Source organism: Ambystoma mexicanum, chromosome 5p (assembly GCF_040938575.1).
Source record: "Ambystoma mexicanum isolate Mex_15411 chromosome 5p, UKY_AmexF1_1, whole genome shotgun sequence".
Lineage (NCBI taxonomy): Eukaryota > Metazoa > Chordata > Amphibia > Caudata > Ambystomatidae > Ambystoma > Ambystoma mexicanum.
This window is the reverse complement of record NC_090930.1, coordinates 1,218,882,826-1,218,954,914: the sequence shown is the minus strand read 5'-3', so window position 1 is coordinate 1,218,954,914 and position 72,089 is coordinate 1,218,882,826.

Sequence of the window (72,089 nt, the reverse complement as noted above, 5' to 3'; positions counted from 1 at the left end):
TATTCAAACACAGCCGGCCTGGCGGTGGGCAAGTTACAACATATATGACATAACATTAAGACGTTGAAAGAATTCTATGTGAATATTCTATGTGAAATGAATTCCCTCATTATAAATGAGGTTAACATGGTTTCGTACCCACTACAATCCTTCATTCACCCAAGAATGCAAGAAGTAGTGAAGAATAACTCTTTGGGGTGATGCATGACATTGTGGGTCATTACGACCCAGGCGGTAAGTACGCCAACTTTACCACCATGGTGGATGGCGGATTTACCGCCCCATTCCAAGGTGAGTGGGGCGGTAAATCCTCATTTCCCATTTTACCCTTCCCCATTCCCATTTTTGCCCCATAGGGCATAATGGGAGTGGGGAAGGCGCTAATTACGCCACCGTAAGTTACGGTGGCGTAATTAGCACCAAGGCGGTTTAGCGCCATGGATTTTAACGGCTGCTAAAAGCAGCCGTTAAAATCGGAATCAGGCGTTAAGGGTTAACGACGGCATTAACCCTTAACGCCTCAGTTGTATTATGTCTGTTGTCCTCTATCAGGCGATACCTGTTAAAGCCTGTCATATATCCAAATACTAATACAGACAGAATGTCTTAGAATTATTGGGAGCATAATACCTGTTAGTCTCTGTATCAACCTTTGAAACAAAGGGCGACATGCAAGTATTCCACTGACCTCTGACCCCAGATATGTTCAAATACTAATAACGAAGAAGAATTGGGGTATTTTCAGTGGATGCTAAATCCGTTCTAAGATCTAGGATTGACAGCAAACTGTAGGGAAAGGAACCAACAGGTCCTCAACTAAAGGATCACCCGACTCACCAAATGTTAGTCTATATGTTCGTTGTCAACATTTATATCACATCTATGGTTTAATTAAAAGTACATGGCACATAAAACAACTTATATATGTCAGCATATATCTGCCTTAATGCCAGTAAGACAGAGATCCTTCTTATTGGGACCTGTGCTCCCGCTTAACCCCTCTCACGCTGGCCGCCCTGCTTGGGCTCTCTTCCATTGCCTTGATGTGAGGCAAAAAACGTTGGTATCATCTTTGACTCCACTCTGTCCTCACATCACTGACCTTGCCAAGACAGGCCACTTCCAGCTTCACCTGCTCAGAGGTATTCTTCCTTTTCTAACTTTCCCCCAGAATCTAACTGTGTCCAGAACCCTCGTTCTCTCTAGGCTGGACAACTGCAACAGCCTCTACACCAATCTGCCTTCCTCCACTCTCTACCCTCTGCAAATAATCCAGAACATGACTGCAAGAGTTATCCTTGGCCTCTTCCTTCTCGAGCTCTCCACTCATCCACCTCCAACTCTTTAAGGGTCAAACGCTTCTCTGGGCATAGAATTGGGGGTAGATATCTCTCCTCTGCCTGCATGTGACTCCCCCTGCAACTGCCTCCTTGCCCCTCTCAAGCTTGAGCCAGACCACATGAAGTTCTGGAAGCAGTCCAAGATGTTCCTTTTCTCCTCTACTTTCTCTCACTTCCTCTCCTGCTGACCTACTTGTCTGCTGTGTCGACTAGTTGCCTGGCACCCACCGAGTCTCATAGGGTGCCATGCTCCTCGATGTTCAGTCTCCCCTGTACAACCAACGGGCCTACCACGCACTCGGGGGCTGTAACTGTAACCTCTACAGCCCCCTACTTCCTTGCACTCACCCATAGCCGCACTGGCCTGGCTGCACTTACTTAGACCGATCCTGCCCTGATTGCACTTACCCCTTCCTCTGCCTGGCACTCCCCCATCTGCCTTCCCTCTTCACTTGCTTTGTCGCACTTGCACAATCTGAATGACACAAGGCCTAGTAAGATTGTTTGTCTTGTCCTCCCTCTGTCTTCCCTCCATTGTCTTGTCGCGTCTAGAATCACTTGTGTACAGGCGCGCTATAAGTGACATGTCATATCATTGAATGACTAACTCAATAGGAACAATAATTGTCTAACACAGGTGTTTTAGAAAGTGTGGTGTTAATTTGCATTAACTGCATAGTCACTCTGCATTGTTACTTGAGGATAGACATGCGTTTAGTAAATTGATCAATGGGTTCTTATGTTGGTTTATTACCATTGCTAATCGAGACTAGAGTAATATTGTTCTTGGTAAATTTGACAAATTCAATGAAACCAAAAAATGTGCCCAATCATCCACAGATTTCGTCCTCTACGAAGATGGGTATTCTATGTAAAAAGAGAAGAATTACCTCTTTCTCTTGTATACAGTGACCACATTAAAGCACAATGCACCATCCTTGCCTGTGCTCTTGTGGATAAAGCTCTGAAATCTTCTCGAAGGAATGAAGTGTGTGGCACTGACACATGATCCTATGCTTGAAGGGATCTATCTAATGGAGTTTGATGCAATTAATTTCAGTGCTGGAATACTTTACATCGTAGAGGACAACAGATTTTATTTGTGTACACTCCATACATAGACGTCTGTCTATTGTCTAACACTGTTTACTTTGATTGAAAAAAAAATGTCAATCCAAAATGAGATAAGGACGTCTCCGAACAGTCTCTTGAAATGGACAGAATACACACTTTTGTTAGGCTCTCCACATAGTGGCTGTCTCAAATGTGAAAACACCACAGGAGTCAAATGTGCAAATGTTATTGTGAATGTGATATTTCAAACTTCCAATGCTTGTTGATAATATTTATTGCATGACTCACGAGTGCTATGTGTTTCATTTGTTCTATTAGCCATAATTGCAACTGAAAATCATAGATCTATCTACCAAAAGCAATTCTTTTGATGTGTGTGAGAATGATCGAATAGACCTTGAACTGACAAGAAGAATCTCATTAATCCCTCATGAGTTTACCAGAGTGTATTGAGAGAGAAATGCATTCTGGATATTGCACATACATGTAAAAAACATATGAACATCTATAACCAGGTTTCAAGAGGCACTGTACCCGGTGAACAATGAATCTATACTAAAAAGTGCTCAATTCTTGCAAGCTTGAAATATTGCAAATAAGAACACATTGGGTTGTTCTTTGTATACAGATACTCTATCAACTATGGAACTTTAAAGGAATTGCTATTTTGTCTTTTCAAAGCTTCTGTGGTATATGGAAGAGCATACCTTGATGGCAAAGCATTTACCACTGTATGCATAATTTGCCACGCAGACCTCAACACTTTATTTGGTCACTACATAAATCAAGCAATTGGTGCTGTCCAGATCAGGGCAGAAAAGTGCAAGTGTAACTACCCATATTGAAAAGAGAAGCAGCATCTTGGACTGCTGTTTATGGCATGTTTCAGAGATAAATGACATAGGCATGTGCAAAATGTGACAGCGAGGTGGCCGTTTTGGTCGATGAAGAAAGTGATGCGTAAAATATGTCTCATATAGTTACACACATTACCCATAAACACAGGCTTTTAAATTCAAATATTCTGAATTCCAACAGAGTGACCCCATTACTGTCAGAAATTCCCACTAGTTTAAATTGCTCTTCACTCCTTTCAAATACTTTTATCAGTATTCTAGGCATATACAGGAGACTTTCAGATAAACACAATTTCTGCCAAACATATCTTCTATTATGTGATCATGACAATGTATGTCACAGCCCCATGTCAAACTATAAAAGTTATCTCCTACATCTTCCAAAGGCATCCTTCAGACAAGTATACTTCATGGCATTCCCTGCCACTGCAAAACTAACATTGCATTTCATTAAAAGTTACATGCAATTTTAATCATAGCAATTGCCAAACCCCTAATTACCATTTGCAGTGCTCACACTTGAGACATGTATTTGTTAGAATATGTCCACAGGTATCCAACAACTTTCAGAGGGGAAACATGTTAAATGGACTGCAAGGTATTCAGATTTATAATTCTCCACTCCACCAAACTGCATGCATTCTTATATATTTTTTTAGATGTTATTCTTTAAGTTCTAAGAACAACTTTTTCAATAGATACAATTGAACGCATTTAAAACCAATTGATGATATTAACAAGCATTGACATTTTACATTAATAAGTAAGAGATCCATTCTATAAATTTAAAATGAGCAAATAGTGTTAAAATGGTGATAAAATGAGTAAAATAATATTCTAGAAGCATAAGATTATCACATTATCACTTATTCGAATATCATACTTAAAATTATAAAAACAAGGTTTTGGCAGTATCATGAGCATTTTCTGCTTTTTAGTGAAAAGCAGTATCTGATAAATTTAGTGCTAATAAATATGTCACTGTCGAGATATTCAGTGATACTTTGGTTGCATTGAAAATATGTATCCACATTTGTTCTTTTGTCATTCGTCTAAATTCGCAAACATGCTTAAATTAGGAATCTTTCCTTAATTGTGTCAATGTAGGGCACTTTGTTATCATATGTTAGAGTGACTCTTGATGCTCAATCATTTTACAAAATCTGCATGTTGTATCTAGATTCAAAGATTTGTTATAACAAGCTAATCAGGTTTTGGTGGGCCATAGATTTAAGCGGAATCTTAAAATTGAGAGGGCATAATTCGAGCCCAGGAATTTAGTCAAATATAACGGCATCTCATCGAGCGGTTTGAGTTAAAAGACACCTAATCGAAATGTCGCATATGAATTACAAGTTTCCCAAGTGATGCGCCAGTCCCATAGCCAGAGTTTTAATTTGGCTTTATCAGATAATTCTAATAGCTGTTCAATTGTGATGTCAACATTGTCTAGAATAGTGGTGCAGTACACTTTACATGTTTGTAATGGGCTGTTGATTGTAGTATGTAGAATTGATTTCAGGACAGGGAGGAGAGTATTGGTAGTAGCCAGATTGGATTGGCATTTGCCATGTGACCATTGTTGACAATGTTAGTCCCAGTTCATATCTCAGGATTGCAATTGGTGTGCTCAAAGGAAGGGATACAACTTTTTGGCCAGTAAATTCCTTCAAGCACGTCCCATCTAGGAGAATTAGATGGAAGTTTAGTTTTGGCTCCACGCGCGATTACTGGTACAACTTTGTGTCTATAGAAGGTTTTTAATGGATTGTACAAACATTTTCCATATTTCATTTGAATAGCTTTGCCCTGAGCTGCTATAAGTTTAATTATTGACTTTAGCTCCAGTGTATATGGTAAATCAGCTACATGAGTGTTTATATTTGTACCAAGGTATTTATACTTGTTGATTTGAGTAAGGGAAGCTTTGACGAGTGTCCAGTTGAATTTATATTTATGCTTGGTCATTTTAAGATGGAAGATCAAAGTATTTGACTTTTGAGTATTTGCGATTAAATGGTTGTTCTGGGCATATTCATCTAAGGCAGTATGTTTTATTTGAAGGCCTATCAGTGCTCTATGTAGTATAACAAGATCATCAGCTTATAAAAGCCAAGATATCTCTTTTGCGCCAAGTTGTGAAGGGAAAGAGCATACAGATTTGGCTTTGTTGATGTCCTTGATATCAAAATTAAGAAAAATGGAGGCCAGGATGCAGCCTTGTTTCAGTCCTGAGTTCGTTGGAATTGTATTTGAGAGTAGGCACTCACTGGTCAGTTTCACTTTGATCGAGGTGTCAGTATAAAATTGGCGAAACAGATAACAAATATGCACAGGACAGTTAGGGCCTCATCACGAGTTGGGCGTAACACCGGTGGTATTACTGCCGGCGCTATTAGTCCTACCGCCAAACCCCTGGTGCTATTAGCGCCGGATCACAGGTTTGGTGGAACGGTTAGTGTCCATTCCCCATTGGGTCCATTCAGGAATTCCTCAATCCCCATTTGACCCAATGGGGAATTTTCACGCAGTTACTGCCGGCGGATTTCCCGCTGGCGGTAATAGCGCCGAAAATCAGCAAAATTTTGGTGAATTTCCCACGAGCTTTCAGCTGGGGGGAAATCAGCCAAGGCCATGATTTGGCAGACCCTTAAACGTGGCGGTAATAGCGTTACCGCCACATTTGAGGGTTACTGCCAAACTCGTGATGAGGCCCTTAGCGTTAAAAAGTTTTTCCCATAAAAGATCATGCAAAATAGAATCAAAATCTTGTTTAAAATCAATGAATGCTAAGAAAACTGGTTGTTTAGATGATATAGCTTGTTTATTAATAGCCAAAAGAATGGTTACGTTTTCAAAGGTCCCAACTCTTTGATAAATTGTGCTTGATGTTTATCAAAAAGATTAATAGAGTTCATCCACTAGGTAAGATCATGTAATATGAGTCTAGCAAAGATCTTGCCCGGAACATCCAAAAGTGCTATGGGTCTATAATTTTATTGGGTTGTTTCGGTTCCCTTTCTTGAAAATACGAATTATAACTGACGCTATCCAAAATTGGGGGAATGAGACCTATCCTAATCACGTTAGTGTAGATCATCTCTAGAATGGCTGCCCGCTCGGTAGAGTGAGCTTTAAGATGAACGTTTGTCAAGGTGCCTGGACCCGAGCTCTGGATGAGCTCAATTATTTTATAAAAAGAATAATCTCTAATTGATCAAATATCAAATTTGTAAGATCTGGAATAGGCATGGACAGGGATGATGTTTTTGATGTAGGTTTACTTATTAGGGAAGAGAAATGTGTGTTCCATGCATGCTCACTGATGGTATTTAGTATCAGCAATGATGTGGCATATCTATTAATTTTATTTAGAAGGTTCAAAATCTGGGAGGTTGATTTATTTGTTATAGCAATTGCCATCTTCTCGGCATTTTCTTGATTTTTGTTGTCAATGATTTGTTTACCGGCGTTTCTATAGGTAGTTTTTAGGTTGATTTGTTGCTTTGAATGTGTGAGAGGAGAAAGCTGCCTCAATGCTTGTCGCAGTTTTGTATTGTGATCCTGAATAACTGAGTCATAACTATATTTGTTTGAAAATTGGACGGCTTGAGATAAATGTTGATTGGGCAATTAGTTTTAAGCAGTTGGTGTGGTGCTGCATGACTGGTGATAAATTATCTTGAGTAGGTAGTGATATGAAAATGCAGTCACAGGTTGAACAAGTGGTGCCTCTCCAACAGGTGGTTGCTGGGGGGTGTCCTCTACAGTTGTGCCATTAAGCATAACAAAGTTTCTTATTTTCATCAATGCCAACCACTTGGTATTCGTTATAATGCAATTGGTGTTAAAACCTCTTGCTATCAAATTTCAAATTTGAGAGTCAAGAAGGACAAGATCTAACATAGATTCAATGTAGGTTAGAAACTAGTCTTCATTAATGGCTGCGCGATGCCAGTAGAGAGCTGTGCGGGGGTAGAGGGTATGATATGGATTTGTCAGCAATAGTTTTGCTAGCTGGATCCCTGGACCAGGAGGATAGTGTAAACTCTGGTGTACAATGTCTACTATCGGAAGATAGGAAACTGAATAAATTGAGAGATTCCCAAGATCATCATTTGTGTTATCAGAGTCAATTGGATCATTATTCACAAGTATTGGATTAACATTGTTAGAGTTTGAATTTGATAAAGAGTCATGTAAGTTACCTTAAATTGATGCGAAGGGGCTCAGCAGAGGGAGAGCAGAGTTCTGCAGTTTCAAAGATCGCTGAAAGTCCAGATTAGTTTCCTCAGGAGCGTCTGTAGTAATTGGATTGGGTTGATTGATTTTTCTGGGAATAGTTAGGCCATTAATACATTTCGTTGTTTTTTGTGTGGAGTTTTATTTATTTTGGGCAGGTTGATTCTTTGATTTCTTTTGCGTCTGAATGATGGTTGGACAGTTCAGTGTTTTATGTTTTCTTTCTCTGTTGATTTGGTTGAAATAGGTCAAAGCTAGGTGTTTCAGTGACATCAACGTCTATGGTCTCTAGGTTGTCACTTTGTAACACAGATAAGTCAGGAAGTTCATTTGGAGGTGCGTTCAGTAGGATGGATAATTCTACTGAGTCTAAATGGGAAAACGGATTGCCCTCCATCTGGGCCGTTGGCAGTTTCAAGTTAGCTTGACCGGGCAAGGTTACTTCTTCATGAGATGTACCAGGAAGAGATTTCAAGGAACTAGGCTCACACATTGTTTTCCACGCAAGCCAATCCATTTCTGCTACCCCAGATTATAGAATGGAATTATGATGGGTGACCTTGCTTTCTATGGACTCATAAAGTTTTGTTAGTGTGAGTATGCTTGTGTTAATGGCAAAGAGAGCAGTGTCAACTGATAGAGAGGTGGAGGGAGGAAAGCCAAATGAAGGTCTTGGCGTTGGTTTGGAGAATGATGCGACTAGAGAGGATTCTGAACATGACGAGGTGATGGTCTCTGGGACCTCTTTGTTAGTATAGAGGTTGGGAGAGGTAGACAGTCTAGTTGCTACCTCCTGCTGTTATTTTCAAATCAGATGGCAGAACTGATATTCATAGAGGAATGAGCGACTTGGGTGGAATGGTCAGAAGGGTTTTCAAAAGAGGTACTTGAAGTTAAGTGTTGGGAGCACATGTTATTGGGGGATTTTTCGTATGAGGCACCTTGCACTATTTGTGAGTACCTTGGAAGGATTTGAGAAGAATCCCTTGTGTGAACAATTGTAAGAGTTTGGGGTTGTGATAAGCTATCTGTAAAGACATTAGGAGTCGAGTAGGAATCATGATCTTGATCCAGTGTTATAGGAGTCAGACAATCTTGCATTGTAGTGTCTGAGAGGTCAGTAGGAAGAGTTTTACTCAATAAGGCTGGATCAAAAATGTCAGGCTACCATGGTAAGTAACGTCGATACTGAGATACAAGGATAACAAGGAGAGGAAAGCTAGCTAAGAGGGTGAGATGCAGAAGTAACTAGCTTAATGGGGGAGAGGAGGCACTCGCCTGTCACTCCTGAATGTGCACGTACAACGCGCACAGGTTCTTCAATATATAGAGGTCACATGATTGGTAGGCTTGGCTAAGTTTAAAGAAGGAAAAGAGACCAATTAGGTGGATACTAAGTGAAATATAAATCAATTTCTATTGTAGTTGAGCAGTCCATATACCCAAAGGGTAGTCTAAAAATTCTTAGAGATTTTAATAACAACATTCTCACCAATTACATTGCTTACCATGAACTACTACAAACCACACCACCATGCATAAATATGTATTGTTTTACAGTCTCGCCATATTTGTTTTCCTTGAGCAAATGATTTACTGGAGCAGGAAACAAAGCCCTACCTACAGACCACAATGCTGGGGCCTTGCTTTTAGTCAATTACTAGACATATGGGCACATACATGCTCTACTCTTGTGCAGGGTTGTTTATTCTGTATTGGAATGTCTCCAGGCTGTTTTATCTCTAGCTTCCCACTTCACCAACCTGGTTGTTCCGGCTTAACGCTGGTCAATGTAGTTACCTGGAAGAAAGTTGTGAACCAAAGCCCCCATCTCATATGCTCTTGAGGACCATCCTGGTTCTCCACCAGTGTAGTCTTCAGCATGGGACCATTTTCTATGGCTAAGTACCCTCTCATAATTTTTTTTCAAGCCTCTGCAACCTGTTTGCTGGGTTCTCCTGCCTTTTCTGAGTCTTCATCACCACTGCCTTTGCTTCTGACAAACTCACTTCAAGAGGATGTTTGTTTTAATTTTCAATCCTTGGGATCATCATTGGACTGGGGATCAAGTCTCTGAGTGGTTGCATCCTATAAACCACACCTGAAAAAAAGCCTTGTACTTACCTGGTTATTAATAATAATTTAGCATTTATATAATGCTACGAATCCTCAGGTATCTGAGCGCTGCTTATTATTACCCACGCTGTGTGGTGCTCATTTATCGACCTCGGAAGGATGAAAGGCTGAGTTTGGCCCTGCCGGGGATTTGAACCTGTGTCAGCAGGCTCTGCACAAATGTCAAAGCGAGCGCTCTTTGGGACCGGCTTCCTGATTAAGCCTTCCTGGAACCAACATTTCAGGAACCAATGCCATGAATATGTACTTCTGGGCCCTCAGTGTTGAGTAAGTCACAATACTTACCCTCAGGTGTACCCATGGTCTGTTGTTTAGAATATTCACATATAGTCTCAATCACATTTTCCCATTTGTTATCAATTGGATTTCTTTATGATGTGCTGCATCTTCTCCTAGGGATCCCCTTCCTGAACCTGCTTCTGGAGCTCTTCATTGAGGTTTCCTCTAGTCCTCAGTGGCATATTTGACAGTAAATGAACAACTTTGGGGCTCATGGGTATGGTGAGAGGGGCGGAAAAGACCACCTCTCCCCCAACACCTGCCTTTTGCCCATACATTTGGACTTAATTTTGACATTGTGCCATCCATTTCTATGGGGAACATTAGGCCTCATTCTGAGTTTTCCCTAAAAAGGCACCAATACCGGCAACAGGGCATGTGTCAGATTCTCCGGCATACTATGAGTATGAGGGCGCATGCACAAGACCCTGCCAGAAGCGGCAATACTGGCATGCCGGTATAAGCTGAAGGGTAAAATCTAAATGCTGTCCATAACGGCAGAAACATTCTGTTAATAACGGATCCACCAAAGAAATGCCAGAAACACAGGAACAAATAGGCAGTGCTGGTATTACCAGCACTGTAAATAGAAACACTGCCAAAACCAGAAGGTTTGCAGAGGCTATCATTAAAAGCAGAATCCAACTCAATCCACCTGTAACCTCAGCCATCCAAGCCACAACCATGTCCCAGCACAAGAGGCTCCCAGGAAAAGATTCCCGGCAAAGGAAACCAAAGTTCTATGATGCAGAGCTCACCGGCCTAGTGGACACAGTACTGCATCATGTAGAGTCATTATTTGGGGCCAGGCAGCAGAAAGCTAGCACACGATGGAAGACTGGCATATGGGGAGAGGTGGAGGCAAGTGTGACGGCCGTGGGAACAAGGAAGGACTGTCGCTATAGGTGGGATGAACTCAAATCCAAGGTCTGTAGCACCATTGCCAAGCACAGGAGGGAGTGTGCAGGCACTGGAGCAGGCACTTTGAACCACCTACAACTGATGCCATGGGAGAAGCGACTCAGCAGCATACTTCACCTGAAGGGAATAACGGGCATTGGAGTTGCTGAGGCTGGAGCACCGTCCAGAAGAGATGGCAGTAGGTACAACTGCATGTACATGTGCAATTCCCCCCCTCATTGCATGCATCCACCAGCATAGCGTAAAGCAATGGGCCTGCCAAATGGTCAGAAACATGCCATGTCAGGCAGCCCGCACCCATCAATGGTAGTGGTACCCCAAAACAATGCACATGCATGCATAGTGTACACACTCAGTATGAACCCCCCTTCTGCATGGCTACCCATCTGAGCAATACCACCCATGTGGGACACATAATACCAACAAGACTGGGACACACACATCATGGGCTGGGTTGAATGCATGACCGATGACATGTGTGGAACATTGTTAACAACCTATCTCAATTGCCCAACAGGTACCCTCTCCATGGACGGCGATGAGGCAGGACCCTCAAATGCATCAACCTCAACAGTCCCCAAACCTGCACAGGGCAAACCAACTGCAAGCCAATGCAAGCAGCATGGCAATGATGCAGGCCCAGCTCAGCCACTGTAGTACATTCAGCTTCCCAGCCCCCACCACCAACGCCTATGGCTGCCTAGCCACTACCACAAAGGGGCACTGTTGAGGAGTCCCAGACCAGCATTGGTGGTTACACCACACACTTGCCAGTGTACATTGCCAGAACACGCACCAGCACTCCGTTCTGGCATGCACCCCATCCAATGGCACAGTTTGGCATGGTCAATGTGCCCTACACTGATGAAGAAGAGGAGGAGGACATGGAGGAGTACAAGGTATATGATGGGGACACAGCAGCTGCCTTCAGCCCAGTCCCACCCCTAAGTCTGCATAGTCCACCACCACTGGCGGAGGGATACCTGCTGGCAAAAAGTTCATGACTGGAGCAGATTGAGGTCCAGTAGGCGGTCATACACACCATGGCAGCAGAACAACTCTGTGAAATGCGGGCAATGCATGACTGCACGCTCCCTGGGTCATGCCACAGCGCTATGGTACACTGGGCTAAAGGGCGCAAAAACATACATATTCCACATCCACCTCGGCAGAGGCACTTACCCAGGCTATGCAGTTGACCCTGCAGTACATACTTGCGCTGGGATCAGAACCCACCATCTCCGCTATGCCCACTTAGGTCTCACTCGAGAGCACACCAAGGTGCCATTCGCTGAGCAACATCACACAAGGATGCAGGAACAGTACCCAAAGCCAAAGTGTACACGGAAAAGAAGTACAGACACATTTAGGGTGTAGTTGTGTTGTTCTGGTGTGGGTGATTGGGGAGGGTGTTGTTGGGGTGGGTGATTGGGGAGAATGTTTTGGGGTGGGTGATTGGGGAGGGTGTCATTGGGGTGGGTGGCAGGGGAGGGTGTTTTTGGGGTGGGTGATTGCAGAGGGTGGAATGTTCATACTATGTAAAATACGAGTTGCACGCATGTACATAAATAAAGATCACTTGCAGCAATGAGTGGACATTCATAATTGGGTGCATTTCTTTGGGGCGTGGCTAGGACGGCCATATAAAGGGATGTGCTCCGGAGGAGCTCCTTCGATCCTGTATTGATTCTGGGGAAAAAGTGCGCACACGGATGCCTGCCAGCGCGGTGAATTAACATCCGTAACCATGAAGGTGGGGGCCGTACTCGCTGAACTTTTGGTGCATATGGGATGCACGGACACACAGTTATACCCATTTGTATAACTGCGGGCCCCGACGCGAAAAATGGAAACAAAATGGCCACGGTAGCAAAGGGATCATCGAGGGTCATGGGCGCGCTGCAGTGATAACTGACGGAAGGATCAGACGGTACCTGTAATGGACTTCAGGATCCTGTTTTAAGCAATAGACCCGAAGGGGCCGTGGTGTGGAGAAGCGGAGGAAAGAAGGCGGACTGCCCGGGCCGCGCTTATGCTTTGCGAGCCGAGGGACAAGATCGAGACAGCAAGACGCCCGAAGATGCATGCGCCCAGAGCCCGAATGCGCATAGATGGTAACGACGGGACCCGCCGAGCGAACTCGCGGCTGATGCTGGGCCCGCAGTGAAGTCAGACTGAACTTGGAAGGTGCCCATGGAGTAAGGCAGAGACCAGGGTCACGACAGTGCGCAAGAACGTGGGTGGACATAGCCCACTCTAAGAGTGAGGCGAGCGACCAAGACACACATGGGCATAGCCGCTACGTCCCTATACTGCCAAGAGTGGCCTGGTGCCACGCAGACCTTTGTGCGCGAGGAGGTGCAGCTGGCTTACGCCCGGACAACACGGCAGGATGTCTAATAAAGTTGTTAGACCCACCACCAAACAGCCCACGATGGAGGCCTACACCAAGACGCCCCCAGGTGCAGAGGGAGGCAAAAGCAAGGAGTCCCCACGACAGAGGCAGAGGCACCAGGCACGATCCAGAAGGTGCTAGCAGCAATTGCAGACTTGAAAGTGGCCTGGGAGACTAAACTGGGCCTGGCAATGAACTATCTGAAGGTGGGCTTTGACTTCAAGATTGGTGCGGTCCAAGAGGAAGTGAACCTGCAGAGACTGGACGTGCGGACGATTGCGGAGCGCACCGGGAACTTGGAGAAGTAGATGGCCCCGAATACTGCAGCGTGCACCGCGCATGGATCGGAGCTACATGCCCTTGTGCAGCGGGTGGGCAACCTGGAAGACAGAGCGGAGGAGGCAGAAGGGCGGGCCAGACGAAACAACATACAAATTGATGGCTTGCCAGAAGGAATGGGGGGGCCCAAACCAACAGAATATGTGGAAACCATGCTCCTGCAAGAGATAACTGGCGGGGCGCTGACCCAGGGGTTCGCGGTTGAAAGGGTGCACAGGGCCTTGACAAGGAGACCGCCTCCAGGAACCCCCCCGCGACCGCTGATTGCAAACATTCTGAACTATCGAGACCGGGAGAAGATACTCAAATTTTTTCGGAAGGGAGGAACGATCGAAAGGGGGTCAGCAAAAATCACAGCATATCCGGACTATACGCTGCACGCACAGCGTAGTAGGATGAACTTTGGGTCGGTGAAAAGAAGATTAAAAGAAGCAGGCCATCGTTATATGTTGCTTTACCCAGCCAAGTTGAAAGTGTTCTACAAGAACAAATCCCTGTTCTTTGATACGCAGAAGGATGCAATGGAATGGCTGGATATGCAGGGCCGCCCTCAGGAACCGGAAATCCAGATGGGGGCTGCAGAAGATAAGTAGCATGCAGCTATGTCCTCCTCGGGGACATGGCTAGGACATTGGGACTTGAATATAGAGTTAAATTAAGATTGTGGGGAGTGTGCTGCAAGATAGGCTGGCGGGATCCGCTGGGCGCAAACCCCCTAAATAGATAAGTGGGAGCACCTAGGAGGCACCCCTTTAACCCATTAGTAGTACACCTAGTTAGGTCACTGTTAGATCGGTGACGCCCTGCGGGGTCCTAGTCCTCGGATGCTAGATAGGACCAGACATGGGTGGGCCTGAGATCCAGGGATGGAGCTGGGCATTTGTTGGAGTAGGGTAGGGTGGGGGGAGGGTTTGGGTTGTGTGCAGTGGGGTGGAGTTGGGGCACAGGGGGGGGGAATTGTTGAGGCTGGGAAGGGTAAAAGTCGGTAAACGGGCCATCACGGGAAGCATCAGAGGGAGGAGTGGATTGGGAGCACACCGATTAGATGGCATCGGGTAATCTTAGAGTGGTGACCTGGAATGTGCGGGACCTAAACAGTTACTTAAAACGCAACAAAGTGATGCTGTATCTAAAAAGGATGCGTATTGATATAGCCTTGCTACAAGAGACCCACCTCACGAAGGAGAAGCTGGAGGTGGTCAGGAGAGAATGATGGAGGGGTAGTGTCATGGGGGCCACGTATTCGACATATGCAAGAGGGGTGGTCACATGGGTGGCACTGCACGTGCCGTTCCAGGTGCTCAGTTCATCAATAGACCCAGAGGGCAGAATGGTGGTGGTAATGGGACTCCTGGAGAACAGAGAGGTGCACATCATCAATCTGTACGCCCCTAACCATGATACAGCGGCTTACTTTAGGTCCCTATACAGTAAGATTAGCCCCCTGGTGGGTGGCGCGATAGTGTGGGGAGGGGACTTTAATTGTACCCTGAATCCTAGAATAGACAGGTCAGATGACAAATCAGGGAAGCCAGCGGCTAAAGCGCTGGGGACAATGTTGGAAGACCTAGGCCTAGTGGATGTTTGGAGGAAACTGCATCCATTGGATAGACAATACTCGCACTACGCAGCACCACATGACTTGCACACAAGGCTAGAATATGTGTTTGCAGCTGCCGAGATATTGGGAGAAATGATGGGAGCGGAATATAAGGCTCGGATATTATCCGATCACTCGCCTTTGGTCGTAGAGTGGCGAAATCAACCCTCCAGGGCGCGCATCCCGACATGGAGACTCAGAACTGAGGCGTTACAAGATGCAGGGTTTCGAGAGGACCTGAGGGAGGCCATCGAGGAATATTTTGAAACTAACACAGGCAGTGTACGCTCTGTGGGTACAGTATGGGAGGCATTTAAGGTGGTGGTGCGGGGGGTAGCTATATCAAAATCTAAAGGGCTCCAAGGGGGCATTGAACGGGAACTTCAGGAATCAGAAAGAGAGCTGGAGGGTCTTATGCAAAATGAGGAGACTACCCGGGAGAACAGTGCTAAGATAAAAGACTTACAGTTAACCTGCAGTGGACTTCTGGGATAGATTATGCAAATTAAATTACAAGAAATACACGGAGAGGCTACATGCAGGGGGGGATAAGCCGGGTAGATTGTTGGCCTGGCTGTACAAGAGCGAGACCCCCTGCTCAGTGATTAGAGAGATCAGGGATGCGGAAGGCCAAACCCGTAACACCCAGGAGGGAGTAAATGAGGAGTTCCTCAAGTATTATAGACAACTATAAGAGGACACAGGGGAGGATACGAACCAAGACATACTGGGAACAATAGAGTATATAGGGCTGCCCACCCTGGATGACCTAGAACGTGTGGATCTGGATGCCCCTGTTACCTCGGAGGAACTGGAAGTGGTGATCCAACATCTGCCCACATGTAAAGTGCCTGGGTCAGATGGGTTGCCTAGCGAGTTTTACAAGACATAGAAGCAGGAGCTACTCCAGCCGTTGCTTGACATGTTTAATGAAGCCTACAAGCCAGGGGAACAGCCACCGTCCCTCCGTGAGGCAGTGATCATCCCACTTCTGAAATTAGGCAAGCCGGCCATGGAGTGCGGGTCCTATAGACCCTTGCCCATGCTCAATCAGGATAGTAAAATACTGACGGCAGTGCTAGCCAATAGGCTAAAGAGGGTGATTGGTAAGTTGATACACCCAGATCAGACGGGCTATGTCCCTGGTAGGTATATCACAGACAACCATAGGAGGCTGCATCATATCATGGATTACACCGGGGAGGACACGGGGGAGTTGGCTATCGTGTCGCTAGACGCGGTCAAAGCCTTTGACTCGGTGCGGTGGCCATGGTTGAAAGCGACCCTGAAAGGATACGGAATGGGACCTGGATACATCAGGTGGGTTCAGATGTTATATAGCACCCCGGTAGCAAGAGTTAAAACGGGATCTACAATTTCAGACACATGGCAACTCAGCAGAGGGACCAGACAGGGATGCCCCTGGTCACCCATGTTATACATACTGGCACTAGAGCCGCTGGCAATATACCTGCGACAACAATACAGGGAGGTGGGGATTCGTACGATAAGTGGCATGCACCTGATATCGCTGTATGCAGATGACATGCTCCTCTATTTGCGCTACCCGGAGGAAAACCTGCAATATGTATTGGAGGTGATGGATAGTTATGCCACCGTCTCGGGCATATCATTGAACCCCGGGAAGTCTAGTTTGTTCCCCTTGGGAAGGTATAAGAGTGTCCCGTTGGAGAGGCTGCCTATCCTGCAAATCCCCTGGCAACCTGAGACATTTAGGTATCTGGGAGTAAACATCTATCACAAGATAGAAACAGAACACGAACATAACACAGAGAAAGCGATTGAGGGAGTTAAGAATAGAATGGTTTTCTGGTCTAGATTACCCCTATCTATGATGGGGAGAGCAGCTCTGCTCAAAATGGTGGTTTTGCCCAGACTCTTACTTTTTTTGTAAACGTCCCGTATTTGATTCCCAGAAGCTTTTTCAGAGACTTCATGGTATGTGCAGGAGCTTCATATGGGGCAACTCCAGGAACAGAGTAGGCCTGGGGAAAATACAGAACTCGTGTGACAGGGGGGGCATAAACTTGCCGAACTTTGAGCTTCATTATCTGGCGGGGCAGCTATTGTTTGTGGCCAGGTGGTTGTCATCAAAGGACTCGGCAGAAGCTAGACATTTGCAGGGCTACTTGGCTACATACTTTCTGAGAGGGCTACAAAAGAGTAAACTAGTAGGAAGAGGGAGACTATTGGAGCTGGGTTGGGAGGTCTGACGCAGGACGTGGAGAACAGTGGGTGATCCAGATCCGCTCTCCCAGCAGGTTCTGCTGGTGGCACTGTGTGGAAACGACTCCCAATTGCTTGAGGTAGTCCATAGATACTGGGAACCAATGGGCTTGGCCACCCTCGGGGATTTATGGCAGGAAGGGGAATTATTGGATTTCCAGAGTTTGCAGGAGGCGACAGGGGTGCATAGAGGCCAATATATAACTTACACTAGACTCACGAAACGGGTGAGGGAGAGGTGGGCTGAGACGGTGTTGGCGGAAGAACCTGATGCCGCCTTGGAAATGATGTACGATGTCTCAGAGGGTGGGCACGAAATATCCAGGGTATACGAGCTCCTGAGAGCAAAGGCTGGGAAGGAGTTGCTTCAACTGAGGCAGGACTGGGAGGAGGATGTAGGAGGACCCATGACAGAGGGGCAATGGGAGAGAGCTCAAAGGTACCATAAAAAGGTGTCCTTAAATGCGAGACTCCAATAGATCCAGTTGTATGTCACCCATAGGGCTTATCTGACCCCCGCGAAAATAGCCAGGTTTGGAGGCTCGGCCACACAGAAATGCCCCAGGTGCTGGGAGGTGGAAGCGGGGTTGCTACACATGTTCTGGGCCTGTCCTGAGGTGCACAGATTCTGGGACGAAATAAAGACTAAGATGGCCAGTGGGGGAGTGGTGCTGGATGTGCGGTCGGCTTGGGCATGCATGCTCAGGATTTTTCCCAGGCCACGCAATCTAAAGCACATAAGCAAGATGAAGGACCTGGCTTACATCTTGGCCAAGCGTAGGATCGCAATGGGCTGGAAGGCGGCCCACAGACCAGGGTGGAGATATGGTGGGAGGACCTCCTGAGATAGGCGGAAGCAGAATCAGTAGTATGGTTTGAAGCTGTTACCAGGGGTGGGTGAGGAGGAAGTGGGCCCCCTGATAGCCTAGCGACAATTAGTGACCTCTATGGTAAACCCCCACAAGGTTAACTATGAAACAGAAGACTCAGACAAGTCTACAAGCACTGCTATTCCCAAAAACGCTCCTGTAGATGACACAGATGAGCCAGCTCAAGTTTATGGTGTGGGTGGGGAGAGGACGGGGAATAACACTGTATAAAGTGACGGATTGATATTGATTATGTACGTCCCGAAAAGCTGTATTGTTTGTTGGTTTTGTTTGTTTAAAATAATAAAAATAAATTTAAAAAAAAATAAAATTGGGTGCATTTCTTTATTGTGTACAATTACTAGTGAAGGGTGCATGGATAGTGATAGTGGTTGTCAACATCAGAAGTTCTCAATGATCTCCTGGCGAGCAAATTGCCCAAGCCTGCCCTCTGCTTGCATAGTGTGTTCATTTGTGCCACCCGCAGCCATAGCGGCATCATCTTAAGATGGGGACATGTCCACATCTGGGAGCAGGGCTATGTTCCACCAGATGCATATGTTGTGCAACATGGTCCATGCAAGCACAATCTTGGCCTCTTTGTCCGGCCTCTATCTTAGAGCATCCCTCGTCCAATGTAGAAATTGGAAGCATGGCTTCCACAGGCCAAATGTACCTTAAATGCAATCCTGGTCTGGATGTGGGCCCGATTTAATCTGGGGATTCCTCAGACGAGACATCAACCATGGAAGCTGTGGATATCCGGAGTCACCTGCAAGGGCGATAGACATTGGATCATGTCATTGGGTACTGTGTATGGAACAAGTTACTTAACCTGTAACTATTGTTCTCTAGCATGGATCTGGCATGGATTCACATGCTCATTAATATTCCCTATTGTCAGGCTGGGAATCCTCAGTAAAAGAAAAACAGTTTAATTTTCACTTACAAACTGTAAGGTCTGGCATGGATTCACATGCTCATGAATAACAAATACACAGCAGTACAACATTAGACAACCACAAGAGGTGTCAATCCTCAACAAAAGCAATTCAATGTTATCTCTGGAATAGAGTCACCTCAAATGAAGAGGTTGCCTAGCACAGCTTGGCTGACTCTAGACTCCTCCCTGGAATCCCTGCTGATGCATTAGAACCTTGTGAAGATGTGCATGGACCTCCATGTGAAGCCCTGCAGATGTCCAGCAGAGGCACACCAGCCTCGAACACAGTTGTCGCAGCGATCGCTCTGGTGGAGTGGGCTTTCAGACGACCGGGCAGCGGTTGGTTCACCAACTGATGACGGTGCATGATGCATCCAGAGAGCCGCCTTGAGATGGAAGCATTGGCCAAGGCATTCCTATGGTTCACAGTACCAAAGTTCATGAACAGCTGTGACATCTTTCGAAAACTTTTCATGGCTGCCACATAGAACTTCAGGGAACAAGCAAGTGCAAGGCCCTTTCAGCTGGTGACAAATGTTTCGGGGAAAGAAATAGGTAACACCAGAGGTTTGTTGAGGTGGATTCCGACAGAAAGTTTGGCTTGAAAAAGGGTTGTGTTCGCAGCAACATCCTCCATTCGTGGAAAGTCAGGTATGACTGTTTGCAGGAAAGGGCCTGTATCTCATCCACCCTCCTGTGGCGGTGATGGCCACAAGGAAAGCGGTCTTCCACAAGAGAAACTTAAGCCTGAATCATAGGCTAAAAAGGGGCCCCGAAGAACCTAGTTAGAATCACGTTGAGTTCTCACACCGGGGCAGGAGCCTTCAGCGGAGGGAAAGATTGAACAAGTCCTTTGGGGAACTCCTTGACAAGTCAATGAGACCAAAGTGAAGACCTTTGCGAGATAGCCCCCAGATGTACTTTGATCGAGGTGTGCATCAGTCTGGCCTTGGCCAAGGATAGCAAGTATGGAAGAATCTGCAGGGCCATGACCCTCAAAGGGGTAATCTTCTGCAACCAGCATCACGTAGCAAAATGCTTCCACTTGTGACCGTAACACTTCAAAGCTGACAATGCCCTGGCCTTGGTGATGACCTCCCTGCAGTCCACAGGCAACTCATATCCTCCAAACTCTAGGGCTGCAGGAGCCAAGCCCTCAGGTTGAGCAATCCTGGGTCGTGATTCAGGATTGCGCCTACTTCTCTGGTGAGAAAATCCTTTACCACTGACAGCTTGACCGGAAGCGATGCTGACAGGATGAGACGGTCTGGGTATCAAATCTACCCGGGCCATGCTGGGGCGATCAATATCATCCTGCACTCACACTGTCTGAGTGTGTTACTGACTCGTAGCAGGAGAGGCAATGGAGGAAAAGCATACAGAAACATCCCTTCGCAAGGGAAGTAGAATGCATCCCCCAGGCTCCTCAGTTGGTGGAATCTGTTGCAGAACCTCTGGAATTTGGAGTTTGCCGCTGTTGCAAACAGATCGATCTGGGGCCTGCCCCACTTGGCGAAGATACAGTCCACCTGGTCGTGTCAAAATTCCTACTCATGGCAGGAGCGTAATTACCTGCTGTGGGAGTCCGCAATAGTGTTTTTGACTCCTACTAGGTGAAGGTGGACGAGGATAATTTCTTGTCTGACTGCCCAGTGAAACAAGTCTTGCCCTTCCCTGGAGAGCACCGGGAATCGAGTGCCCCCCTGTTTCCTGATGTAGAACATTGTGGTGGTGTTGTCTGTGAAGATCCGTACCACCTTGTCCTCCAGAGATGGAAGGAACGACTTGAGGGACAAGAAGCCTTCCTGTAGCTCCAGGATGTTGATATGGAGATCTTTCTCCTCCGGCAGCCACAGGCCTCTGGTATGCAGATGCCCAGTGTGGACTCCCCAGCCTTCCAGAGAAGCATCCATGGTGACCGTTTCCTGGAATGGGAGGGTTCTGAAATCCTGTGCCCTTGGTGATGTTGGAGCAGACGCCGCACCACCTTATCACCCGCCAGAACTCATTGTCCAAAGTGATCATGCCTACAAAGTTTCTGGACACTTGTATCCAGCGAACGTATTGGAACTCCTGATGCGGTTGCATCTGTAACCGGCAGAGCCGAATGAGGTAGATGCAGGACGACATCATGCCAAACAAGGACTTGATGGTTCGCACTGTGGCCATCTTCATTGACAACAGCCGCTGCACCTTCCCTTGAATGGCTGCTACCCTCTCCTCTGAGGTTGATGCCGGCCAGGACACTGTATTGAGCAGGACAACGCACGTTCTGTGATGCTGTCAAGCAGGACTTTGGATAGCTGATGGAGAATGCCAGATCCATCAGTAGCTTTACGGGTGCCACTGTTTGTCCAACAGCTAACTCTCGTGATCGGACATGGATGAGCCAGTCGTCGAGGTACGGCTATACGTCTATCCCTCGTAGAGGCAGATGGGCCGCCACTGGTGCCAGGCACTTCGTGAACATTCTGGGGGCTGACTTTAAGCCGAAGTGTAGGGCCTTTAACTAGTAGTGCTGTCCCTAAAGCAAGAAACATAAACACTTTTGGTGTTTTCTGTGAATGGGGACATGGAAGTAGGCGTCCTCCAGGTCCAGCAAGGTGAAGAAATCCCCTCTTTCCAGTTGGTTGAGTATGTGTTTCAATGTGAGCATCCTGAATTTCTGAGACTTGAGGTACTTGTTCATACGATAGCGGTCTAGAAAGGGCCTCAGCCCCCAATCTTCTTTCTGACCAAGAGGTATCTGGCGTGGACTCCTCAGAGTTGCTGGGGAACCAGCTCTATCACCCCTTTTCGTAGCATGGCCCGTACCTCCTCTAAGAGCTCAGGGATGTGCTGTTCCTGGTGGCCCACCACAGGGACCCAGGGACATCTGTTCTGAAATTCCAGGGTACATAATTGGGCGAGAGTGTCTAGCACCCATCTGTCACTGGTGATCCTTTCCCACTCGCTGACAAACCTAATCAACTGGCCTCCCACAGGGGTGTACGGATGGGGGCCTGATGTCCTTGTCGGTTCAGCCTAGCATTGGTGCTGGTGCCCTGCCCTTCAGGCGACGGCGACGCTGTCCTCCACCACTGTAGGCCTGGGACTGGCATCTGTGGGCTTCCTGAGTTGTGGATCTGGGAGGCTGACAGTACAATGAGGAGAACCCTTTTGATGACCTGCCTGACTTTCCTCTGGAGGAGTGAAAAGAAGAGCAGTGCTGTTGTAGGGTGCCCAAGGAACATGCCGTCCCCATATCCACCTTGATGGCCTGTAGGGACTCATCAACAACCCTCCCAAAAATGGTTATCTCCATCGAAAGGAATGTCCAGTACCTTTGCCTGGACCTCCTGGCAGAAATTCGTGGCCTTCATCCAGCCTTGGTGACGAAGGCCGACACCGTTCCACAGCTTCCAGAATCCTGTGTCAGCAATGTCCATCACCACTGTGATTATGTGATCCGACGATACCTCTCCCTCTTGGAAGGGAGCGATCACCTCCATCCTCGTATTATCTGGGAGGAATTCCAAAATGGGAACCAGCTTGTACCACAGCTCCCTATTGGACCTGGCTAGGATCGCCAGTGCGTTGGCTTCTTTAATAGTAGATGCCGTGATGTAAATCACCTACCTTCCTATGGTGCCCATCTTCTTCCCCTCAATGTCCAAAGGGACTGAAGATGACGAGGATGGGTTAGCTGACCATTTCCTCGCAGCTGTTGAATCCACCAAATCCGGCGATGGTTGTGAGCAAAGGTACTTGGGTGCAGATTCTGGCACACAGTACTTCTTCTCCAGCCTTTGCAATTTAGCTGGAGCCATGAAAGAGATCTTCAAGAGGGCCATACCTTCATCCCACATGTTGTCCAGGATGGGCACCACCATGATTGTCTTCCTCTTGGCCTTGCCTATCTAGTACTTCAAACCCTCCTTCCTGGTTTCTTCGGGCACAAGCTGAAACAGCTCGGAGTCTCAGGCAATCATGGAATGAAACAACCTTACCTTGTCAGGTCTGAATACCCTATGCTGCATGGACCCAAGGCCTGCTGCGACAATATCATCATCATCCATTGTCATTGCTGCATCTGTCCCCATACCATGTCTGCTGGGGAGAGGGAGCCCAACGTGGGTGTGGAGGCTGAAATGGGGGCATTGTATGACGCTTCCTCTTCTTTGCTGGTGGTTGAACGGGGGCCTGGGGGACTATTGGAACCAGCCCTTGTGGCATCCTCTTCTGGTTCTCCAACATCAGAGGGTCAATAAGATATCCAGAGACACATCCCTCAGCAGAGTTTGCGTGATCAGAATAGTAGCCTCGCACTGCTGACGCTGTTGTCGTCATCGCCATCATCCTCTACTACCATGTCCTTGTGGACCGTGCGTAAGGACTCCAGGTCCTCATTGTCTCTGGATGAAAGTTCCATGGCTTGGTACACAGGCTGGGACTGATCCAGGGCCTCCTTGCCCCCCCTTCTTACTACCCTGTGGGGCTGGAACCAGGTTCTTCGATGATGTCCCCTTCTCCAGAGTGCCAACAGACCTTGTCAAAGTCACTACGGTTGCCTTGCACCTCAGATGGAAGGATTCCTTAAGCACTGTGGGGGCTACCTTCTCAGGGTCAGCCCCCTTAGCTTTCGAGAGAGCTGCCTTCTTCTACTCCATCCATGGCTTCTCAGGCTTCTTCCACAGTTTAGCCAGGTTGGATGATTTTCTCTTTGAGGGGGAGCTCGATTGTAGGCTGGCGAAGGAGGCAGAGGGTGATGTCGATGGCGCCCTGTCTGCTGTGAGACATGCTTCCGCAATGACACCAGTGGACCTGGACTTGCAGTTCTTGGCCTTATCTTGGGCCCCCATGGATGAGGTGCCCTCAAAGGATTGAGAAGACCTCTCCTCATGCCAGCCGGCCCTGGGTGAGGCAAGACCCTGCACGGAGCACAGGGCAGAGGCATTGGCATTCAGCCACATCACCAATCTACTGTGCCTGTACTTTGTCATCTTCTTGGAGAATCCGCAGCATATCTTGCAATCTCCTTCCTTGTGATCCGAATTCAGACAGTAGAGGCATTGCAGGTGCTTGTCCTCCACAAACACATTTCGAAGCCCGCACTTGGTGTGTGACTTGAAGAGGGACCTTCGTTCCTTCTTCTCCTCCGTCATAGTCGGAGGACGCGAAGCAGGCCTGATGGCCTTCTAGAAACTTCGACAATCTTCACTCTTGCGGGGCAATTAAATACACCGACAATGGATTCTCGCTGTCGGCAGATGGAGACAAGAGCACACAGGCTCTTTCGGAACAAAAAAAAGAATCTTATTCTGTGAAAAAACATGAAAAAAAGTAGAATTAACACGCAGAGAAAACTCTAGTACTCCCAACAATGAAGCGTGCAGGAACAATCTGAAGATGGCTGCCAAAGGAGGGGCTTAGGTAGAGTGCTGTTGTTGGATGGGGCAGTATGACCCAGAGGAAATTGATTTGTTGATGGAGAAATACAGTTTGTAAGTGAAAGTGAAACTGTAATTCTTTTAACGAGGATTCCCAGCCTGACAACGGGGAATATTCATGAGCATGTGACTTCATGTTAGACCCCATGCTGGAGAAGGGTGCATCATTACAGCAGTTACACGACAGTCAGTGTTTCATGCATTGTCACATGTATCAGACAACTACGCCTATGCATATTTGGGAATTGGGGGGAGGGGCTAAAGGCATGCCTAATCTTGTACACACCCATAAATCGTAGCAGCCATGGGTGTGGGCTCACAGGGCTGATCTGGTATACATGCCACATCAATTGCAACTTAGGAGTCCCTCTGTGGCAGTTTGTCTGGCCAACATGGCATGTATGGCAGTGTGATGCACTCAATCACACAGTGTTCATCCCACGTGTCTGATTCCCGTTGGTGTGACATGGACTTGTACCTTACCCCAGTACATCCACACGCACAATGGGTGTCTGGGCATTGCCAGGCCATGCTGATGGTTAGTATGCCATGCAGCAGATTCAATGACTAGACATTTACTTTGATGTGTGCTTCTGCTTGCTGTGGCTGGTGAATTTGGTGCTTGAGTGTGTTGTTGCATAATGTACCTGCACCACCTCAATGGACCTTGGCACCCCATTTCACATTCTTTCTACACCCCTAGGAAACCATGCCATACCCCCTTGCAGGCCATGCACCTTGTGGGTTTTGTACTGTTGCATTGTGGTACCTGTGGTCCAGTGTGTGTCTGGCCTGTTCGGGTTGCATGGTTTGGCCATTCAATGCTGCTTGGTGTGCCCTGTCCAATTATGGTGGCCTGCAGCCTGTCTTGTCTCGGATGTGGGTCCAGTGTCTGTGTGGCCTTCTCGGGACATATATTTTTGTTGTACAAACACCCCACCATGCATAATGCTCAGTGTCCTGGGACTTTTATTCACCCAGGTACGTTGGACTCTGTGCCCCTCCATGTATGCTGGTAGCATGTTGTCCAACATTGGGGATGCCTGCTACAGCATAGAATATTGCCTTGGTGGCATTCACCTGGTGGTTGGGGGTGCAATATGCTGTCCCACATGCAGCAGGAGTGTGTCCTGCACCTCAACCATCAGTTTTGAGAAGGTAGGATGTGATATGCCGTGCAGCTGGATTACTGTGGATCGAAATGTCCCGGTTACAAGGAAGTGCAGGACCGACACCAGCTTTACCAGTGGTGGTATGGCTGTACAAATGACAATCCTGCTCACAATATCTTCCTGGATCATTCTGAGGACAGGTGCTATGTTCTCCCTGTCGAGGCGGTACAGGGTTAAGATTTGCATGTCAGTACGGGTCCATTGTGTGGGCCAAACAAAGGGTATGGACGCACTCCTTGTATGGTGCCTCCTCCTCACATTCCTCATCCTGCTGTCCACTGCCTTTTAGGTTCTTTGTTCATCCTCCAGCCTCTGCAGCACTATGTTGGCCTGAATCAGCTTCATGTCAATGCTGACTGCAGTCAATGGCAGCATGGTGGTGTTTGGAAGTGTGCCTGTTGAGGTGTGGCCTTTTTCTAACTCCTCCATGCTGCTTTGGGTGCATTTGCATACATTGGGCGCACCTTTGGCCTCATTTGCAACACCTGTAGGCATTTTCTGCCGTTTGTCACCTGCCTTCATGTGTAGGTTTTGCCGCCTAGCATTTGCCTGTGTTACCATTATTTTGTTTACAGTTATACGGGCGGGAACCTCCTCGGGATGTGCCAGTGTTGCTGTTAAGCTGCTAATACTGACAAAAGTTATGGCATTATCTGTTACTTTGCAGTGCCTTTGTTTGAGGATACATATTTACCAGTGCCAGTGTATCCGGCACTTGTGGTCTGCCTCATAGGTAGTTGGCCAGTCTGGTATAAGTGCTGGTGTCCATTTATACCAGCACTTTTTTACCAGAACCGGCTGACTTATAATGACAAATTATACCCACCTGACACGCAGAAAAGTTAATTTGAGGCTATTCCACTTCTGCTAAAGTGAGCTTCTGATAATACGGTAACTACTTCCAATTATATTGGATCTATTTTTTTCTTAGACATAATACCTTGGTGGTCTCAATCTAAATTTCACTTTTTTTCTGATGGCCACTGGCTGTGTTTTAAGCCTGTTTCCGCTCAGCTAGGCACTTTGTTTACTCTGAGATACGCATTTGTGCTTTCCAAATTCCATGACTAGAATTACTGTGACTTGTGTTGTCATTGTGCTCCTGTAATTACTATTTTAACTGCATGTTTTAATATCTGTTGTAGAAGTACTGTGCCTTTAAAAAGTGTTGGTATTGTGCTCCTGTAATTACTATTTTTAATGCATGTTTTAATGTCTGGTTCCTTCACAGCCCTTGTCTTTATATGTAATATATCTACTACTCAGTAGTAGACCGACAATATGGTAAAGGAATAGTTTGTCTTGTTATGGCAATGTTCTGTTTTTATAATACAGTATACTGTGTTTTGTTTTCTATATTCACTGAAAAAACTTTGTTAAAGGGACATTATGGTTAAGTTGCTCTAACAAAAACCCATAAAATACAGTGAACAAACTTTGTTAAAGGGACGTTATGGTTTCAAGTTAAACCGAAAACCCCTTGAAATTCACCATTTATGGTAGGCTAATCAACCATAACTTGCGTCACCTCCGTGCACTGCTAAGAACCCAGGACATCTGTAAGCTTACAGGCTTCAAACACAGCCAAGTATCTCTTGGAAAGAAAACTTTCCCATCAGTGGGTATAGTATAATACACTGGTGACAGAACCACTTCAGGGCACTACACAGCATATGTCAAAAAAGAAGTGGTCATTTTGAATGTAACAATACATCTGCTACTCCAAAACATAGGTTACCAGCAAATTTAACACATTTTTACTTAATATTCATTCAACCCAAATGTAGTCACGAAACTATAGCACAATTAACAGTTAGAATACACCAACAGGTATCTAGCTACATCCATAATACTACAATAGTACTTTTGAAAGTCAATCTAGTTGGAATATGTCACTAGGTATCTAACTACATAAAAAAAATACCATTCATTCCAGAATACTTCAAATATGCCATCTCAATTCGTATATGACAAAACATCTAACCTCTAATGTAGTAAGAATATGCCAACAGGTATCTATCTACTTAAAGCACTCCCTTAATCACAACAAACTTCTAACAAACATATTATCACCCTACCAATCACATAATTGTAATTCGTTTTTTTTTTTATCCAGTATGGATTTTTTTCCCAATGACCCAATTATTAAATGTCAAAACAGCAGTGTGTCATACACTAATGTTGTATCAGACATAGTACTTATAATGTACTGTTTTTGAGGGTCTAAAAATTGTACATGTAAAATTGTATACAACTAAAACTTTTAAACTATCCTGCTTAACAAATTCTTCTTTTTTCCACAGAAAATTCCAGCTTCATAACGCTATGAAACTAAGTAACCATAGCAAGTATAGCCAAATGCATATTCTATAAGCACTATCCTCAACTGAACTGCAATCATAAGTACCAAATACAATTCAATTACATAATTCCTCCATACTACACTTTGTACTCACACTACATTACCTATAATTACTATACACATATTACTACTGTTGTGACTCTGGCCATACTCCTTCTACATTACCTATAATTACTATACACACATTACTACTGTGGTGGCCATGGCCAGTGGCCAGATTCTAGGTGGCCATGCCCCCCAGATTCTGCACACTGGCCACAACCACCCCAATACAATTAACTATATAATAGGTACGTACCATAGATCACAACCACCAGAATACAATTAATTATATAAGAAGTATGTTACATACACTGTCAACTAATAAAACTCACCTTGACCCCTCTGCAATTGAAATGATGTCTGCGGACACCGAAATTGGCCGCAGACTCCTTTTAACCCATAGAAAACAGCTTCACATTACCTTCATTTCACTTCCCTACCATCTCTAAGCCCTCTTTCAACCATAAAATAACCCCAAATGTCTTTTCCAAGCTTTCCGTTCACAGCACTGTCCACGGATAGCCATTACACCTGCTCAACCTTTTTCATTCTTCTGAAATAGCCCCATATCATCTCTTTTCCACTCCTCCACCCTTACTGTTGCCAAGCACTCTGGGGTTAAGGAGTGCTGCCCCCACCGTTGTGGGGGCGGAGCTATGATACGGCGGGAGGACGAAGGGAAAGGGGTTTATGGGTAAGGCGCGCTGAGCGCCAGTTAGAGTTACGTTGAGGGAAATAAAGAAGCAGCCTGCAAATCTCCGTGTGTGCGCGTCCTCCTTTACGAGGCCTCTACGAGGCAACACTTACTAGCCCCACTTTTCCCCATCGCGCTGCCTGCAGTGAGACACGACTGTCCGTGGATCCAACATGGCGGGCGTTTCCAAAAATATGACGCACTTCATGCTTTTCACCATCCAATCAACAGGCACATCCAAATTCTGCAGACATCATGCTGCCCACAGGACCAATTGGATGCCCGTCCGCGGACCGAAAAGCGAATTGAGTCTTCGGCTCGAACCCAGATATCACACATTTTTGTTAACCTAGTTTTTGGTCATTTAAAAAAAAAAATACTGGACGAATTTACAGAAAATGTACAAAAGCAGGCATTTGGGAGACGTCACCACTCCCACTTCAAAATTGGTCAAAATATGTCCAAATGTTTACTCTGTAGGCGTCAGCAACATTGTTTTCCACTGTGTCCATGGGAAAACCCAAAAACTCTGGGACCCCCCTCGATAACTTTGCACCCCCTTAATGAAACCTCACCAAACTTCACAGAATCAATCTGATGGAGCCATATACTTTTTTTGCATGTTTTGTGAGGATTCATCCAGGAGGAGTGAAGTTATAAGCTGCCCAAAAACTGCTCTTCCTATGGTTTAAGCAACTTAACCATAACCACAGGGCCGTTACGTCAGGCCCTATGTTGCTCACGCCTTCGGCCCAAATCACTGGATTTATTTTCACCAAATTTACAGCGGGAGCAGCGAGTTGGTCACAAAAGCGTGTTTTTGTAAATCTAGTTTAAATCCCTCCAGTCGTTTTTTTTAATTTTAATTATTGATATGTGAGCTCGGTCCATGGACTCACTTCATTGTTCGGTCCGTGGACAGGTCTGCGCTTGGTGCAGAGAGCATCATGATGTCTGTGGACATTGGAGGTGCCTGCTGATTGGATGTTGAAAAGCGCTAGGTGCATCAGATTTTGGGAAATGTCTGCCATGTTAGATTCACTGACAGCTGCCAGTGTCCACGAAAATTGCAGTAAAAACATATTAAAAAACACAACATTGCACTCATCAAACTAATTAAACAATCTCTGGAGAGGTGAGGGGTGATGAGGATGGGATGGAATATGGCCTTAAAAAGCCCAAAAAACAGGTGTTTTTTTCCGCTCTGATGTCCGCAAACAGTCCATTTGTCATGGGCAGTCCTGTGATGTTCGCAAACATCTGAGATGTTCGGGGAAATATTTTCCTATTTTCTGCATTACAGGGTTGGTGAAAGCCGTTTTTGGATGGCTTATAACTTTGGCATCACTCAATAAAACTGCATGAAGCTTTGGAATTCCATTCTAGACCTGACTCCGAATGGTTCTGCAAAGTGTGGTGCTGTTTTGTCAACAGGGAACCAAATTAGAGGGTGGGTCCCAAAATATTTTAAAGGCTTATATAAGTGGTGCCATTTGAAGAATCGGCACAATATGAACGTGTTTGCAAAGTTTGCTGGGATTTTGTCAAAGGAGACAAAATTAGAGGGGGTACTCAACATTTTTAGATGGCTTATAACTTTATCGTCATTTGACAAATGTGGACAAAGGTTTTCAGAAAGATTATATACCCGACCATTCATGTTTGTGCAAAGTCTGAATGGATTTTGTCAAACATTAATGGGCGCTAAGTTATATGACTATTTTATGTACGTACATTTTCACGCTTTAAAAAAAACATGGGTGGATTTGCAGCAAACTCATGTAAGGAGCATTGGCAACAACCTGAAAGCATGGTTTTGCAAATGGGTCCGTGTTTTACTTTTAGAAAAGTCTCATAATGTAGGTAAAAAAAATATTGATATACCTTTTGTGACTGAGGTATATAGCCTGTGACCATGGGCAGTGCCCAGATTGTCAGGGTCATGGCCTAAAGTCATGACCCAGACAATCTGGCTACTGGCCATGACCATAAGGCACCATCAATGGGGTTAAAGTAGGCATGGCCACCAGGGACCAGCTATGTGGTAATGTTTTTTTTTCGAAAGTGGGATAGGCTTGAATGGGAAACACAAATCTGCTTGTTGGTACAGGTTGAAGTGCTGGATGGAATTGCAGCAAATATGCACGAGGAGGGTCAACAAGAACTTGAAAGCATCGTTTTGGAAATATGTCATGTGTTTGATTTTTTTGAAAGTGTAAAAATGTAAGTACACAACACAGTGATATAACATTGGTGTCTGGGCATTGTGCCTGGCCATTAGCAAGGAGAAAAGTGTACTGTAATTTGCTTATTGGAGCATGCAGCATGGCCAAAGCAGTATGAATGGGACAAATATTCTACATGCAGTTACAGCCGGAAGGATTGGACTAGATTACAAACAAACTTGCGCAACAAGCATTAGCAAGGACCTGAAAGCATGTTTTTGGAAACATGTCTTCTGTTTTATTTTTCCAAAGTGTAAGAATGTAAATAGAAAAAATAGTGATATACATTTGGTGTCTGGGTAGTGGGCCTGGCCCTCGGCAAACGCAAATGTGTACTCTGATTTGTCAAAGCCCATGCCCCATGGATTTGGAGACTGGCCATGGTTGCAAGCCATGAGCACTTGCCATTGGTTACATTAATAGGTATAGTGAATACTGAGCTAGGATGCAGGGTCGGTGCAATTAATAATAGGAATGGTTTGGTTGGGCTGCGGTCATGGTTGAGCCTTATGCCGTAGGCAATTGACCGATGGTTTGCATCCCCAGCATGCCCTGATGATAACGACAGACATAAGTATGTGTTGCAAAAAATATGTTTCCTAAAGGAGGTTTATAGTTCTTTCATATATATGACAAAAGGAATTATTAATAACTTATATACAGTGACGTACTACCATTAACCATTTTCACTTATAGATACCTATTAAATTGACAGAAAAAAACTTTGTTAAAGGGATGTTACGGTTAAAATACATCATACCCTTGGGACTCCTCTGCTTCAGTAGTTAGCCAGTGGCATCCCACATTGGCATTTCCCTCCTGGGTTCTCATGAGCACTTGTCCTCTCGTACAGCCCCTTCTATGTATGCCCTTCTCTCACTGCACAATGCATATGTGCATTTATAGGAGCACAGTGTACAATTCATTTGTATAAGCAGATGCAAAAGATGTGTTGAAGATTGTTAATTGCAGGTGGTGTGTGGAAGGTTAATATGGTCACATGGTTATATGCACAGTTTTTGGAAGTGATTGGTGGATGGATGTGTGGCAGTTTGAAAGCAGGCATTGAATGAGTGTTACAAATATAAAATGGGTAGAAGGGCTGCCCTGTGCAATGGAGTACACGTGCCATCTGGGTCTTTTAATGATAGATGGCCTGGAAAGGGGACTGTGGAGACCACTGATAGTTATAAAGGTCCATCAATTATGGTATTTGGGACAGACAATTGTTTGTCCTTTTTTATATTTTTCTCTAGTATACAATTGTTAATTATTTCCATTATCATAACACAAAATGCTAATGAAAATGTTGGAGAATCTTATTGAGTCTAACTACTTTATTTAGAAATGTAAAGTAGAGGGAGTCTATAAGATCATTTTTTTTTACTTTTATTTTTTTACTGTGAAAGGTGGTTAAAAAAGGAACCTTTTTTGTGGTTTTATGATTTTTTGGGGGGTTTGCAGCAGAGCGAGGATGGAGATGAAGGAAGAGGTACTAACTGCAAGCATGGAGAGGCAGGTTGAGAGGGGAAGATGTTGCACGTGTTACATCTAAGGTAGGGGGCAGGATTTCTCATGCTCCTTGATTACAGCTTCAACTGCAGTTCAAAATTGCTCCCCCCCTGCAGAGTGGTTTGTTGCAGTATATACAGAGTACTTTCATCTTCGAAAGACATGGACCCACAGCCTCTTTTATCGCTTGCAGGGTAGATGGTGGGATTTTGTATCCCAGAGAAGTAGGCTGTGTGGTTACAGTATTGGTTGAGGAAGATGAGGTGGAGGAAGACATCCTACTACTTGCTAAGGAAGGAACACCCTTTCTGAGAGCATTGTGGTGGTTGGATTTGGTGTGGCAGCGCAGAGTGGTGGTCCCGCAGGAGTACGGTCCAGGTAATCGGCAAATGAGTACAATGTTGCCCTCAGTTCATATCACTTTGGTAGATTTAGTCTTTGGTACATTCTCAACAGTGTTAAAGAACTACCACACCCATGATTCTCTCTGTGTGCTAGAGTAAGGCACTACTTCTACCTCATCTTCATGGTCCTCTGTTTGGTCTTTTGGTGTATTGCGCTTCTTTTGTTGTGTAGATCCTACAGCTTGTGGTGGTGGTGGTTCTTGGGGAGGAGGGATAGCAATAGCCGATGCCATTTTTAAGATAAATAGCAGTTTTGCTAATATTCTTCCAAGTATGTTCTGTGTCCTAGATTGTTAATGGATAATGAGTAAGAATAGGTGTAGGAGCTGTGCAAGGGTAAATTTTGAGAATCAAAGTTCCTAGGTGAGCTGAAAATTGCAGTTCTGAACTATTCACGAAGCACGGGCCCATTCACGAAGTGCAGGAGCGTTCTCAGGCACGTCATCATGCCACACATGAGCGCATGGTCACGTGACAGTGTCCAAAAAGTCTGCGATGACTTCTGACATTTGTGATAGTCAACAAACACAAAACAGTGGAAAAGGGTGCTAAAAGTGTTTTGAAGTGTTCAAAAGTATGCCAAAAGGTGGGGAATGGCAGAGTTTTAAGGTGAAACTTTGGTAAGTGTGATATTAGTAAGTTGCAGGAAATTAGTGTGCACTGGTAAAAACCCATGAAATTTACTGAAACACTTAGTCAAAGTGACGTTATGGTTAAGTTGCACTAATAAAAACCTATGAAATTCGCTGATTTTTTTTTTTTTAAAGGGACGTTAAGGTTAAGTTGCACCTATAAAAACCTAGGAAATTCAATGAAAAAACGGTGTTAAAGGGATGTTATGGTTACAAGTACAACCGAAACCCCCAGAAATTCACCAGTTATGGAAAGCTAAGCAACCATAACTCGTGCCACCACTGTGCACTGCTAAGACTAACACACAGGAAATGAAAGATGATATCACAAATGTCATTGATGACATCACATATCATATTAATTTTAATGAACATTCCCTACAAGAGGTTGAGGGGGTAATTCAAGGAATTTCGCACAAAAGTGGCGCACGCGGCTGGAGCAGAGTGTTTCCATGTGATAGACTGCGCCAGCCGCGTGCGATAAAATCCATTTCATCGCACAGCGTATACATGGATTTTAACCGCCAAAACCAGCCGTGGCGCAGAGTGGCGCAGCGACCATGCAGCAGCGCCAGTTACGCCCCCAAGAACGCCCTTGCGCAAGGAAAATCCATCAAAAGTCCCAATTCAGCGCAAAGGGCTGCGCTAACCCTGGACGAGTTTACAGGGCTGCCAAACAGCAAACGCCAATCGTGGAACATGTATTTCAGGGGTGCGCGGGAAGTTCTACATGCGATTGTGCTGGGTACGTGTATTTCAGGGGTGCGCGGGAAGTTTCACACGCGACTGTGCCGGGTACGTGTATTTCATGGGTGCGCGTGAAGTTTCACACGCGAATGTGCTGGGTACGTGTATTTCAGGGGTGCGCGGGAAGTGCCACACGCGATTTCAGCAGGGTACGTGCATTTCGTGGTGCGCGGGAAGTGCCACACGCGATTGGGCTGGGTACATGTATTTCAGGGGTGCGCGGGAAGTGCCACACGCAATTTCAGCAGGGTACGTGCATTTCAGGGTGCGCGGGTAGTTCCACACGCGATTGGGCTGGGTACGTGTATTTCAGGGGTGCGGGGGAAGTTTCACACGCGATTGTGCCGGGTATGTGTATTTCAGGGGTGCACGGGAAGTTTCACATGCGATTGTGCTGGGTACGTGTATTTCAGGGGTGCGTGGGAAGTGCCACAGGCAATTCCAGCAGGGTAAGTGTATTTCGGGGTGCGCGGGAAGTTTCACAAGTGATTGGGCTGGGTACTTGTATTTCAGGGGTGCGCGGGAAGTGCCACATGCGATTTCAGCAGGGTACGTGCATTTCATGGTGCATGGGAAGATCCAAACGTGATTGGGCTGGGTACGTGTATTTCAGGGGTGTGCGGGAAGTTTCACACGCGATTGTGCTGGGTACGTGTATTTCAGGGGTGCCCGGGAAGTGCCACACACGATTTCAGCAGGGTACGTGCATTTCGGGGTGCGCGGGAAGTTCCACACGCGATTGTGCTGGTTATGTGTATTTCAGTGGTGCGCGGGAAGTTTCACACGCGATTGTGCTGTGTATGTGTATTTCAGGGGTGCGCGGGAAGTGCCACACGCGATTTCAACAGGGTAAGTGTATTTCGGGGTGCGCGGGAAGATTCACACGCGATTGGGCTGGGTACGTGTATTTCAGGGGTGCGCGGGAAGTGCCACACCGATTTCAGCAGGGTACATGCATTTCGGGGGTGCGGAGGAAGATTCACACGCGATTGGGCTGGGTACGTGTATTTCAGGGGTGCGCGGGAAGTGCCACACCGATTTCAGCAGGGTACGTGCATTTCGTGGTGCGCGGGAAGTTCCACACGCGATTGGGCTGGGTACGTGTATTTCAGGGGTGCATGGGAAGTTTCACACGTGATTGTGCCGGGTACGTGTATTTCAGGGGTGCGTGGGAAGTTTCACACTCAATTGTGCTGGGTACGTGTATTTCAGGGGTGCGCGGGAAGTTTCACATGTGATTGTGCCAGGTACGTGTATTTCAGGGGTGCGTGGGAAGTTTCACACGCGATTGGTCTGGGTACGTGTATTTCAGGGTTGCGCGTGAAGTGCCACACACGATTTCAGCAGGGTACGTGCATTTTGGGGGTGCGCGGGAAGTGCCACACGCGATTGGGCTGGGTACGTGTATTTCAGGGGTGCGCGGGAAGTGCCACACGGGATTGGGCTGGGTACGTGCATTTCGGGGTGCGCGGGAAGTTCCACACGCGATTGGGCTTGGTACATGTATTTCAGGGGTGCACGGGAAGTGCCACACACGATTTCAGCAGGGTACGTGCATTTCGGCGGTGCGCGGGAAGTGCCACACGCGATTGGGAGGGGTACGTGTATTTCAGGGGTGCGCGGGAAGTGCCACACACGATTTCAGCAGGGTACGTGCTTTACGGCATGCGCGGGAAGTTCCACACGCGATTGGGCTGGGTACATGTATTTCAGGGGTGCGCGGGAAGTTTCACACGTGATTGTGCTGGGTACGTGTATTTCAGGGGTGCGTGGGAAGTTTCACACGCAATTGTGCTGGGTACGTGTATTTCAGGGGTGCACGGGAAGTGCCACACGTGATTCCAGCAGGGTAAGTGTATTTCGGGGTGCGCGGGAAGTTTCACACGCAATTGGGCTGGGTACATGTATTTCAGGGGTGCGCGGGAAGTGCCACACGCGATTTCAGCAGGGTATGTGCATTTTGGGGGTGTGCGGGAAGTGCCACACGTGATTTGGCTGGGTACGTGTATTTCAGGGGTGCGCGGGAAGTGCCACACGCGATTGGGCTGGGTATGTGCATTTCGGGGTGCGCGGGAAGTTCCACACGCGATTGGGCTGGGTACATGTATTTCAGGGGTGCACGGGAAGTTTCACACGCAATTGTGCTGGGTACGTGTATTTCATGGGTGCGCGGGAAGTGCCACACGTGATTCCAGCAGGGTAAGTGTATTTCGGGGTGCGCAGGAAGTTTCACGCGTGATTGGGCTGGGTACGTGTATTTCAGGGGTGCGCGGGAAGTGCCACACGTGATTCCAGCAGGGTAAGTGTATTTCGGGGTGCGCGGGAAGTTTCACACGCGATTGGGCTGGGTACGTGTATTTCAGGGGTGCGCAGGAAGTGCCACACGCGATTTCAGCAGGGTACGTGCATGTCGGGGGTGCACGGGAAGTGCCACACGTGATTTGGCTGGGTACGTGCATTTCAGGGGTGCGCGGGAAGTGCCACACACGATTTCAGCAGGGTACGTGCTTTTCGGGGTGCGCGGGAAGTTCCACACGCGATTGGGCTAGGTACATGTATTTCAGGGGTGCACGGGAAGTTTCACACGTGATTGTGCCGGGTACGTGTATTTCAGGGGTGCGTGGGAAGTTTCACACGCAATTGTGCTGGGTACGTGTATTTCAGGCGTGCGCGGGAAGTGCCACACGCAATTCCAGCAGGGTAAGTGTATTTCGGAGTGCGCGGGAAGTTTCACACGCGATTGTGCTGGGTACGTGTATTTCAGGGGTGCGCGGGAAGTGCCACACGCGATTTCAGCAGGGTACGTGCATTTCGGCAGTGCGCGGGAAGTGCCACACGCGATTGGGCTGGGTACGTCTATTTCAGGGGTGCGCGGGAAGTGCCACACACGATTTCAGCAGGGTACGTGCTTTTCGGCGTGCACGGGAAGTTCCACACGCGATTGGGCTGGGTACATATATTTCGGGGTGCGCGGGAAGTTTCACACGCGATTGGGCTGGGTACATGTATTTCAGGGGTGCGCGGGAAGTGCCACACGCGATTTCAGCAGGGTACGTGCATTTCGGCGGTGCGCGGGAAGTGCCACACGCGATTGGGCTGGGTACGTCTATTTCAGGGGTGCGCGGGAAGTGCCACACACGATTTCAGCAGGGTACGTGCTTTTTGGCGTGCACGGGAAGTGCCACACGTGATTTGGCTGGGTACGTGTATTTCAGGGGTGCGCGGGAAGTGCCACACGCGATTGGGCTGGGTATGTGCATTTCGGGGTGCGCGGGAAGTTCCACACGCGATTGGGCTGGGTACATGTATTTCAGGGGTGCACGGGAAGTTTCACACGCAATTGTGCTGGGTACGTGTATTTCATGGGTGCGCGGGAAGTGCCACACGTGATTACAGCAGGGTAAGTGTATTTCGGGGTGCGCAGGAAGTTTCACGTGTGATTGGGCTGGGTACGTGTATTTCAGGGGTGCGCGGGAAGTGCCACACAGGATTCCAGCAGGGTAAGTGTATTTCGGAGTGCGCGGGAAGTTTCACACGCGATTGTGTTGCGTACGTGTATTTCAGGGGTGCGCGGGAAGTGCCACACGCGATTTCAGCAGGGTACGTGCATTTCGGGGTGCACGGGAAGTTCCACACGCGATTGGGCTGGGTACATGTATTTCAGGGGTGCGCGGGAAGTTTCACACGTGATTGTGCCGGGTACGTGTATTTCAGGGGTGCGTGGGAAGTTTCACACGCAATTGTGCTGGGTACGTGTATTTCAGGGGTGCGCGGGAAGTGCCACACGTGATTCCAGCAGGGTAAGTGTATTTCGGGGGTGCGCGGGAAGTTTCACACGCGATTGGGCTGGGTACGTGTATTTCAGGGGTGCGCAGGAAGTGCCACACGCGATTTCAGCAGGGTACGTGCATGTCGGGGGTGCACGGGAAGTGCCACACGTGATTTGGCTGGGTACGTGCATTTCAGGGGTGCGCGGGAAGTGCCACACACGATTTCAGCAGGGTACGTGCTTTTCGGGGTGCGCGGGAAGTTCCACACGCGATTGGGCTAGGTACATGTATTTCAGGGGTGCACGGGAAGTTTCACACGTGATTGTGCCGGGTACGTGTATTTCAGGGGTGCGTGGGAAGTTTCACACGCAATTGTGCTGGGTACGTGTATTTCAGGCGTGCGCGGGAAGTGCCACACGCGATTCCAGCAGGGTAAGTGTATTTCGGAGTGCGCGGGAAGTTTCACACGCGATTGTGCTGGGTACGTGTATTTCAGGGGTGCGCGGGAAGGCCACACGTGATTTCAGCAGGGTACGTGCATTTCGGCGGTGCGCGGGAAGTGCCACACGCGATTGGGCTGGGTACGTCTATTTCAGGGGTGCGCCGGAAGTGCCACACACGATTTCAGCAGGGTACGTGCTTTTCGGCGTGCACGGGAAGTTCCACACGCGATTGGGCTGGGTACATATATTTCAGGGGTGCGCGGGAAGTTTCACACGTGATTGTGCCGGGTACGTGTATTTCAGGGGTGCGTGGGAAGTTTCACACGCAATTGTGCTGGGTACGTGTATTTCAGGGGTGCGCGGGAAGTGCCACACGTGATTCCAGCAGGGTAAGTGTATTTCGGGGTGCGCGGGAAGTTTCACACGCGATTGGGCTGGGTACGTGTATTTCAGGGGTGCGCGAGAAGTGCCACACGCGATTTCAGCAGGGTACGTGCATTTCGGGGGTGTGCGGGAAGTGCCACACGTGATTTGGCTGGGTAAGTGTATTTCAGGGGTGCGCGGGAAGTGCCACACGCGATTGGGCTGGGTACGTGCATTTCGGGGTGCGCGGGAAGTTCCACACGCGATTGGGCTGGGTACATGTATTTCAGGGGTGCACGGGAAGTTTCACACGTGATTGTGCCGGGTACGTGTATTTCAGGGGTGCGTGGGAAGTTTCACACGCAATTGTGCTGGGTACGTGTATTTCAGGGGTGCGCGGGAAGTGCCACACGTGATTCCAGCAGGGTAAGTGTATTTCGGGGTGCGCAGGAAGTTTCACGCGCGATTGGGCTGGGTACGTGTATTTCAGGGGTGCGCGGGAAGTGCCACACGCGATTCCAGCAGGGTAAGTGTATTTCGGAGTGCGCGGGAAGTTTCACACGCGATTGTGTTGGGTACGTGTATTTCAGGGGTGCGCGGGAAGTGCCACACGCGATTTCAGCAGGGTACGTGCATTTCGGGGTGCACGGGAAGTTCCACACGCGATTGGGCTGGGTACATGTATTTCAGGGGTGCGCGGGAAGTTTCAAACGTGATTGTGCCGGGTACTTGTATTTCAGGGCTGCGTGGGAAGTTTCACATGCAATTGTGCTGGGTACGTGTATTTCAGGGGTGCGCGGGAAGTGCCACACGTGATTCCAGCAGGGTAAGTGTATTTCGGGGTGCGCGGGAAGTTTCACACACGATTGGGCTGGGTACGTGTATTTCAGGGGTGCGCGGGAAGTGCCACACGCGATTTCAGCAGGGTACGTGCATGTCGGGGGTGCGCGGGAAGTGCCACATGTGATTTGGCTGGGTACGTGTATTTCAGGGGTGCGCGGGAAGTACCACACACGATTTCAGCAGGGTACGTGCTTTTCGGGGTGCGCGGGAAGTTCCACACGCGATTGGGCTGGGTATATGTATTTCAGGGGTGCGCGGGAAGTTTCACACGTGATTGTGCCGGGTACGTGTATTTCAGGGGTGCGTGGAAAGTTTCACGCGCAATTGTGCTGGGTATGTGTATTTCAGGGGTGCGCTGGAAGTGCCACACGCGATTCCAGCAGGGAAAGTGTATTTCGGAGTGCGCGGGAAGTTTCACACGCGATTGTGCTGGGTACGTGTATTTCAGGGGTGCGCGGGAAGTGCCACATGCGATTTCAGCAGGGTACGTGCTTTTCGGCGTGCGCGGGAAGTTCCACACGCGATTGGGCTGGGTACATGTATTTCAGGGGTGCGCGGGAAGTTTCACACGTGATTGTGCCGGGTACGTGTATTTCAGGGGTGCGTGGGAAGTTTCACACGCAGTTGTGCTGGGTACGTGTATTTCAGGGGTGCGCAGGAAGTGCCACATGTGATTCCAGCAGGCTAAGTGTATTTCGGGGTGCGCGGGAAGTTTCACACGCGATTGGGCTGGGTACGTGTATTTCAGGGGTGCGCGGGAAGTGCCACACGCGATTTCAGCAGGGTATGTGCATTTCGGGGGTGTGCGGGAAGTGCCACACGTGATTTGGCTGGGTACGTGTATTTCAGGGGTGCGTGAAGCGCCACACGCGATTGGGCTGGGTATGTGCATTTCGGGGTGCGCGGGAAGCTCCACACGCGATTGGGCTGGGTACATGTATTTCAGGGGTGCACGGGAAGTTTCACACGTGATTGTGCCGGGTACGTGTATTTCAGGGGTGCGTGGGAAGTTTCACACGCAATTGTGCTGGGTACGTGTATTTCAGGGGTGCGCGGGAAGTGCCACACGTGATTCCAGCAGGGTAAGTGTATTTCGGGGTGCGCGGGAAGTTTCACACGCGATTGGGCTGGGTACGTGTATTTCAGGGGTGCGCGGGAAGTGCCACACGCGATTTCAGCAGGGTATGTGCATGTCGGGGGTGCGCGGGAAGTGCCACACGTGATTTGGCTGGGTACGTGTATTTCAGGGGTGCGCGGGAAGTGCCACACACGATTTCAGCAGGGTACGTGCTTTTCGGGGGTGCGCGGGAAGTGCCACACGTGATTGTGCCGGGTACGTGTATTTCAGGGGTGCGTGGGAAGTTTCACACGCAATTGTGCTGGGTACGTGTATTTCAGGGGTGCGCGGGAAGTGCAACACGTGATTCCAGCAGTTTAAGTGTATTTCGGGGTAAGCGGGAAGTTTCACACGCGATTGGGCTGGGTACGTGTATTTCAGGGGTGCGCGGGAAGTGCCACACGCGATTTCAGCAGGGTACGTGCATGTCGGGGGTGCACGGGAAGTGCCACACGTGATTTGGCTGGGTACGTGTATTTCAGGGGTGCGCGGGAAGTGCCATACGCGATTGGGCTGGGTACGTGCATTTCAGGGTGCGCGGAAAGTTCCACACGCGATTGGGCTGGGTACATGTATTTCAGGGGTGCACGGGAAGTTTCACACGTGATTGTGCCGGGTACGTGTATTTCAGGGGTGCGTGGGAAGTTTCACACGCAATTGTGCTGGGTACGTGTATTTCAGAGGTGCGCGGGAAGTGCCAAACGTGATTCCAGCAGGGTAAGTGTGATTCGGGGTGCGTGGGAAGTTTCACACGCGATTAGGCTGGGTACGTGTATTTCAGGGGTGCGCGGGAAGTGCCACACGCGATTCCAGGTGGGTAAGTGTATTTTGGGGTGCGCGGGAAGTTTCACACGCGATTGGGCTGGGTATGTGTATTTCAGGGGTGCGCGGGAAGTGCCACACACGATTGGGCTGGGTACGTGTATTTCAGGGGTGTGCGGGAAGTGCCACACGCGATTCCAGCAGGGTAGGTGTAGTTCGGGGTGCGCGGGAAGTTTCACACGTGATTCCAGCACGATAAGTGTATTTCAGAGTGCGCGGGAAGTTTCACACGCGATTGGGCTGGGTACGTGTATTTCGGGGTGCGCGGGAAGTTTCACACGCGATTGGGCTGGGTACGTGTATTTCAGGGGTGCGCGGGAAGTGCCACACGCGATTCCAGCAGGGTAAGTGTATTTCGGGGTGCGCGGGAACTTTCACACGCGATTGGGCTGGGTACGTGTATTTCAGGGGTGCGCGGGAAGTGCCACATGCGATTGTGCTGGGTACGTGTAGTTCATGGGTGAGCGGGAAGTGCCACACGCGATTCCAGCAGGGTAAGTATATTTCGGGGTGCGTGTTGAAGTTTCACACGCGATTGGGCTGGGTACGTGTATTTCAGGGGTGCGCGGGAAGTGCCACACGCGATTGTGCTGGGTACGTGTATTTCACGGGTGCACGGGAAGTGCCACACGCGATTCCAGCAGGGTAAGTGTATTTCGGTGTGCGCGGGAAGTTTCACACGCGATTGGGCTGGGTACGTGTATTTCAGGGGTGCACGGGAAGTGCCACATGCGATTTCAGCAGGGTACGTGCATTTCGGGGGTGCGTGGGAAGTGCCATACGCGATTGGGCAGGGTAAGTGTATTTCGGGGTGCGCGGGAAGATTCACACGCGATTCCAGCAGGGTAAGTGTATTTTGGGGTGCGTGGGAAGTTTCACACGCGACTGGGCTGGTTACGTGTATTTCAGGGGTGCGCGGGAAGTTTCACACACGATTGTGCTGGGTACGTGTATTTCAGGGGTGCGTGGGAAGTGCCACACGCGATTCCAGCAGGGTAAGTGTATTTCGGGATGCGCGGGACGTTTCACACCCGATTTGGCTGGGTACGTGTATTTCAGGGATGCGCGGGAAGTGCCACACGCGATTCCAGCAGGGTACGTGCATTTCGGGGGTGCGCGGGAAGTGCCACATGCGATTGTGCCGGGTACGTGTATTTCAGGGGTGGGAAGTTTCACACGTGATTGTGCTGGGTATGTGTATTTCAGGGGTGCGCGGGAAGTGCCACACACAATTTCAGCAGGGTACATGCATTTCGGGGTGCGCGGGAAGTTCCACACGCGATTGGGCTGGGTACGTGTATTTCAGGGGTGCGCGGGAAGTTTCACACGTGATTGTGCCGGGTACGTGTATTTCAGGGGTGCGTGGGAAGTTTCACACGTGATTGGGCTGGGTACGTGTATTTCAGGGGTGCGCGGGAAGTGCCACAGGCGATTCCAGCAGGGTAAGTGTATTTTGGGGTGCGCGGGAAGTTCCACACGCGATTGGGCTGGGTACGTGTATTTCAGGGGTGCGCGGGAAGTTTCACACGCGATTGTGCCGGGTACGTGTATTTCAGGGGTGCACAGAAAGTTTCACACGCGATTGTGCTTGGTACGTGTATTTCACGGGTGCACGGGAAGTGCCACACGCGATTCCAGCAGGGTAAGTGTATTTCGGTGTGCGTGGGAAGTTTCACACGCGATTGGGCTGGGTACGTGTATTTCAGGGGTGCACGGGAAGTGCCACATGCGATTTCAGCAGGGTACGTGCATTTCGGGGGTGCGTGGGAAGTGCCATACGCGATTGGGCAGGGTAAGTGTATTTCGGGGTGCGCAGGAAGTTTCACACGCGATTGGGCTGGGTACGTGTATTTCAGGGGTGCGCGGGAAGTTTCACACACGATTGTGCTGGGTACGTGTATTTCAGGGGTGCGTGGGAACTTTCACACGCGATTGGGCTGGGTACGTGTATTTCAGGGGTGCGCGGGAAGTGCCATATGCGATTGTGCTGTGTACGTGTAGTTCATGGGTGAGCGGGAAGTGCCACACGCGATTCCAGCAGGGTAAGTGTATTTCGGGGTGCGTGTTGAAGTTTCACACGCGATTGGCCTGGGTACGTGTATTTCAGGGGTGCGCGGGAAGTGCCACACGCGATTGTGCTGGGTACGTGTATTTCAGGGGTGCGTGGGAAGTTTCACACATGATTGTGCTGGGTATTTGTATTTCAGGGGTGCGCGGGAAGTGCCACACACAATTTCAGCAGGGTACATGCATTTCGGGGTGCGCGGGAAGTTCCACACGCGATTGGGCTAGGTACGTGTATTTCAGGGGTGCGCGGGAAGTTTCACACGCGATTGTGCCGGGTACGTGTATTTCAGGGGTGCACGGGAAGTTTCACACGCGATTGTGCTGGGTACGTGTATTTCACGGGTGCACGGGAAGTGCCACACGCGATTCCAGCAGGGTAAGTGTATTTCGGTGTGCGCGGGAAGTTTCACACGCGATTGGGCTGGGTACGTGTATTTCAGGGGTGCACGGGAAGTGCCACATGCGATTTCAGCAGGGTACGTGCATTTCGGGGGTGCGTGGGAAGTGCCATACGCGATTGGGCACGGTAAGTGTATTTCGGGGTGCGCGGGAAGATTCACACGCGATTCCAGCAGGGTAAGTGTATTTCGGGGTGCGTGGGAAGTTTCACACGCGATTGGGCTGGTTACGTGTATTTCAGGGGTGCACGGGAAGTTTCACACACGATTGTGCTGGGTACGTGTATTTCAGGGGTGCGTGGGAAGTGCCACACGCGATTCCAGCAGGGTAAGTGTATTTCGGGATGCGCGGGACGTTTCACACCCGATTTGGCTGGGTACGTGTATTTCAGGGATGCGCGGGAAGTGCCACACGCGATTCCAGCAGGGTACGTGCATTTCGGGGGTGCGCGGGAAGTGCCACATGCGATTGTGCCGGGTACGTGTATTTCAGGGGTGGGAAGTTTCACACGTGATTGTGCTGGGTATGTGTATTTCAGGGGTGCGCGGGAAGTGCCACACACAATTTCAGCAGGGTACATGCATTTCGGGGTGCGCGGGAAGTTCCACACGCGATTGGGCTGAGTACGTGTATTTCAGGGGTGCGCGGGAAGTTTCACACGTGATTGTGCCGGGTACGTGTATTTCAGGGGTGCGTGGGAAGTTTCACACGCGATTGTGCCGGGTACGTGTATTTCAGGGGTGCACAGAAAGTTTCACACGCGATTGTGCTGGGTACGTGTATTTCACGGGTGCACGGGAAGTGCCACACGCGATTCCAGCAGGGTAAGTGTATTTCGGTGTGCGTGGGAAGTTCCACACGCGATTGGGCTGGGTACGTGTATTTCAGGGGTGCGCGGGAAGTTTCACACGCGATTGTGCCGGGTACGTGTATTTCAGGGGTGCACAGAAAGTTTCACACGCGATTGTGCTGGGTACGTGTATTTCACGGGTGCACGGGAAGTGCCACACGCGATTCCAGCAGGGTAAGTGTATTTCGGTGTGCGTGGGAAGTTTCACACGCGATTGGGCTGGGTACGTGTATTTCAGGGGTGCACGGGAAGTGCCACATGCGATTTCAGCAGGGTACGTGCATTTCGGGGGTGCGTGGGAAGTGCCATACGCGATTGGGCAGGGTAAGTGTATTTCGGGATGCGCGGGAAGATTCACACGCGATTCCAGCAGGGTAAGTGTATTTCGGGGTGTGCGGGAAGTTTAACACGCGATTGGGCTGGGTACGTGTATTTCAGGGGTGCGCGGGAAGTTTCACACACGATTGTGCTGGGTACGTGTATTTCAGGGGTGCGTGGGAACTTTCACACGCGATTGGGCTGGGTACGTGTATTTCAGGGGTGCGCGGGAAGTGCCACATGCGATTGTGCTGGGTACGTGTAGTTCATGGGTGAGCGGGAAGTGCCACACGCGATTCCAGCAGGGTAAGTGTATTTCGGGGTGCGTGTTGAAGTTTCACACGCGATTGGGCTGGGTACGTGTATTTCAGGGGTGCGCGGGAAGTGCCACACGCGATTGTGCCGGGTACGTGTATTTCAGGGGTGCGTGGGAAGTTTCACACGTGATTGTGCTGGGTATTTGTATTTCAGGGGTGCGCGGGAAGTGCCACACACAATTTCAGCAGGGTACATGCATTTCGGGGTGCGCGGGAAGTTCCACACGCGATTGGGCTGGGTACGTGTATTTCAGGGGTGCGCGGGAAGTTTCACACGCGATTGTGCCGGGTACGTGTATTTCAGGGGTGCACGGGAAGTTTCACACGCGATTGTGCTGGGTACGTGTATTTCACGGGTGCACGGGAAGTGCCACACGCGATTCCAGCAGGGTAAGTGTATTTCGGTGTGCGCGGGAAGTTTCACACGCGATTGGGCTGGGTACGTGTATTTCAGGGGTGCACGGGAAGTGCCACATGCGATTTCAGCAGGGTACGTGCATTTCGGGGGTGCGTGGGAAGTGCCATACGCGATTGGGCAGGGTAAGTGTATTTCGGGGTGCGCGGGAAGATTCACACGCAATTCCAGCAGGGTAAGTGTATTTCGGGGTGCGTGGGAAGTTTCACACGCGATTGGGCTGGTTACGTGTATTTCAGGGGTGCACGGGAAGTTTCACACACGATTGTGCTGGGTACGTGTATTTCAGGGGTGCGTGGGAAGTGCCACACGCGATTCCAGCAGGGTAAGTGTATTTCGGGATGCGCGGGACGTTTCACACCCGATTTGGCTGGGTACGTGTATTTCAGGGATGCGCGGGAAGTGCCACACGCGATTCCAGCAGGGTATGTGCATTTCGGGGGTGCGCGGGAAGTGCCACATGCGATTGTGCCGGGTACGTTTATTTCAGGGGTGGGAAGTTTCACACGTGATTGTGCTGGGTATGTGTATTTCAGGGGTGCGCGGGAAGTGCCACACACAATTTTAGCAGGGTACATGCATTTCGGGGTGCGCGGGAAGTTCCACACGCGATTGGGCTGGGTACGTGTATTTCAGGGGTGCGCGGGAAGTTTCACACGTGATTGTGCCGGGTACGTGTATTTCAGGGGTGCGTGGGAAGTTTCACACGTGATTGGGCTGGGTACGTGTATTTCAGGGGTGCGCGGGAAGTGCCACAGGCGATTCCAGCAGGGTAAGTGTATTTTGGGGTGCGCGGGAAGTTCCACACGCGATTGGGCTGGGTACGTGTATTTCAGGGGTGCGCGGGAAGTTTCACACGTGATTGTGCCGGGTACGTGTATTTCAGGGGTGCACGGGAAGTTTCACACGCGATTGTGCTGGGTACGTGTATTTCACGGGTGCACGGGAAGTGCCACACGCGATTCCAGCAGGGTAAGTGTATTTCGGTGTGCGTGGGAAGTTTCACACGCGATTGGGCTGGGTACGTGTATTTCAGGGGTGCACGGGAAGTGCCACATGCGATTTCAGCAGGGTACGTGCATTTCGGGGGTGCGTGGGAAGTGCCATACGCCATTGGGCAGGGTAAGTGTATTTCGGGGTGCGCGGGAAGATTCACACGCGATTCCAGCAGGGTAAGTGTATTTCGGGGTGCGCGGGAAGTTTCACACGCGATTGGGCTGGGTACGTGTATTTCAGGGGTGCGCGGGAAGTTTCACACGCGATTGTGCCGGGTACGTGTATTTCAGGGGTGCACGGGAAGTTTCACACGCGATTGTGCTGGGTACGTGTATTTCACGGGTGCACGGGAAGTGCCACACGCGATTCCAGCAGGGTAAGTGTATTTCGGTGTGCGCGGGAAGTTTCACACGCGATTGGGCTGGGTACGTGTATTTCAGGGGTGCACGGGAAGTGCCACATGCGATTTCAGCAGGGTACGTGCATTTCGGGGGTGCGTGGGAAGTGCCATACGCGATTGGGCAGGGTAAGTGTATTTCGGGGTGCGCGGGAAGATTCACACGCGATTCCAGCAGGGTAAGTGTATTTCGGGGTGCGTGGGAAGTTTCACACGCGATTGGGCTGGTTACGTGTATTTCAGGGGTGCGCGGGAAGTTTCACACACGATTGTGCTGGGTACGTGTATTTCAGGGGTGCGTGGGAAGTGCCACACGCGATTCCAGCAGGGTAAGTGTATTTCGGGATGCGCGGGACGTTTCACACCCGATTTGGCTGGGTACGTGTATTTCAGGGATGCGCGGGAAGTGCCACACGCGATTCCAGCAGGGTACGTGCATTTCGGGGGTGCGCGGGAAGTGCCACATGCGATTGTGCCGGGTACGTGTATTTCAGGGGTGGGAAGTTTCACACGTGATTGTGCTGGGTATGTGTATTTCAGGGGTGCACGGGAAGTGCCACACACAATTTCAGCAGGGTACATGCATTTCGGGGTGCGCGGGAAGTTCCACACGCGATTGGGCTGGGTACGTGTATTTCAGGGGTGCGCGGGAAGTTTCACACGTGATTGTGCCGGGTACGTGTATTTCAGGGGTGCGTGGGAAGTTTCACACGTGATTGGGCTGGGTACGTGTATTTCAGGGGTGCGCGGGAAGTGCCTCAGGCGATTCCAGCAGGGTAAGTGTATTTCGGGATGCGCGGGACGTTTCACACCCGATTTGGCTGGGTACGTGTATTTCAGGGATGCGCGGGAAGTGCCACACGCGATTCCAGCAGGGTATGTGCATTTCGGGGGTGCGCGGGAAGTGCCACATGCGATTGTGCCAGGTACGTGTATTTCAGGGGTGGGAAGTTTCACACATGATTGTGCTGGGTTTGTGTATTTCAGGGGTGCGCGGGAAGTGCCACACACAATTTCAGCAGGGTACATGCATTTCGGGGTGCGCGGGAAGTTCCACACGCGATTGGGCTGGGTACGTGTATTTCAGGGGTGCGCGGGAAGTTTCACACGTGATTGTGCCGGGTACGTGTATTTCAGGGGTGCGTGGGAAGTTTCACACGTGATTGGGCTGGGTACGTGTATTTCAGGGGTGCGCGGGAAGTGCCTCAGGCGATTCCAGCAGGGCAAGTGTATTTCGGGATGCGCGGGACGTTTCACACCCGATTTGGCTGGGTACGTTTATTTCAGGGATGCGCGGGAAGTGCCACACGCGATTCCAGCAGGGTATGTGCATTTCGGGGGTGCGCGGGAAGTGCCACATGCGATTGTGCCAGGTACGTGTATTTCAGGGGTGGGAAGTTTCACACGTGATTGTGCTGGGTATGTGTATTTCAGGGGTGCACGGGAAGTGCCACACACAATTTCAGCAGGGTACATGCATTTCGGGGTGCGCGGGAAGTTCCACACGCGATTGGGCTGGGTACGTGTATTTCAGGGGTGCGCGGGAAGTTTCACACGTGATTGTGCCGGGTACGTGTATTTCAGGGGTGCGTGGGAAGTTTCACACGTGATTGGGCTGGGTACGTGTATTTCAGGGGTGCGCGGGAAGTGCCACAGGCGATTCCAGCAGGGTAAGTGTATTTTGGGGTGCGCGGGAAGTTCCACACGCGATTGGGCTGGGTACGTGTATTTCAGGGGTGCGCTGGAAGTTTCACACGCGATTGTGCCGGGTACGTGTATTTCAGGGGTGCACGGGAAGTTTCACACGCGATTGTGCTGGGTACGTGTATTTCACGGGTGCACGGGAAGTGCCACACGCGATTCCAGTAGGGTAAGTGTATTTCGGTGTGCGTGGGAAATTTCACACGCGATTGGGCTGGGTACGTGTATTTCAGGGGTGCACGGGAAGTGCCACATGCGATTTCAGCAGGGTACGTGCATTTCGGGGGTGCGTGGGAAGTGCCATACGCCATTGGGCAGGGTAAGTGTATTTCGGGGTGCGCGGGAAGATTCACACGCGATTCCAGCAGGGTAAGTGTATTTCGGGGTGCGCGGGAAGTTTCACACGCGATTGGGCTGGGTACGTGTATTTCAGGGGTGCGCGGGAAGTTTCACACGCGATTGTGCCGGGTACGTGTATTTCAGGGGTGCACGGGAAGTTTCACACGCGATTGTGCTGGGTACGTGTATTTCACGGGTGCACGGGAAGTGCCACACGCGATTCCAGCAGGGTAAGTGTATTTCGGTGTGCGCGGGAAGTTTCACACGCGATTGGGCTGGGTACGTGTATTTCAGGGGTGCACGGGAAGTGCCACATGCGATTTCAGCAGGGTACGTGCATTTCGGGGGTGCGTGGGAAGTGCCATACGCGATTGGGCAGGGTAAGTGTATTTCGGGGTGCGCGGGAAGATTCACACGCGATTCCAGCAGGGTAAGTGTATTTCGGGGTGCGTGGGAAGTTTCACACGCGATTGGGCTGGTTACGTGTATTTCAGGGGTGCGCGGGAAGTTTCACACACGATTGTGCTGGGTACGGGTATTTCAGGGGTGCGTGGGAAGTGCCACACGCGATTCCAGCAGGGTAAGTGTATTTCGGGGGTGCGCGGGAAGTGCCACATGCGATTGTGCCGGGTACGTGTATTTCAGGGGTGGGAAGTTTCACACGTGATTGTGCTGGGTATGTGTATTTCAGGGGTGCGCGGGAAGTGCCACACACAATTTCAGCAGGGTACATGCATTTCGGGGTGCGCGGGAAGTTCCACACGCGATTGGGCTGGGTACGTGTATTTCAGGGGTGCGCGGGAAGTTTCACACGTGATTGTGCCGGGTACGTGTATTTCAGGGGTGCGTGGGAAGTTTCACACGTGATTGGGCTGGGTACGTGTATTTCAGGGGTGCGCGGGAAGTGCCACAGGCGATTCCAGCAGGGTAAGTGTATTTTGGGGTGCGCGGGAAGTTCCACACGCGATTGGGCTGGGTACGTGTATTTCAGGGGTACGCGGGAAGTTTCACACGCGATTGTGCCGGGTACGTGTATTTCAGGGGTGCACGGGAAGTTTCACACGCGATTGTGCTGGGTACGTGTATTTCACGGGTGCACGGGAAGTGCCACACGCGATTCCAGCAGGGTAAGTGTATTTCGGTGTGCGTGGGAAGTTTCACACGCGATTGGGCTGGGTACGTGTATTTCAGGGGTGCACGGGAAGTGCCACATGCGATTTCAGCAGGGTACGTGCATTTCGGGGGTGCGTGGGAAGTGCCATACGCGATTGGGCAGGGTAAGTGTATTTCGGGGTGCGCGGGAAGATTCACACGCGATTCCAGCAGGGTAAGTGTATTTCGGGGTGCGCGGGAAGTTTCACACGCGATTGGGCTGGGTACGTGTATTTCAGGGGTGCGCGGGAAGTTTCACACACGATTGTGCTGGGTACGTGTATTTCAGGGGTGCGTGGGAAGTGCCACACGCGATTCCAGCAGGGTAAGTGTATTTCGGGATGCGCGGGACGTTTCACACCCGATTTGGCTGGGTACGTGTATTTCAGGGATGCGCGGGAAGTGCCACACGCGATTCCAGCAGGGTACGTGCATTTCGGGGGTGCGCGGGAAGTGCCACATGCGATTGTGCCGGGTACGTGTATTTCAGGGGTGGGAAGTTTCACACGTGATTGTGCTGGGTATGTGTATTTCAGGGGTGCGCGGGAAGTGCCACACACAATTTCAGCAGGGTACATGCATTTTGGGGTGAGCGGGAAGTTCCACACGCGATTGGGCTGGGTACGTGTATTTCAGGGGTGCGCGGGAAGTTTCACACGTGATTGTGCCGGGTACGTGTATTTCAGGGGTGCGTGGGAAGTTTCACACGTGATTGGGCTGGGTACGTGTATTTCAGGGGTGCGCGGGAAGTGCCACAGGCGATTCCAGCAGGGTAAGCGTATTTTGGGGTGCGCGGGAAGTTCCACACGCGATTGGGCTGGGTACGTGTATTTCAGGGGTGCGCGGGAAGTTTCACACGCGATTGTGCCGGGTACGTGTATTTCAGGGGTGCACAGAAAGTTTCACACGCGATTGTGCTGGGTACGTGTATTTCACGGGTGCACGGGAAGTGCCACACGCGATTCCAGCAGGGTAAGTGTATTTCGGTGTGCGTGGGAAGTTTCACACGCGATTGGGCTGGGTACGTGTATTTCAAGGGTTCAAGGGAAGTGGCACATGCGATTTCAGCAGGGTACGTGCATTTCGGGGGTGCGTGGGAAGTGCCATACGCGATTGGGCAGGGTAAGTGTATTTCGGGGTGCGCGGGAAGATTCACACGCGATTCCAGCAGGGTAAGTGTATTTCGGGGTGCGCGGGAAGTTTCACACGCGATTGGGCTGGGTACGTGTATTTCAGGGGTGCGCGGGAAGTTTCACACACGATTGTGCTGGGTACGTGTATTTCAGGGGTGCGTGGGAACTTTCACACGCGATTGGGCTGGGTACGTGTATTTCAGGGGTGCGCGGGAAGTGCCACATGCGATTGTGCTGGGTACGTGTAGTTCATGGGTGAGCGGGAAGTGCCACACGCGATTCCAGCAGGGTAAGTGTATTTCGGGGTGCGTGTTGAAGTTTCACACGCGATTGGGCTGGGTACGTGTATTTCAGGGGTGCGCGGGAAGTGCCACACGCGATTGTGCCGGGTACGTGTATTTCAGGGGTGCGTGGGAAGTGCCACACACAATTTCAGCAGGGTACATGCATTTCGGGGTGCGCGGGAAGTTCCACACGCGATTGGGCTGGGTACGTGTATTTCAGGGGTGCGCGGGAAGTTTCACACGCGATTGGGCTGGGTACGTGTATTTCAGGGGTGCACGGGAAGTGCCACATGCGATTTCAGCAGGGTACGTGCATTTCGGGGGTGCGTGGGAAGTGCCATACGCGATTGGGCAGGGTAAGTGTATTTCGGGGTGCGCGGGAAGATTCACATGCGATTCCAGCAGGGTAAGTGTATTTCGGGGTGCGTGGGAAGTTTCACACGCGATTGGGCTGGTTACGTGTATTTCAGGGGTGCACGGGAAGTTTCACACACGATTGTGCTGGGTACGTGTATTTCAGGGGTGCGTGGGAAGTGCCACACGCGATTCCAGCAGGGTAAGTGTATTTCGGGATGCGCGGGACGTTTCACACCCGATTTGGCTGGGTACGTGTATTTCAGGGATGCGCGGGAAGTGCCACACGCGATTCCAGCAGGGTACGTGCATTTCGGGGGTGCGCGGGAAGTGCCACATGCGATTGTGCCGGGTACGTGTATTTCAGGGGTGGGAAGTTTCACACGTGATTGTGCTGGGTATGTGTATTTCAGGGGTGCGCGGGAAGTGCCACACACAATTTCAGCAGGGTACATGCATTTCGGGGTGCGCGGGAAGTTCCACACGCGATTGGGCTGGGTACGTGTATTTCAGGGGTGCGCGGGAAGTTTCACACGTGATTGTGCCGGGTACGTGTATTTCAGGGGTGCGTGGGAAGTTTCACACGTGATTGGGCTGGGTACGTGTATTTCAGCGGTGCGCGGGAAGTGCCACAGGCGATTCCAGCAGGGTAAGTGTATTTTGGGGTGCGCGGGAAGTTCCACCCGCGATTGGGCTGGGTACGTGTATTTCAGGGGTGTGCGGGAAGTTTCACACGCGATTGTGCCGGGTACGTGTATTTCAGGGGTGCACAGAAAGTTTCACACGCGATTGTGCTGGGTACGTGTATTTCACGGGTGCACGGGAAGTGCCACACACGATTCCAGCAGGGTAAGTGTATTTCGGTGTGCGTGGGAAGTTTCACACGCGATTGGGCTGGGTACGTGTATTTCAGGGGTGCACGGGAAGTGCCACATGCGATTTCAGCAGGGTACGTGCATTTCGGGGGTGCGTGGGAAGTGCCATACGCGATTGGGCAGGGTAAGTGTATTTCGGGGTGCGCGGGAAGATTCACACGCGATTCCAGCAGGGTAAGTGTATTTCGGGGTGCGCGGGAAGTTTCACACGCGATTGGGCTGGGTACGTGTATTTCAGGGGTGCGTGGGAACTTTCACACGCGATTGGGCTCGGTACGTGTATTTCAGGGGTGCGCGGGAAGTGCCACATGCGATTGTGCTGGGTACGTGTAGTTCATGGGTGAGCGGGAAGTGCCACACGCGATTCCAGCAGGGTAAGTGTATTTCGGGGTGCGTGTTGAAGTTTCACACGCGATTGGGCTGGGTACGTGTATTTCAGGGGTGCGCGGGAAGTGCCACACGCGATTGTGCCGGGTACGTGTATTTCAGGGGTGCGTGGGAAGTTTCACACGTGATTGTGCTGGGTATTTGTATTTCAGGGGTGCGCGGGAAGTGCCATACGCGATTGGGCAGGGTAAGTGTATTTCGGGGTGCGCGGGAAGATTCACATGCGATTCCAGCAGGGTAAGTGTATTTCGGGGTGCGTGGGAAGTTTCACACGCGATTGGGCTGGTTACGTGTATTTCAGGGGTGCACGGGAAGTTTCACACACGATTGTGCTGGGTACGTGTATTTCAGGGGTGGGTGGGAAGTGCCACACGCGATTCCAGCAGGGTAAGTGTATTTCGGGATGCGCGGGACGTTTCACACCCGATTTGGCTGGGTACGTGTATTTCAGGGATGCGCGGGAAGTGCCACACGCGATTCCAGCAGGGTACGTGCATTTCGGGGGTGCGCGGGAAGTGCCACATGCGATTGTGCCGGGTACGTGTATTTCAGGGGTGGGAAGTTTCACACGTGATTGTGCTGGGTATGTGTATTTCAGGGGTGCGCGGGAAGTGCCACACACAATTTCAGCAGGGTACATGCATTTCGGGGTGCGCGGGAAGTTCCACACGCGATTGGGCTGGGTACGTGTATTTCAGGGGTGCGCGGGAAGTTTCACACGTGATTGTGCCGGGTACGTGTATTTCAGGGGTGCGTGGGAAGTTTCACACGTGATTGGGCTGGGTACGTGTATTTCAGGGGTGCGCGGGAAGTGCCACAGGCGATTCCAGCAGGGTAAGTGTATTTTGGGGTGCGCGGGAAGTTCCACACGCGATTGGGCTGGGTACGTGTATTTCAGGGGTGCGCGGGAAGTTTCACACGCGATTGTGCCGGGTACGTGTATTTCAGGGGTGCACAGAAAGTTTCACACGCGATTGTGCTGGGTACGTGTATTTCACGGGTGCACGGGAAGTGCCACACACGATTCCAGCAGGGTAAGTGTATTTCGGTGTGCGTGGGAAGTTTCACACGCGATTGGGCTGGGTACGTGTATTTCAGGGGTGCACGGCAAGTGCCACATGCGATTTCAGCAGGGTACGTGCATTTCGGGGGTGCGTGGGAAGTGCCATACGCGATTGGGCAGGGTAAGTGTATTTCGGGGTGCGCGGGAAGATTCACACGCGATTCCAGCAGGGTAAGTGTATTTCGGGGTGCGCGGGAAGTTTCACACGCGATTGGGCTGCGTACGTGTATTTCAGGGGTGCGTGGGAACTTTCACACGCGATTGGGCTGGGTACGTGTATTTCAGGGGTGCGCGGGAAGTGCCACATGCGATTGTGCTGGGTACGTGTAGTTCATGGGTGAGCGGGAAGTGCCACACGCGATTCCAGCAGGGTAAGTGTATTTCGGGGTGCGTGTTGAAGTTTCACACGCGATTGGGCTGGGTACGTGTATTTCAGGGGTGCGCGGGAAGTGCCACACGCGATTGTGCCGGGTACGTGTATTTCAGGGGTGCGTGGGAAGTTTCACACGTGATTGTGCTGGGTATTTGTATTTCAGGGGTGCGCGGGAAGTGCCACACACAATTTCAGCAGGGTACATGCATTTCGGGGTGCGCGGGAAGTTCCACACGCCATTGGGCTGGGTACGTGTATTTCAGGGGTGCGCGGGAAGTTTCACACGCGATTGTGCCGGGTACGTGCACTTCGGGGGTGCGCGGGAAGTGCCACATGCGATTGTGCCGGGTACGTGTATTTCAGGGGTGGGAAGTTTCACACGTGATTGTGCTGGGTATGTGTATTTCAGGGGTGCGCGGGAAGTGCCACACACAATTTCAGCAGGGTACATGCATTTCGGGTTGCGCGGGAAGTTCCACACGCGATTGGGCTGGGTACGTGTATTTCAGGGGTGCGCGGGAAGTTTCACACGTGATTGTGCCGGGTACGTGTATTTCAGGGGTGCGTGGGAAGTTTCACACGTGATTGGGCTGGGTACGTGTATTTCAGGGGTGCGCGGGAAGTGCCACAGGCGATTCCAGCAGGGTAAGTGTATTTTGGGGTGCGCGGGAAGTTCCACACGCGATTGGGCTGGGTACGTGTATTTCAGGGGTGCGCTGGAAGTTTCACACGCGATTGTGCCGGGTACGTGTATTTCAGGGGTGCACGGGAAGTTTCACACGCGATTGTGCTGGGTACGTGTATTTCACGGGTGCACGGGAAGTGCCACATGCGATTCCAGCAGGGTAAGTGTATTTCGGTGTGCGTGGGAAGTTTCACACGCGATTGGGCTGGGTACGTGTATTTCAGGGGTGCACGGGAAGTGCCACATGCGATTTCAGCAGGGTACATGCATTTCGGGGGTGCGTGGGAAGTGCCATACGCGATTGGGCAGGGTAAGTGTATTTCGGGGTGCGCGGGAAGATTCACACGCGATTCCAGCAGGGTAAGTGTATTTCGGGGTGCGCGGGAAGTTTCACACGCGATTGGGCTGGGTACGTGTATTTCAGGGGTGCGCGGGAAGTTTCACACGCGATTGTGCCGGGTACGTGTATTTCAGGGGTGCACGGGAAGTTTCACACGTGATTGTGCTGGGTACGTGTATTTCACGGGTGCACGGGAAGTGCCACACGCGATTCCAGCAGGGTAAGTGTATTTCGGTGTGCGCGGGAAGTTTCACACGCGATTGGGCTGGGTACGTGTATTTCAGGGGTGCACGGGAAGTGCCACATGCGATTTCAGCAGGGTACGTGCATTTCGGGGGTGCGTGGGAAGTGCCATACGCGATTGGGCAGGGTAAGTGTATTTCGGGGTGCGCGGGAAGATTTACACGCGATTCCAGCAGGGTAAGTGTATTTCGGGGTGCGTGGGAAGTTTCACACGCGATTGGGCTGGTTACGTGTATTTCAGGGGTGCGCGGGAAGTTTCACACACGATTGTGCTGGGTACGTGTATTTCAGGGGTGCGTGGGAAGTGCCACACGCGATTCCAGCAGGGTAAGTGTATTTCGGTGTGCGTGGGAAGTTTCACACGCGATTGGGCTGGGTACGTGTATTTCAGGGGTGCACGGGAAGTGCCACATGCGATTTCAGCACGGTACGTGCATTTCGGGGGTGCGTGGGAAGTGCCATACGCGATTGGGCAGGGTAAGTGTATTTCGGGGTGCGCGGGAAGATTCACACGCGATTCCAGCAGGGTAAGTGTATTTCGGAGTGCGCGGGAAGTTTCACACGCGATTGGGCTGGGTACGTGTATTTCAGGGGTGCGTGGGAACTTTCACACGCGATTGGGCTGGGTACGTGTATTTCAGGGGTGCGCGGGAAGTGCCACATGCGATTGTGCTGGGTACGTGTAGTTCATGGGTGAGCGGGAAGTGCCACACGCGATTCCAGCAGGGTAAGTGTATTTCGGGGTGCGTGTTGAAGTTTCACACGCGATTGGGCTGGGTACGTGTATTTCAGGGGTGCGTGGGAAGTTTCACACGTGATTGTGCTGGTTATTTGTATTTCAGGGGTGCGCGGGAAGTGCCACACACAATTTCAGCAGGGTACATGCATTTTGGGGTGCGCGGGAAGTTCCACACGCGATTGGGCTGGGTACGTGTATTTCAGGGGTGCGCGGGAAGTTTCACACGCGATTGTGCCGGGTACGTGTATTTCAGGGGTGCACAGGAAGTTTCACACGCGATTGTGCTGGGTACGTGTATTTCACGGGTGCACGGGAAGTGCCACACGCGATTCCAGCAGGGTAAGTGTATTTCGGTGTGCGCGGGAAGTTTCACACGCGATTGGGCTGGGTACGTGTATTTCAGGGGTGCACGGGAAGTGCCACATGCGATTTCAGCAGGGTACGTGCATTTCGGAGGTGCGTGGGAAGTGCCATACGCGATTGGGCAGGGTAAGTGTATTTCGGGGTGCGCGGGAAGATTCACACGCGATTCCAGCAGGGTAAGTGTATTTCGGGGTGCGTGGGAAGTTTCACACGCGATTGGGCTGGTTACGTGTATTTCAGGGGTGCACGGGAAGTTTCACACACGATTGTGCTGGGTACGTGTATTTCAGGGGTGCGTGGGAAGTGCCACACGCGATTCCAGCAGGGTAAGTGTATTTCGGGATGCGCGGGACGTTTCACACCCGATTTGGCTGGGTACGTGTATTTCAGGGATGCGCGGGAAGTGCCACACGCGATTCCAGCAGGGTACGTGCATTTCGGGGGTGCGCGGGAAGTGCCACATGCGATTGTGCCGGGTACGTGTATTTCAGGGGTGGGAAGTTTCACACGTGATTGTGCTGGGTATGTGTATTTCAGGGGTGCGCGGGAAGTGCCACACACAATTTCAGCAGGGTACATGCATTTCGGGGTGCGCGGGAAGTTCCACACGCGATTGGGCTGGGTACGTGTATTTCAGGGGTGCGCGGGAAGTTTCACACGTGATTGTGCCGGGTACGTGTATTTCAGGGGTGCGTGGGAAGTTTCACACGTGATTGGGCTGGGTACGTGTATTTCAGGGGTGTGCGGGAAGTGCCACAGGCGATTCCAGCAGGGTAAGTGTATTTTGGGGTGCGCGGGAAGTTCCACACGCGATTGGGCTGGGTACGTGTATTTCAGGGGTGCGCGGGAAGTTTCACACGCGATTGTGCCGGGTACGTGTATTTCAGGGGTGCACAGAAAGTTTCACACGCGATTGTGCTGGGTACGTGTATTTCACGGGTGCACGGGAAGTGCCACACACGATTCCAGCAGGGTAAGTGTATTTCGGTGTGCGTGGGAAGTTTCACACGCGATTGGGCTGGGTACGTGTATTTCAGGGGTGCACGGGAAGTGCCACATGCGATTTCAGCAGCGTACGTGCATTTCGGGGGTGCGTGGGAAGTGCCATACGCGATTGGGCAGGGTAAGTGTATTTCGGGGTGCGCGGGAAGATTCACACGCGATTCCAGCAGGGTAAGTGTATTTCGGGGTGCGCGGGAAGTTTCACACGCGATTGGGCTGGGTACGTGTATTTCAGGGGTGCGTGGGAACTTTCACACGCGATTGGGCTGGGTACGTGTATTTCAGGGGTGCGCGGGAAGTGCCACATGCGATTGTGCTGGGTACGTGTAGTTCATGGGTGAGCGGGAAGTGCCACACGCGATTCCAGCAGGGTAAGTGTATTTCGGGGTGCGTGTTGAAGTTTCACACGCGATTGCGCTGGGTACGTGTATTTCAGGGGTGCGCGGGAAGTGCCACACGCGATTGTGCCGGGTATGTGTATTTCAGGGGTGCGTGGGAAGTTTCACACGTGATTGTGCTGGGTATTTGTATTTCAGGGGTGCGCGGGAAGTGCCACACACAATTTCAGCAGGGTACATGCATTTCGGGGTGCGCGGGAAGTTCCACACGCCATTGGGCTGGGTACGTGTATTTCAGGGGTGCGCGGGAAGTTTCACACGCGATTGTGCCGGGTACGTGTATTTCAGGGGTGCACGGGAAGTTTCACACGCGATTCCAGCAGGGTAAGTGTATTTCGGTGTGCGCGGGAAGTTTCACACACGATTGGGCTGGGTACGTGTATTTCAGGGGTGCACGGGAAGTGCCACATGCGATTTCAGCAGGGTACGTGCATTTCGGGGGTGCGTGGGAAGTGCCATACGCGATTGGGCAGGGTAAGTGTATTTCGGGGTGCGCGGGAAGATTCACACGCGATTCCAGCAGGGTAAGTGTATTTCGGGGTGCGTGGGAAGTTTCACACGCGATTGGGCTGGTTACGTGTATTTCAGGGGTGCACGGGAAGTTTCACACACGATTGTGCTGGGTACGTGTATTTCAGGGGTGCGTGGGAAGTGCCACACGCGATTCCAGCAGGGTAAGTGTATTTCGGGATGCGCGGGACGTTTCACACCCGATTTGGCTGGGTACGTGTATTTCAGGGATGCGCGGGAAGTGCCACACGCGATTCCAGCAGGGTACGTGCATTTCGGGGGTGCGCGGGAAGTGCCACATGCGATTGTGCCGGGTACGTGTATTTCAGGGGTGGGAAGTTTCACACGTGATTGTGCTGGGTATGTGTATTTCAGGGGTGCGCGGGAAGTGCCACACACAATTTCAGCAGGGTACATGCATTTCGGGGTGCGCGGGAAGTTCCACACGCGATTGGGCTGGGTACGTGTATTTCACGGGTGCACGGGAAGTGCCACACGCGATTCCAGCAGGGTAAGTGTATTTCGGTGTGCGTGGGAAGTTTCACACGCGATTGGGCTGGGTACGTGTATTTCAGGGGTGCACGGGAAGTGCCACATGCGATTTCAGCAGGGTACGTGCATTTCGGGGGTGCGTGGGAAGTGCCATACGCGATTGGGCAGGGTAAGTGTATTTCGGGGTGCGCGGGAAGATTCACACGCGATTCCAGCAGGGTAAGTGTATTTCGGGGTGCGCGGGAAGTTTCACACGCGATTGGGCTGGGTACGTGTATTTCAGGGGTGCGCGGGAAGTTTCACACGCGATTGTGCCGGGTACGTGTATTTCAGGGGTGCACGGGAAGTTTCACACGTGATTGTGCTGGGTACGTGTATTTCACGGGTGCACGGGAAGTGCCACACGCGATTCCAGCAGGGTAAGTGTATTTCGGTGTGCGCGGGAAGTTTCACACGCGATTGGGCTGGGTACGTGTATTTCAGGGGTGCACGGGAAGTGCCACATGCGATTTCAGCAGGGTACGTGCATTTCGGGGGTGCGTGGGAAGTGCCATACGCGATTGGGCAGGGTAAGTGTATTTCGGGGTGCGCGGGAAGATTCACACGCGATTCCAGCAGGGTAAGTGTATTTCGGGGTGCGTGGGAAGTTTCACACGCGATTGTTCTGGTTACGTGTATTTCAGGGGTGCGCGGGAAGTTTCACACACGATTGTGCTGGGTACGTGTATTTCAGGGGTGCGTGGGAAGTGCCACACGCGATTCCAGCAGGGTAAGTGTATTTCGGTGTGCGTGGGAAGTTTCACACGCGATTGGGCTGGGTACATGTATTTCAAGGTGCGCGGGAAGTTTCACACGTGATTGTGCCGGGTACGTGTATTTCAGGGGTGCGTGGGAAGTTTCACACGTGATTGGGCTGGGTACGTGTATTTCAGGGGTGTGCGGGAAGTGCCACAGGCGATTCCAGCAGGGTAAGTGTATTTTGGGTTGCGCGGGAAGTTCCACACGCGATTGGGCTGGGTACGTGTATTTCAGGGGTGCGCGGGAAGTTTCACACGCGATTGTGCCGGGTACGTGTATTTCAGGGGTGCACAGAAAGTTTCACACGCGATTGTGCTCGGTACGTGTATTTCACGGGTGCACGGGAAGTGCCACACACGATTCCAGCAGGGTAAGTGTATTTCGGTGTGCGTGGGAAGTTTCACACGCGATTGGGCTGGGTACGTGTATTTCAGGGGTGCACGGGAAGTGCCACATGCGATTTCAGCAGCGTACGTGCATTTCGGGGGTGCGTGGGAAGTGCCATACGCGATTGGGCAGGGTAAGTGTATTTCGGGGTGCGCGGGAAGATTCACACGCGATTCCAGCAGGGTAAGTGTATTTCGGGGTGCGCGGGAAGTTTCACACGCGATTGGGCTGGGTACGTGTATTTCAGGGGTGCGTGGGAACTTTCACACGCGATTGGGCTGGGTACGTGTATTTCAGGGGTGCGCGGGAAGTGCAACATGCGATTGTGCTGGGTACGTGTAGTTCATGGGTGAGCGGGAAGTGCCACACGCGATTCCAGCAGGGTAAGTGTATTTCGGGGTGCGTGTTGAAGTTTCACACGCGATTGCGCTGGGTACGTGTATTTCAGGGGTGCGCGGGAAGTGCCACACGCGATTGTGCCGGGTATGTGTATTTCAGGGGTGCGTGGGAAGTTTCACACGTGATTGTGCTGGGTATTTGTATTTCAGGGGTGCGCGGGAAGTGCCACACACAATTTCAGCAGGGTACATGCATTTCGGGGTGCGCGGGAAGTTCCACACGCCATTGGGCTGGGTACGTGTATTTCAGGGGTGCGCGGGAAGTTTCACACGCGATTGTGCCGGGTACGTGTATTTCAGGGGTGCACGGGAAGTTTCACACGCGATTGTGCTGGGTACGTGTATTTCACGGGTGCACGGGAAGTGCCACACGCGATTCCAGCAGGGTAAGTGTATTTCGGTGTGCGCGGGAAGTTTCACACACGATTGGGCTGGGTACGTGTATTTCAGGGGTGCACGGGAAGTGCCACATGCGATTTCAGCAGGGTACGTGCATTTCGGGGGTGCGTGGGAAGTGCCATACGCGATTGGGCAGGGTAAGTGTATTTCGGGGTGCGCGGGAAGATTCACACGCGATTCCAGCAGGGTAAGTGTATTTCGGGGTGCGTGGGAAGTTTCACACGCGATTGGGCTGGTTACGTGTATTTCAGGGGTACACGGGAAGTTTCACACACGATTGTGCTGGGTACGTGTATTTCAGGGGTGCGTGGGAAGTGCCACACGCGATTCCAGCAGGGTAAGTGTATTTCGGGATGCGCGGGACGTTTCACACCCGATTTGGCTGGGTACGTGTATTTCAGGGATGCGCGGGAAGTGCCACACGCGATTCCAGCAGGGTACGTGCATTTCGGGGGTGCGCGGGAAGTGCCACATGCGATTGTGCAGGGTACGTGTATTTCAGGGGTGGGAAGTTTCACACGTGATTGTGCTGGGTATGTGTATTTCAGGGGTGCGCGGGAAGTGCCACACACAATTTCAGCAGGGTACATGCATTTCGGGGTGCGCGGGAAGTTCCACACGCGATTGGGCTGGGTACGTGTATTTCAGGGGTGCGCGGGAAGTTTCACACGTGATTGTGCTGGGTACGTGTATTTCAGGGGTGCGTGGGAAGTTTCACACGTGATTGGGGTGGGTACGTGTATTTCAGGGGTGCGCGGGAAGTGCCACAGGCGATTCCAGCAGGGTAAGTGTATTTTGGGGTGCGCGGGAAGTTCCACACGCGATTGGGCTGGGTACGTGTATTTCAGGGGTGCGCTGGAAGTTTCACACGCGATTGTGCCGGGTACGTGTATTTCAGGGGTGCACGGGAAGTTTCACACGCGATTGTGCTGGGTACGTGTATTTCACGGGTGCACGGGAAGTGCCACACGCGATTCCAGCAGGGTAAGTGTATTTCGGTGTGCGTGGGAAGTTTCACACGCGATTGGGCTGGGTACGTGTATTTCAGGGGTGCACGGGAAGTGCCACATGCGATTTCTGCAGGGTACGTGCATTTCGGGGGTGCGTGGGAAGTGCCATACGCGATTGGGCAGGGTAAGTGTATTTCGGGGTGCGCGGGAAGATTCACACGCGATTCCAGCAGGGTAAGTGTATTTCGGGGTGCGCGGGAAGTTTCACACGCGATTGGGCTGGGTACGTGTATTTCAGGGGTGCGCGGGAAGTTTCACACGCGATTGTGCCGGGTACGTGTATTTCAGGGGTGCACGGGAAGTTTCACACGTGATTGTGCTGGGTACGTGTATTTCACGGGTGCACGGGAAGTGCCACACGCGATTCCAGCAGGGTAAGTGTATTTCGTGTGCGCGGGAAGTTTCACACGCGATTGGGCTGGGTACGTGTATTTCAGGGGTGCACGGGAAGTGCCACATGCAATTTCAGCAGGGTACGTGCATTTCGGGGGTGCGTGGGAAGTGCCATACGCGATTGGGCAGGGTAAGTGTATTTCGGGGTGCGCGGGAAGATTCACACGCGATTCCAGCAGGGTAAGTGTATTTCGGGGTGCGTGGGAAGTTTCACACGCGATTGGGCTGGTTACGTGTATTTCAGGGGTGCGCGGGAAGTTTCACACACGATTGTGCTGGGTACGTGTATTTCAGGGGTGCGTGGGAAGTGCCACACGCGATTCCAGCAGGGTAAGTGTATTTCGGTGTGCGTGGGAAGTTTCACACGCGATTGGGCTGGGTACGTGTATTTCAGGGGTGCACGGGAAGTGCCACATGCGATTTCAGCAGGGTACGTGCATTTCGGGGGTGCGTGGGAAGTGCCATACGCGATTGGGCAGGGTAAGTGTATTTTGGGGTGCGCGGGAAGATTCACACGCGATTCCAGCAGGGTAAGTGTATTTTGGGGTGCGCGGGAAGTTTCACACGCGATTGGGCTGGGTACGTGTATTTCAGGGGTGCGTGGGAACTTTCACACACGATTGGGCTGGGTACGTGTATTTCAGGGGTGCGCGGGAAGTGCCACATGCGATTGTGCTGGGTACGTGTAGTTCATGGGTGAGCGGGAAGTGCCACACGCGATTCCAGCAGGGTAAGTGTATTTCGGGGTGCGTGTTGAAGTTTCACACGCGATTGGGCTGGGTACGTGTATTTCAGGGGTGCGCGGGAAGTGCCACACGCGATTGTGCCGGGTACGTGTATTTCAGGGGTGCGTGGGAAGTTTCACACGTGATTGTGCTGGGTATTTGTATTTCAGGGGTGCGCGGGAAGTGCCACACACAATTTCAGCAGGGTACATGCATTTTGGGGTGCGCGGGAAGTTCCACACGCGATTGGGCTGGGTACGTGTATTTCAGGGGTGCGCGGGAAGTTTCACACGCGATTGTGCCGGGTACGTGTATTTCAGGGGTGCACAGGAAGTTTCACACGCGATTGTGCTGGGTACGTGTATTTCACGGGTGCACGGGAAGTGCCACACGCGATTCCAGCAGGGTAAGTGTATTTCGGTGTGCGCGGGAAGTTTCACACGCGATTGGGCTGGGTACGTGTATTTCAGGGGTGCACGGGAAGTGCCACATGCGATTTCAGCAGGGTACGTGCATTTCGGGGGTGCGTGGGAAGTGCCATACGCGATTGGGCAGGGTAAGTGTATTTCGGGGTGCGCGGGAAGATTCACACGCGATTCCAGCAGGGTAAGTGTATTTCGGGGTGCGTGGGAAGTTTCACACGCGATTGGGCTGGTTACGTGTATTTCAGGGGTGCACGGGAAGTTTCACACACGATTGTGCTGGGTACGTGTATTTCAGGGGTGCGTGGGAAGTGCCACACGCGATTCCAGCAGGGTAAGTGTATTTCGGGATGCGCGGGACGTTTCACACCCGATTTGGCTGGGTACGTGTATTTCAGGGATGCAAGGGAAGTGCCACACGCGATTCCAGCAGGGTACGTGCATTTCGGGGGTGCGCGGGAAGTGCCACATGCGATTGTGCCGGGTACGTGTATTTCAGGGGTGGGAAGTTTCACACGTGATTGTGCTGGGTATGTGTATTTCAGGGGTGCGCAGGAAGTGCCACACACAATTTCAGCAGGGTACATGCATTTCGGGGTGCGCGGGAAGTTCCACACGCGATTGGGCTGGGTACGTGTATTTCAGGGGTGCGCGGGAAGTTTCACACGTGATTGTGCCGGGTACGTGTATTTCAGGGGTGCGTGGGAAGTTTCACACGTGATTGGGCTGGGTACGTGTATTTCAGGGGTGCGCGGGAAGTGCCACAGGCGATTCCAGCAGGGTAAGTGTATTTTGGGGTGCGCGGGAAGTTCCACACGCGATTGGGCTGGGTACGTGTATTTCAGGGGTGCGCTGGAAGTTTCACACGCGATTGTGCCGGGTACGTGTATTTCAGGGGTGCACGGGAAGTTTCACACGCGATTGTGCTGGGTACGTGTATTTCACGGGTGCACGGGAAGTGCCACACGCGATTCCAGCAGGGTAAGTGTATTTCGGTGTGCGTGGGAAGTTTCACACGCGATTGGGCTGGGTACGTGTATTTCAGGGGTGCACGGGAAGTGCCACATGCGATTTCAGCAGGGTACGTGCATTTCGGGGGTGCGTGGGAAGTGCCATACGCGATTGGGCAGGGTAAGTGTATTTCGGGGTGCGCGGGAAGATTCACACGCGATTCCAGCAGGGTAAGTGTATTTCGGGGTGCGCGGGAAGTTTCACACGCGATTGGGCTGGGTACGTGTATTTCAGGGGTGCGTGGGAAGTTTCACACGCGATTGTGCCGGGTACGTGTATTTCAGGGGTGCACGGGAAGTTTCACACGCGATTGTGCTGGGTACGTGTATTTCACGGGTGCACGGGAAGTGCCACACGCGATTCCAGCAGGGTAAGTGTATTTCGGTGTGCGCGGGAAGTTTCACACGCGATTGGGCTGGGTACGTGTATTTCAGGGGTGCACGGGAAGTGCCACATGCGATTTCAGCAGGGTACGTGCATTTCGGGGGTGCGTGGGAAGTGCCATACGCGATTGGGCAGGGTAAGTGTATTTCGGGGTGCGCGGGAAGATTCACACGCGATTCCAGCAGGGTAAGTGTATTTCGGGGTGCGTGGGAAGTTTCACACGCGATTGGGCTGGTTACGTGTATTTCAGGAGTGCGCGGGAAGTTTCACACACGATTGTGCTGGGTACGTGTATTTCAGGGGTGCGTGGGAAGTGCCACACGCGATTCCAGCAGGGTAAGTGTATTTCGGGATGCGCGGGACGTTTCACACCCGATTTGGCTGGGTACGTGTATTTCAGGGATGCGCGGGAAGTGCCACACGCGATTCCAGCAGGGTACGTGCATTTCGGGGGTGCGCGGGAAGTGCCACATGCGATTGTGCCGGGTACGTGTATTTCAGGGGTGGGAAGTTTCACACGTGATTGTGCTGGGTATGTGTATTTCAGGGGTGCGCGGGAAGTGCCACACACAATTTCAGCAGGCTACATGCATTTCAGGGTGCGCGGGAAGTTCCACACGCGATTGGGCTGGGTACGTGTATTTCAGGGGTGCGCTGGAAGTTTCACACGTGATTGTGCCGGGTACGTGTATTTCAGGGGTGCGTGGGAAGTTTCACACGCGATTGTGCCGGGTACGTGTATTTCAGGGGTGCACAGAAAGTTTCACACGCGATTGTGCTGGGTACGTGTATTTCACGGGTGCACGGGAAGTGCCACACGCGATTCCAGCAGGGTAAGTGTATTTCGGTGTGCGTGGGAAGTTCCACACGCGATTGGGCTGGGTACGTGTATTTCAGGGGTGCGCGGGAAGTTTCACACGCGATTGTGCCGGGTACGTGTATTTCAGGGGTGCACAGAAAGTTTCACACGCGATTGTGCTGGGTACGTGTATTTCACGGGTGCACGGGAAGTGCCACACGCGATTCCAGCAGGGTAAGTGTATTTCGGTGTGCGTGGGAAGTTTCACACGCGATTGGGCTGGGTACGTGTATTTCAGGGGTGCACGGGAAGTGCCACATGCGATTTCAGCAGGGTACGTGCATTTCGGGGGTGCGTGGGAAGTGCCATACGCGATTGGGCAGGGTAAGTGTATTTCGGGATGCGCGGGAAGATTCACACGCGATTCCAGCAGGGTAAGTGTATTTCGGGGTGTGCGGGAAGTTTAACACGCGATTGGGCTGGGTACGTGTATTTCAGGGGTGCGCTGGAAGTTTCACACACGATTGTGCTGGGTACGTGTATTTCAGGGGTGCGTGGGAACTTTCACATGCGATTGGGCTGGGTACGTGTATTTCAGGGGTGCGCGGGAAGTGCCACATGCGATTGTGCTGGGTACGTGTAGTTCATGGGTGAGCGGGAAGTGCCACACGCGATTCCAGCAGGGTAAGTGTATTTCGGGGTGCGTGTTGAAGTTTCACACGCGATTGGGCTGGGTACGTGTATTTCAGGGGTGCGCGGGAAGTGCCACACGCGATTGTGCCGGGTACGTGTATTTCAGGGGTGCGTGGGAAGTTTCACACGTGATTGTGCTGGGTATTTGTATTTCAGGGGTGCGCGGGAAGTGCCACACACAATTTCAGCAGGGTACATGCATTTCGGGGTGCGCGGGAAGTTCCACACGCGATTGGGCTGGGTACGTGTATTTCAGGGGTGCGCGGGAAGTTTCACACGCGATTGTGCCGGGTACGTGTATTTCAGGGGTGCACGGGAAGTTTCACACGCGATTGTGCTGGGTACGTGTATTTCACGGGTGCACGGGAAGTGCCACACGCGATTCCAGCAGGGTAAGTGTATTTCGGTGTGCGCGGGAAGTTTCACACGCGATTGGGCTGGGTACGTGTATTTCAGGGGTGCACGGGAAGTGCCACATGCGATTTCAGCAGGGTACGTGCATTTCGGGGGTGCGTGGGAAGTGCCATACGCGATTGGGCAGGGTAAGTGTATTTCGGGGTGCGCGGGAAGATTCACACGCGATTCCAGCAGGGTAAGTGTATTTCGGGGTGCGTGGGAAGTTTCACACGCGATTGGGCTGGTTACGTGTATTTCAGGAGTGCGCGGGAAGTTTCACACACGATTGTGCTGGGTACGTGTATTTCAGGGGTGCGTGGGAAGTGCCACACGCGATTCCAGCAGGGTAAGTGTATTTCGGGATGCGCGGGACGTTTCACACCCGATTTGGCTGGGTACGTGTATTTCAGGGATGCGCGGGAAGTGCCACACGCGATTCCAGCAGGGTACGTGCATTTCGGGGGTGCGCGGGAAGTGCCACATGCGATTGTGCCGGGTACGTGTATTTCAGGGGTGGGAAGTTTCACACGTGATTGTGCTGGGTATGTGTATTTCAGGGGTGCGCGGGAAGTGCCACACACAATTTCAGCAGGGTACATGCATTTCGGGGTGCGCGGGAAGTTCCACACGCGATTGGGCTGGGTACGTGTATTTCAGGGGTGCGCTGGAAGTTTCACACGCGATTGTGCCGGGTACGTGTATTTCAGGGGTGTGTGGGAAGTTTCACACGTGATTGGGCTGGGTACGTGTATTTCAGGGGTGCGCGGGAAGTGCCACAGGCGATTCCAGCAGGGTAAGTGTATTTTGGGGTGCGCGGGAAGTTCCACACGCGATTGGGCTGGGTACGTGTATTTCAGGGGTGCGCGGGAAGTTTCACACGCGATTGTGCCGGGTACGTGTATTTCAGGGGTGCACGGGAAGTTTCACACGCGATTGTGCTGGGTACGTGTATTTCACGGGTGCACGGGAAGTGCCACACGCGATTCCAGCAGGGTAAGTGTATTTCGGTGTGCGTGGGAAGTTTCACACGCGATTGTGCTGGGTACGTGTATTTCAGGGGTGCACGGGAAGTGCCACATGCGATTTCAGCAGGGTACGTGCATTTCGGGGGTGCGTGGGAAGTGCCATACGCGATTGGCGCAGGGTAAGTGTATTTCGGGGTGCGCGGGAAGATTCACACGCGATTCCAGCAGGGTAAGTGTATTTCGGGGTGCGCGGGAAGTTTCACACGCGATTGGGCTGGGTACGTGTATTTCAGGGGTGCGCGGGAAGTTTCACACACGATTGTGCTGGGTACGTGTATTTCAGGGGTGCGTGGGAAGTGCCACACGCGATTCCAGCAGGGTAAGTGTATTTCGGGATGCGCGGGACGTTTCACACCCGATTTGGCTGGGTACGTGTATTTCAGGGATGCGCGGGAAGTGCCACACGCGATTCCAGCAGGGTACGTGCATTTCGGGGGTGCGCGGGAAGTGCCACATGCGATTGTGCCGGGTACGTGTATTTCAGGGGTGGGAAGTTTCACACGTGATTGTGCTGGGTATGTGTATTTCAGGGGTGCGCGGGAAGTGCCACACACAATTTCAGCAGGGTACCTGCATTTCGGGGTGCGCGGGAAGTTCCACACGCGATTGGGCTGGGTACATGTATTTCAGGGGTGCGCGGGAAGTTTCACACGTGATTGTGCCAGGTACGTGTATTTCAGGGGTGGGTGGGAAGTTTCACACGTGATTGGGCTGGGTACGTGTATTTCAGGGGTGCGCGGGAAGTGCCACAGGCGATTCCAGCAGGGTAAGTGTATTTTGGGGTGCGCGGGAAGTTTCACACGCGATTGGGCTGGGTATGTGTATTTCAGGGGTGCGCGGGAAGTGCCACACACGATTGGGCTGGGTACGTGTATTTCAGGGGTGTGCGGGAAGTGCCACACGCGATTCCAGCAGGGTAAGTGTATTTCGGGGTGCGCGGGAAGTTTCACACGTGATTCCAGCAGGGTAAAAGTATTTCAGAGTGCGCGGGAAGTTTCACACGCGATTGGGCTGGGTACGTGTATTTCGGGGTGCGCAGGAAGTTTCACACGCGATTGGGCTGGGTACGTGTATTTCAGGGGTGCGCGGGAAGTGCCATACGCGATTCCAGCAGGGTAAGTGTATTTCGGGGTGCGCGAGAAGTTTCACACGCGATTGGGCTGGGTACGTGTATTTCAGGGGTGCGCGGGAAGTGCCACATGCGATTGTGCTGGGTACGTGTAGTTCCTGGGTGAGCGGGAAGTGCCACACGCGATTCCAGCAGGGTAAGTGTATTTCGGGTTGCGTGTTGAAGTTTCACACGCGATTGGGCTGGGTACGTGTATTTCAGGGGTGCGCGGGAAGTGCCACACGCGATTGGGCTGGGTACGTGTATTTCAGGGGTGCGCGGGAAGTTTCACACGCGATTGTGCCGGGTATGTGTATTTCAGGGGTGCACGGGAAGTTTCACACGCGATTGTGCTAGGTACGTGTATTTCACGGGTGCACGGGAAGTGCCACACGCGATTCCAGCAGGGTGAGTGTATTTCGGTGTGCGTGGGAAGTTTCAAATGCGATTGGGCTGGGTACGTGTATTTCAGGGGTGCACGGGAAGTGCCACATGCGATTTCAGCAGGGTACGTGCATTTCGGGGGTGCGTGGGAAGTGCCACACGCGATTGGGCAGGGTAAGTGTATTACGGGGTGCGCGGGAAGATTCACACGCGATTCCAGCAGGGTAAGTGTATTTCAGGGTGCGCGGGAAGTTTCACACGCGATTGGGCTGGGTACGTGTATTTCAGGGGTGCGCGGGAAGTTTCACACACGATTGTGCTGGGTACGTGTATTTCAGGTGTGCGTGGGAAGTGCCACACGCGATTCCAGCAGGGTAAGTGTATTTCGGGATGCCCGGGAAGTGCCACACGCGATTCCAGCAGGGTACGTGCATTTCGGGGGTGCGCGGAAAGTGCCACATGCGATTGTGCCAGGTACGTGTATTTCAGGGGTGGGAAGTTTCACACGTGATTGTGCTGGGTATGTGTATTTCAGGGGTGCGCGGGAAGTGCCACACACAATTTCAGCAGGGTACATGCATTTCGGGGTGCGCGCGGAAGTTCCACACGCGATTGGACTGGGTACGTGTATTTCAGGGGTGCGCGAGAAGTGCCACACACGATTTCAGCAGGGTACGTGCTTTTCGGCGTGCGCGGGAAGTTCCACACGCGATTGGGCTGGGTACATGTATTTCAGGGGTGCGCGGGAAGTTTCACACGTGATTGTGCCAGGTACGTGTATTTCAGGGGTGCGTGGGAAGGTTCGCACGCAATTGTGCTGGGTACGTGTATTTCAGGGGTGCGCGGGAAGTGCCACACGTGATTCCAGCATGGTAAGTGTATTTCGGGGTGTGCGGGAAGTTTCACACGCGATTGGGCTGGGTACGTGTATTTCAGGGGTGCGCGGGAAGTGCCACACGCGATTTCAGCAGGGTACGTGCATTTCGGGGGTGTGCGGGAAGTGCCAAACGTGATTTGGCTGGGTACGTGTATTTCAGGGGTGCGCGGGAAGTGCCACACGCGATTGGGCTGGGTACGTGCATTTCGGGGTGTGCGGGAAGTTCCACGCGCGATTGGGCTGGGTACATGTATTTCAGGGGTGCACGGGAAGTTTCACATGTGATTGTGCCGGGTACGTGTATTTCAGGGGTGCGTGGAAAGTTTCAAACGCAATTATGCTGGGTACGTGTATTTCAGGGGTGCGCGGGACGTGCCACACGTGATTCCAGCAGGGTAAGTGTATTTCGGGGTGCGCAGGAAGTTTCACACGCGATTGGGCTGGGTACGTGTATTTCAGGGGTGCGTGGGAAGTGCCACACGCGATTCCAGCAGGGTAAGTGTATTTCGGGGTGCGCGGGAAGTTTCACACGCGATTGGGCTGGGTAAGTGTATTTCAGGGGTGCGCGGGAAGTGCCACACACGATTTCAGCAGGGTACGTGCATGTCGGGGGTGCGCGGGAAGTGCCACACGTGATTTGGCTGGGTACCTGTATTTCAGGGGTGCGCGGAAAGTGCCACACGCGATTGGGCTGGGTACGTGCATTTCAGGGTGCGCGGGAAGTTCCACATGCGATTGGGCTGGGTACATGTATTTCAGGGGTGCTCGGGAAGTTTCACACGCGATTGTGCCGGGTACGTGTATTTCAGGGGTGCACGGGAAGTTTCACACGTGATTGTGCTAGGTACGTGTATTTCACGGGTGCACGG